At 39.2% G+C, this 72,071-nt stretch overlaps 3 protein-coding genes across 5 annotated transcripts; all 3 read left to right on the top strand.

The window, feature by feature from the left end:
• Positions 1 to 24,026: 24,026 nt before the first annotated feature.
• gapdhs (glyceraldehyde-3-phosphate dehydrogenase, spermatogenic) lies at positions 24,027 to 36,765 on the top strand. Its single transcript, XM_067602234.1, has 11 exons — positions 24,027 to 24,143; positions 32,796 to 32,855; positions 33,514 to 33,610; positions 33,785 to 33,891; positions 34,542 to 34,632; positions 34,739 to 34,857; positions 35,040 to 35,121; positions 35,329 to 35,480; positions 35,631 to 35,793; positions 36,067 to 36,164; positions 36,265 to 36,765. Exons 2-11 carry the CDS (start codon positions 32,827 to 32,829, stop codon positions 36,332 to 36,334), a joined length of 1,008 nt encoding a protein of 335 aa, XP_067458335.1. The 5' UTR covers positions 24,027 to 24,143; positions 32,796 to 32,826; the 3' UTR covers positions 36,335 to 36,765.
• Positions 36,766 to 42,082: 5,317 nt separating this feature from the next.
• On the top strand, positions 42,083 to 50,960 carry tmem147 (transmembrane protein 147). The gene is made up of 8 exons (XM_067602232.1): positions 42,083 to 42,232; positions 42,908 to 43,010; positions 43,540 to 43,609; positions 44,154 to 44,219; positions 45,903 to 46,039; positions 46,160 to 46,244; positions 49,152 to 49,273; positions 49,970 to 50,960. The coding sequence occupies exons 2-8, from the start codon at positions 42,934 to 42,936 to the stop codon at positions 50,088 to 50,090; spliced, it is 678 nt and encodes a 225-aa protein (XP_067458333.1). The 5' UTR covers positions 42,083 to 42,232; positions 42,908 to 42,933; the 3' UTR covers positions 50,091 to 50,960.
• Positions 50,961 to 58,041: 7,081 nt separating this feature from the next.
• Positions 58,042 to 65,130, top strand: sult2st3 (sulfotransferase family 2, cytosolic sulfotransferase 3). Of its 3 annotated transcripts, none has more exons than XM_067602230.1 (6): positions 58,042 to 58,380; positions 62,117 to 62,325; positions 62,446 to 62,572; positions 62,796 to 62,890; positions 62,999 to 63,179; positions 63,827 to 65,130. In XM_067602230.1, exons 1-6 carry the CDS (start codon positions 58,245 to 58,247, stop codon positions 63,940 to 63,942), a joined length of 864 nt encoding a protein of 287 aa, XP_067458331.1. In that variant the 5' UTR covers positions 58,042 to 58,244; the 3' UTR covers positions 63,943 to 65,130. The 3 variants fall into 3 exon arrangements, with proteins under 3 accessions (XP_067458331.1, XP_067458330.1, XP_067458332.1); XM_067602229.1 differs by lacking the exon at positions 58,042 to 58,380 and adding an exon at positions 58,402 to 59,623; XM_067602231.1 differs by lacking the exon at positions 58,042 to 58,380 and adding an exon at positions 59,655 to 61,073.
• The last annotated feature ends 6,941 nt before the right edge of the window (positions 65,131 to 72,071 follow it).

Here is a 72,071-nt window from a genome sequence, read left to right as displayed (position 1 = left end):
TTCTGGGGGTTTGTCCCCATGACAGACCCCATTCATATTACATATAGTCATCTGATATATCTTACTGTAAAAAAAAAATATTCTTTAGTGCAGCTTTAAGGCTTGCATGTGGTAAGCATGAAGTATGAAGTGTGAAAGTTGTATTTGTGGTTTCCTGATAGCAAAATGCTTGGAATATGCTATAATAGACAATGTGATGCACAATAAGGCAGTAGCATAAACACTTCAGCCAAAAAATATTCAGTCTGAATAACAAGAAAAAATTGGAAGGGCCCTTGGTAGCAATTACAGCTGTGAAACTATGCTGAATAATCTCAGCTCTGCACATCTGGACACTGCAATTTTTGCCCAATCTTACTTTGCTAAATTGTTCCATCTGCATCTCACTGAATGGGGAAAATGAGCAAAGAGAAATTGTCAAGGCCTTGTCTACATTCTCAGTTCAGCAGAAGGTTGGGCTCTTTGGCTGTGTGTTTGGGGTCAATGCTCTGTTGGAAGATCAATTCTCAGTGACAGGTTTTCCTCCAGAATTCTCCAATATAATTCTGCTTTCATTTTGCTTTTCAAGCCTTATTACAGTCTTGGTGCATAATCCACACAAGATAATGCTCCCACCACTGTTCTTTACAGTAAGGATGGTATGTTTGGAGGTAGCATTTGGGGTTAAACTTGCACCCTACATTGAGCTGAGCACTGACAGTATCTTCTCATTAGACCATACACTTTTTACTCCATATACATATGCATGCAGGCAAAGTCTAGGCAATATTTCATGAACATTTTGGAAACATTCGTCATGCATTTCAAAAGGCCAAGACAAATAAAACAGCTCTGTCACCTACATGACAGCAAAAACTCTTGTTTTCATTGCCTATACTGAACACAAGCTGGAAATTAGTATTTTACAATCCCTAATTGCAAAAGAACTGTATAAACAAACCAAATTTTGAGCAAAATCTCCTAAAGATCTGTACCATATTGTATAGCTTAAAATCACGAGGCATGTGTCCCAGTTTCTTTCAGAGTTTATTTGTGCAAAATGCTTGTGGCCTGGGTAGCAAATCAGAATCTCTCATTTTTAAATATAGAACTGAATTGCTATGGGCATCTCGGCCTTACGTTTTGCTTTTTTTTTTTTATAATATGAGCAGGATTGTGCACTGGCAGTGGCTGAAATGGAAAAAGGGGCATCAGTCACAGACGTGTGGTTGGAAATTCAACATACAGGACAGTCTGCACATTCTGACTGACTGAGGAATTTTGACTTTTCTTCGCTCTGCTATGGTATTGGTCATCGTCCTGGATGGAAAACACTTGAAGTTTAGGTGGGTTTTAGTTGTGTCTTTCTGTGTATTGGTTGTCGTACTGCTGAACTGAAGCGAATGGCTGAAGGAACCTGCGGAGAGGTTGTTACAGTGTGTTAACCTGGCGTCCAGCCTTTTGCTCTTTAGCCAGTCCAGATTTCTGTGTGCTTGAGAATAAGATTGGTATGTCAAGAACACAAAATGGAGGGATTTCTTTGGTCAAGACACTGTGCCAACGGGTAAGAAAGGTTAGTACAGTATCTGATTTCAGAGTTGGTTATTTAAAGGAAAATTGGAATATGGAATTGGAATATGCTATACAGCTGTGAGTGTTGTGTCTCTAAAGGCACTCCGGTTGTATCACTATATCACCAAATGTTGTGAGAAAGACATTTCTACATATGCAACACAATATGCATCTCCTCCATCACAAATGTAAAGAGCAGTAGTTTGAAAGTTGATCATTGAACTGTAGGAATTCCTACAGATAACCCATAATTCAAAGAGCATAGGGTTAAATTTATGTTACAGTAGCCCACCAAAGAAGACAGCAAAAGTCAAAGAAAACAAGATACCAGGCATTGTGAAATCCAAGACAAGCAATTTATAATCCTGCAGGGGAACGTCAGTGACTGCCAAAGACCTGACCTGGTGTTCATGTCCATTACTCAGCAGTATGTTTACTTTGCGAAGCTCACTTTGCTCTGGGAAGATGTACTAGATGATGCATAGTGTATGCGAGAATGAAGGTATACCAAACTAGCAGTAGTGCGCTGGAAGTGCAGGATACGCACTGTGAAATTTGGGTGGCACGGATTTGTTGCCTCTTCCACAAGCATTTTACCCAGGCAGTTATGGTGGCGTTTTGTGGTCAGGGCAGAGGTCAGGACACTCTGTGTTTACTTATAGAAGTAATTCTGACCTAAAAAAGAAGGGACAACCATCATAGACTCATATCACACTTGTTAAAATACGAGCTTATCATTTGATAGCAAAGAAAAAGTGGGTAAGTGACTCATCCTACTTTCAAACTGAGCTTTGAGTGTCTTTCTTAAGACACTTTGTCATAATTCTCATAAGGAACTCTTAATCTGCTGAGGTAATGATGCTAGGATCGTAGCATGAAATTGATTTCTTATATAAATGGTGACACCACCACCTTTCCTGGAGCGGTCACTATGGAAAACACTGTAATGCTTAATTTCAGTGTATTTGTCTCTGATTTGTTTAGCCAAGTTTCAGACAAAAAAAAGATGATGATTGTGCCCAGATTTTAACTAAATCAGGTTTAGGAAGTAGAGTAGACTTCTGACATTTAGGTGGATGATACCAAACCCAGATCTAGATTTGAATTCACAAGTGTACTCGTATAATTGAAATCCAGGCCAGGGTTATGTCTAACATTTCCTGACTGTAGAAGCACAGCGTCAATAAAAGAAAATGTTCTTTTCATGGAGTTTTGTGTTAGCACAGATTGATTATTCCAAGGCCCTGCTCTACTTGGAGGAGGAGAGGAAAATGAAAACAACCGGTCATATTATGAAATCTTCAGTTATTTGTGTGATTCAAAAGATAAAGTTTCCAAAATATTTAAAATCCCAATTAGTGCCCTTATGATGAAGAAATAAAGGGGGAGGCAGGTTATGGTTTCCACACATTTCATGCACCTCATACGAATACAGTCTATAACAACAAAACAGTAACACGCAGTAACATAAACAGGAAAACATCAAGCCCAGTGCACATGTAGTGGAAATGCTGTGTATAAATGCTTTAACATCAGGACACGTTGAGAGGCCAAGCAACAGGAATGCAATTTCAGGCAGTGGTATCAGAAAAAAGAGAGAAGCAATTTGTGTTATCATGTGAACATAAGGCCCAACAAACAGACGGCTTGTCAGCATTTCATCAAGAACTCAGAGAGGAGAACAGCCTCCGTGGTCAAGACTAGCTGCCTGATCCAGGTCTTCAGTAATGGGTGAAAGTGATGAAGCCAGACTTCACTCAGGATCCAAGTACACAGTGTGACTCAAAGGGATGTTTCACAGCCCAGAAACTCAAATGTTGCTCATATTAAACAATGTTTGGGATTCTAAATGATTTTTCCATCTTTAATAAAACCATTAGTTGATCTCAAGGGTAAAAAATGCTTTTAAAGTTTTCTTAGTCTGACAACAGATAAAAAGAAAAATGAATTAAATCACTCTTTTCACTCTTTTCACTGCCCACATGAGACAGCTCTGAAGAACTTCAGTAGAGGTCTTAGCAGCTTTTATAGCTTTTGTAAAATATTACAGTTCAAAATGGACATAAAAATTGTATCACTGATGGTTCCCCTTGCTGAGTTTACCCCTGAAGAGTTTCTAAAATTGTGCAGAATTGTCTGGTTCTGATAATAATCCTCCTCCTGTGTATTTCAGCATCATCAATGTCAAAATCAACCTCACACAGGACAAAGTAGAGAAGCTCGCCAGCACGCTGTGTGTATTCACTTGACATATGATTTCATTTATTTTACAAGTTCTTATTATTTTTCTATTTTCATCATAGTCGGCTATGAAACATTGAAATGTAGTCATTGCACAAACACACACACAGGCATGTCCAAAATGAAGCTGAGGTTTAAGTGGAAGGATTAGAACTCTATTTCCCAGAAGGCCTACTGACTCCAGAATCCTGCACAGGCTCAAATGACAAAACAAGTCAAGACAGGAGCAGATACTGAGGAGACATAAGACATGATGATTGAAAGAAGCTTCCAGTAAAGATTTGAACACTACAACTCGGCGCAAGAACCGCAAATTGTGTCTTGTTAGTATATCAGTGTGATTATGTTTAGAAATATGAGAATACAGTAAAAACACATAGAACAGAAACAGCAGCTTCTGTTTACACTTTGCATAGACTGGATTTTAAGTGAACTGACCCCAGATGTCAAATAGTGGCAGAAGTGGAGTGATGGGATTACAGGTCCCAATAAGTTATGGAATGTGCTTCTGCCACTTGTCTCTGTATGGACCATAAACCAACCTTCTCCTCTACGGACAATGAGCCTCCTTGTGAGAGACGAAAGATGTTCAGGGAGAACGAGACGAGCCTGCCAACAGAAATAAAGACGGAGAAGATGGAGCGTTCTGTAAAAAAGTGGAAGCCCTCAAATGAAAGAAAGAATAAGATCTCCACTCCGCTGTGAGCCATCAATCAGTTCTTAAGCCTCTTTCTTTTTGCTAGAAGAACAAATGATAATATTTTCATCAGCATAAATTAGATACTGAATGTTACAGAATGTTCTATTTCTTCCTTGTGACAAACATGCTAAATGGCTGTTCTTAAATGGAGACATTTGATATATCTTATAAAAATATAAATAAATAAAATATTTTAGGTTTATACTTAATCTGGGCTCAGAAAATGTATAAACAACACAAGGGAATAAAGCTTGGCTTTCGAAGATTTCTTTTTTCTCAACTTGGAATAAACAGAGATTATTTCATTTTTTAACTTATTAAACAGTAAAATAAAAATATCCCAATAGATTTGATAGAGCTGTTTTATTCCAAATGATTTGTCTGGATAAACTTGGAATCTCTGTGTCAGTTTATCTGTCTGATGTGTAGAGTATAAAATGTCATTTATCCTTATGTGACTGATCCTATTGCCATGACAAGATAATACTACTTTTTTAGATAGGAGATAATACTTTTAACTAATGAATAAAGTTACTGCTGCTGTGCCACATGCATGAAAAATGCTCACAGCCCCGTTCTTACTTTGAAGAGGCCTGTATTATTCCTGCTGCTGTGTGATGGCTACATGTATTTCATATGCTCTAAAGAAATAATCCTTCATACAAACAGTTGAGGGCAACAAACAGGCTAAACTCAACTTACATGACAGATGTTTTGTGATTTTGGAGAGGTCTGTGCATGTGTGTGTGTGCGTGTGTGTCATGCAAAATGCGGCTTTTGCTCTCTATAAGCGCCATTTTTAGTAACAAGTTTATGTGAAATTATATAACTTGCTAGAGTTTAATGAGGAAATACGTTTTTGAGTAATACTGAAGAATAATTGAATTGAATATTTAATTTATCACTTGTAAAAGACAGAGAGGAAGAAGAATGTTGTAAAAGTTTGTTGTTAAGGCTGGAGTGCGTGACTTTTGTCTCCCCTCTATGGCAGTTGGAGTAATTACAAAAAACTCTCAACACATGCTTACGTCATAGGCTCACTACTGTTGTTGCTGTAAAACGGTGGATAAATTGTTTCGAGAGTCACACAACCCCCGCAAAACGGCTCAATTCACTATCAGAATTTGATCTATTCAGTCTGATAACATTTAGAAAGTCTAGAAGAACCGCAGGATTAAATTATTTTATCACCATTCAAGTTAGCAGATAGCTAACCAGAAGTTAGCTGCTGGGCCAGTGGAAGTCTCTGGTGCGCATGCTCTATGTGCTTAGCATGCGCAGTATGCATTCATCTGGCTAGCACAGAAATGTCAAGCTTGACACCAGATTAAAAACTTTGGTATACTGTATAATACAGAGAGATTTATCTTGAGGTGATAGGCTTAATCAGCATTGCGTGAACTTGTTTGACAAGAGCTTGAATGTGACGGATGTTCATTTATATATAAAAGTTCCGCACTGCAGATTTAATAAATGAGCGGACAGCAGAGCAATACAGTTGTTTTACCATTGATGTTACCACTGTTACAACCTATTTGGAGTGAGATTTCTTTGGGCTGTGAGAGAGCGAGAGGCAGATCCTTAGAGCAGGTGTCTCAAGCCAAAAACAATATCAAATCAATTCATGCGTCAAATTTAATATTATTTGTCTATTATTATTTATTTTAAAGTAAGTAATTTGTTCACATACAGTATTAATTCAAGAGCATTAATTATTAAATTGAGTACACAAATACTTTTTTTTTCTCCATGACACCTCCCAGGCTCAGTAAATTGGTGAGCTTCTAGTCTTTATGCAAGCTAAACTGAGCTAAGCTAATTCCTGGTTACAGCTCCACATCCATCACACAGTGAGACTGGTATCAATGTGCAATGCAAAAATGTCAAACCATGTCACAACAGCAAGCACAGAATAGCAGGATGGATGGGCATATAAGCATTTGTGCCCCTTCCTCAGCACTGACATTTTTGAAAACATAAATCAAATGAGGTATTTTCCCAACCATGACAATGGAATATCTTTTTTTTAAAAAACTTAAAAGGCTTATCTGTAGTTTCACCTTTTTTTTTTTTTTTTTTTTGAGAACTTAGCAGGGGTATTTTTTAGGATTATCACTGAAGTTTCACAACCCAGGCTGCTAACAGTTCAAGACAACAACAAGCTGTACGAAAATGGAAAAATAAGTGGTAGGAAAGTTTGTAGTGGGACCCTTATGGGAACAAATTGGCTGTGTTACGGGAGTTTCTGCTAAGTGTGTGCGAGTTAAATATACTGTTTAGTGGCAACTGCTGCAGCTGACTGGTCGTTATGGAAACAAAGTGAGCAATGCATGACAAGCTTTTTTATCAGCACAAAATGTGGTTTAGGCAGCACTTTTTTCTATAACAAAAGCAACACACGTGAGCATGCTCAAACTGTTGGGTCAGCCATCATTTCAGGGAAACTGCTGATACTTTGTGAAGTCAGGATTTGCCATGGCTCTTGCCAATGCTGTAAAATCACGTGCAACAGACTACCTGTATGGCATATATCAGTAGGGTCCTGATTTCAAAGATGCCAGGCAGTCTGACTAGTGCTGACCAAACTCTCTCAACATAGGCTTGTCTGGATTATTATTGTTATTCTTTTTATCACTGTCATGTCTTTGTTGTTATACCGTTCTCCACACCACCGCCATCTTTGGAGCTCTCCTGGTTTGTTTTGGTGCTGCTCCTTTATGCCTGTGCATGGGTCCAAGCAAGGGGACCTGTACAACACCTACATCAGGCTATTCAAATTAATTTACTAGTTCTTGTCATGTCTGATTAAAAGTGTCTCTGCTCATTGTATTTAACATCAAGTAATTGGTTGCCACCTTTACAGTATATTGTCATGATATGATTCAACCTGGTCTCACAATCTGTGTAAATATTCACAAACTTTACACTTTCAAATTGCATGCAGTTTAGAGCCACTTTTTTTTTTTTTTTACTTTTTCACATCTCTTTTAATGCCATTGGTTAGGATTAGGCACAAAAACCACTTGGTTAGTGTTAGGGAACGGTCATGGCTTGGGTTAAAACAGTAAAATGTGGTAAAAATGTTGCAACAAGACACTAAACATTTCCAGTTAAAATGTCCGACATGACATTAAAAATCTCTGACTGGCGGTCTTGAACAGTGCTCTCCCGCTGCTTTTGCAACTTTTTGCCAGCAAATTGTCTAGCCATCCACCCAACCTGCCTCTGCTTTACAAGCCAAAAATCACTGTATAAAATAAAAGAAGGTGGCATTATATTACTGTCACTTCACTGGGAAGGACTTGCGTATCACCTGCATGCAAAATTGAACTGCACACAATTTGAAAGTGTAAAGTTGTGTTATTTGTATGCAGATTGAAGAGACTGAGCTGTATGATTTCAAGCACTATAATGAGAGGTACAATGCTTTTGCCAGGTTCAACTGAATTACCATTGCTGTTGCAATGCATTGTATCTGCATTTGTAAAATTAAAACAGTTGCCACACATGCACGGTTTTAAAGGGGTGGCCAGAGTGGCCAGTGCCACCCCTACAATCTGACTGGCCGCCCCAGATGCCACTGCAAAATTTCTGCCACTCTGTCACTGGCTTCCACCTCGCTGTGGGGCGGGTATTTGGCCGGCATGTTTGTTTCTACCAAGACACTGTGCCTGTATGGTTGATGCTAGATCCCACGAGAATGTTTTACATTTATTTTTAATTTGTAGATCATGGGAGTGTAAAGGTCAGGGTTAGAGATAGGCTTATAAACAACTTTTAAGGTAAAAAAAATTGCAACTTGTAGTTTTGCAGCTTGGCCAAAAACTGACAACCCCCAATAACTTGCAGAAGACCCTGTGTGATCTAACATCTACCGTGCCTATATCCTGTACGTCTGGCCTGTCCCACTTTGCCTTTAAGGGGAGAGTTGTCTTGCTATCAGCAGAACATAAATCAAATGAAACTCTAATCTGTGCAACAACACAAACACATTCAAGCACTGGGACCCCAGCAGGACACAACTTTTCAGTGGAACATTACAGTGCAGTTAGAAATGGTAAGTGCAATTTAAACAGTTTTACTCTCATCAGCTCTGCTGCTCAAATGAAATTGGTTTGCATGCTAATGTTGCTGTAGCCTATGTTATTTAGCTCAGGCTAAATGGTTAGTTAGCTATTAGACCAGTGGTTCTAAACTAGTGTGCCGTGAAGCAAGATCAAGTGTGCCATGGAATTTTAGGCTGACCAATTCATTTTTTATATACCTAATGTGTCCACCATCCACATTCTCCCGACAATTTTGGTAACAGGAGGAGGAATAATTATTTAGCTGCACATCAAATGTCAGGACGTGCATAACAAGCTGCTAGCAAAATCTTATGAATGACTCCATCTATTTTGTGATACAAGAAAGGCAGTCCACATCAAGCAGCCTGGTCGCCAGAATAAAACGTTGGCATGTACATTTCCGCAAACCATGGATATGTTGAATATCTATGTTTCAACACATGTAATACTTAGCATATCAACATTTCAACAATACGTATCGTATAAACATTTCTAAAATACATATCCTATCAACATTGCTAAAGTGATGTAGTTCACATGACATCCATATGAGCTCGCTATTTTATTGGGAGGAGGAGGGGTCAGTGGATGGCTAGCAAGTTTGTTGGCAGAAAGTTGGAAATCAGCAGAGAGCACAGTTTGAGACAACCTTGAAACCAATGCCTACTTCTTGTTTCAACCGACAAAACTGGGTGTTTTTAGCAAGACTTTGGGACATTTGCAGCCATTTTTATTCTATTTTATTCTTTTATTTTGATCCAAACCATGATCTTTCCCTAGCCCTAACCAAGTTTTTTTTGTGTCTAAACCTAACCACAGCGTTGTCATATCATAAAACATCATTGTTCAACTGATAATGGCCAACATTATTGTAGAAATTCAACGTATCCGTGGTTTGCAGAAATGTACAATGCCAACATTTTATTCTGGTGACTGGGTTGTATCAAGAAAAAAAGAGTAAAAACTGGCAACAGACAGTATGAAAATTATCTTGAGTTATTTGGACTGTCTGGAGATGTCAATAGCCCTAAACCCAAGAGCGTGATCTACAGTGAAAAATTACATTAGCTAACTTCACTAATGCCAACTCATGCAAACAGTGCTGCCAAGTAAGCTGAAGAGGCCCTTGAATACAAAGTATACCTTTACAGATAACATTAGCTGTGCAGCAGATTCAGGTAATTCCCTCTCACTGCCGCCCTGAACATGCCACTTGTTTAATCCAGATAAGTGATAAATACAAATACTGTACAATATCTGCACTTGTTAATCAAATGCCTATTGCTTCCACATAGAAGTGCTGCTTGTGCTATTGTTGACATTGCACTGTTCTCTCATCTATGTCTCTGCAATCCCTGATTGCACATCAACAACAAGTGGCAGAAGCATGATATCATCCCCAAATCATAACATACATTGGTTTATCATAATAATCATGATTATTTTTGCTGTTCTTATTTAATCTGAACAATAATGTGCAGCACACTTGTCTTGCAAGCTCTTGATTCATATAAATAGGCCTACATATTTTTGATGAGTGATGCCATTGCTGCCTGTCATATTGAATCATTTGTCAGTGTGCCATAAAGGGGAAATATCTCTAATGACAATGTAATCATGACATTTGAGACAATCTGCATAACTGATTACTGTGAGTTGGTGTGCTTTGTGATTCTGGTTTGACTTTTGGGCCCAGAAAGGTTGAGAGCCACTGTATCTACAGTGTGTAACATGTACAACAAAGACTACAACCTGAGACAGTCTGCCACAGCCTCATATCTGACAAATAGCCTGGAAGGATATCTAACATCAGTGTGAATATGTTGATTTCTAATGTTATCTCATCTGAGTCTGACACATCGACAAACTATGAACATTGTTGCACAATTTCAATCAGTTTGAGCATCAACAAGTTGAAATTTAGTTGACATTTAAAATTATGTAAGTATTAAACTTCAAATAAATTATGTTCATGTATGGCATACTATATAATTCAGATTAGTCATTTTGAGTTAATTTAGAGGAAGATAGAACCCAGGGTTTTCATAATGCATTCTTGTTTGGTGGTTTTCTTAGAGCATTTGACTACTTAATAGCCTTAACTTTTGTAATTGAGCTCAGAAAAAGGTCCTATTTATTTGTCATTGTTAATGTTAGCCTAACTGACTATAAAGGTTCTACAAAATAGACCATCAACAGTTATGTGTATGCATGTAGCCTATTAATTTATGTTTTAGCCTATTATTAGTAGAATATTAATGCACAGAAAAAGAATATTAACACATTGTGGCCACCTCCAGCCATCCCTTTGCCATCCGTGGGCCACCACAGTTAAAAATTCCTAGAACTGCCTCTGTTGCCACATTAAAGAAAACTCTTTGCTTTGACTGATTGCATTTTATGATGTTTCCACTCATTATTTTTCCTTATGATACACAACTGTAACACCGAGGTAATGTAACCTTTTCTGCTACTTCCAACTTCTACACCTAGATTCTTTTCACCTCTTCAAGGCCATATTGTCATTTTTTAAATTATCACCAATTACCTTTCAACCCATCAATCCATGAATCTCCCCTGCTATATTTAAAAGCAACGTCTAATAGCTTAAACTAACTGCGACAAACGATCCATTTCTCCCTTTGAGGTTGCCTTCAATCTTGAAATATGAAGTTGGAGCATATTTAGTGATGGAAACCACCAGAAGTGCTAAAAATACCTCTGCCAGTCTGGTAGCCACGAGGCTCCATCACACACTCATTACCACACGACCTGAGGTTGGGAGGAGAGGAGAGAGGAGGGGATGTGGTCAGGAGAGAGAGGCATATAGCGTGTGTGTGTGCATGTGTGTGTGTGTGTGTGTGTTGAAAGGGTTAGACAGCGACAGAAAGCAAGGGAGAGAGAAAGTAAGGGATGTGGTAAAAAGAGGAAAAGAGAAGTGGAGAGTGAAAGAAAGGAAGAGGGAGAGAGGGATATGAGGTGTGTGTGTGTGTGTGTGTGTGTGTGTGTGTATGTGTGTGTGTGTGTGCGCACGTGTGTGCGTGTGTGTGTCTGTCTGTCTGTGTCTGTGCAGAGTCAAGAATGGTTGTGGTCAGATACATTAGTATTATATGATATTTCCTATGGTCTCCTGGCATTTCTGAATGACGGCACACATTGCAGCCTACTGGGCTATTATTGAAATCTTACATCACATCATTTCTGAAGAATTTGCAGTTTGTTTGGCTGGACAAATCTTTTTTTTTTATGATCCCCCTCCTCCTCATCTCTCTTTTCCTCTTCTTGATCCCTCGCCTCCCCTCCCCTCTCCACTCTTCTCTTCTCCTCTCCTGTCTCTCCCCTTCTCCCTGTTCTCCACACTTCCAGCCACCTTCCTTTTCTCCTCTCGTCTCTGATTTATTCCCCTGTTTCTCTCCATCCGTCCGTCCGTCTGTCTGGTGTTCTCTGTTCCAGCTGCCGAGTCCCTCCAGGACCATCAATCCTTCTCCTCAACCCATACCTGGCCCTCGTTCAGCAAACACACACACCAACACACACGTACAGTAGATATCCACACACGTGTACAAACACAAAGCCATGTGCACGCATGCAGACATATGTAGTATGTATGCACGAACAAGCACCAAAAAGTACACATGCATACACACACGCACACACACACACACACACACACACACACACACACACACACACACACACATACACACACACACACACACACACACACACACACACACACACACACATGCACATCAGGAAGCCAGAGGGGCAACCTGATCCCTCAGTCAACCTTGGAGTGAATCACACAGATGGAACTTCCAGGTTTGGGTCAGAATGTGAAATCAAGACTAACAAGGTAAACTGCGGCTCAGCAGGATGAGGCCGTGTGCTGGCAACAACGCAGGTTCGAGCTCGGCTCATGAACAGTTATTGCACTGTCCTGTCTTTCAATCTGACACTTTTAGTAATAGACTGTAGATATGCAGATAACAACATTTGGATTTGAAACAAAAAGAGAGATAGAAATGTGTTAGTCCAAGTTTAGAAATTCTAACATAAGGAATGAGCTACTTAATTCATTTGTGAATGTTTTACATTGAATTCAGGGGTTTTTACTGTTATCTGAACATAAATGCTAGTTTGCTAGCTGTTACATTAAAGGTTTACTATGCAAGAATTCCCTAAAAACAATGTATAGATTAATACAAAAATAATCCCTCTCAATGGTCACTTATGACTGAGAAGTATGTGGTAGCGTATGTATCTACAGAGACTCTGCCCTCTGCCTGTATTTTATTATTTTCTTATTATGCTGTGTTCTGGATGATTTTGCGCATCAGTGGGTGTGTAGGCCCCAGCCAATAACAGTGCGCAGGGTGTGAGGTCGGGATTTGTAGTGTATCAACCAGGTTACATCGTTGTCTCCGTCTCTCTCCTCGTCTCTGCTCTGCTCTCTGTTTCCGTGTTATCTATGTTTAAAGAGCTGAAGGTCTGTTTGTCTGCTCGACTGACGGCGGGGCTGAGCTACACACACACGCAGAACGGAGAGGCCACAACAGACAGGATGAAGCTCTGCATTCACACAAAGTACGGCAATTTAGCAACTTCTCACCTGTTTTTGCGGAGGTGTGGGCGTGTTTATTTGTGCTTTAGAATGTAACTGCGGTGAAACAATCAGAAAATAATGTTTGATTTATCTGATTCTTGGCTTTGTTCTCGCCAGCGCTACTCCGTCTCTTCATTCACTCTATGGCTCGCTCGACCACCACTGCTCTCTCTCTCGCTCTGGTGTCAAACCAGGGAGGAGGGGCCAACTTTGAATGCTGTGTGTTTACAAACACCAACCGACAAATCCTGCATAGTATACCTTTAACTGTCGGAGGTTTAGAGTGTACATTTGGGCTGCATTAATTGCAACAAAATAGCTCAGGGACCAAATCATATTTTGTGGTCTCTAGCCAATTATACTTGCAATTTTAGTTTTAAGTTTTAGATTTGTTTGTGTTGGTGGTTCAACAGTAGAGCTCTACACACACTGTACATTGGGTCAAGGTCTGATTTCTGTCTGACACGCTAACCTTTTCAACCTCAAAGAAGATTGAGTGGTGCGTTTGATGGAGGAGGAAGCTGTCTGTCTAAATATGATGGAAAGGAGGCCCCAGGACCCATGACAAATATGATATGCCACTGTATTTGCCCATAAAATATCAGTTTCTTGGCTGAACGTTAAGTACATCAGCCCCAGCAGATGCAGTGAGAAAGCATCCCTCACTATGCGGATTCAAAAGGTTTTGCTGCTCCTATGCAGAATTATGGGACACATTGAAAAAGGCATGCAGGAAGAGGAGGGAGGGAGGCAAATGTTTTCTCCATCTTTAGTGATTAACACCATGCTGGTTGCAGCTTATCATGAATTTGCATTTGTTGGATGCTGGAAGAGACCGACCTGACTGCAGCATTTCATACTCTTGTTACAGTCTCTTGGATATAAACTCTTTTGAATATACTGTCACTGAATCTCAAGGTTTTGCTTCAAAGGCTGAACGCTACGTAAGACACAGATCTTCAGTTCTCATTCTGTCTCTCCTTTGCACCGTCATCTGTCCCCCTCCTTAGAAATTGAAAAGTGTGAATTATTATATTTGGACATTCAAACAACCAATTAAGGGAGTTGTCTGGGTAAACATTATCACGTTTTGCTCCATATACATGTCAAAGAGCTTAAAGCAGCCCAATCCAAACACATGACTTCAGCATGCAGAGAAGGAGACAGATGCGCACAAAGAGACATACAGTGTTGAGAGAGACTGAGAGATGAAGTGTGAGACAGGCGGGCAGCGACAAAATTAAGTGAAAGAGAAGAAGAAGAGGCGGAAAAGGGGAAAGCGACACTAAGAAATAATGAGAAGGAGACAGAAGAAAATGGAAGACAGAAGAAAAGTATATGTTTCATGGGTGGCCAACTGTCGGACGATGTCTTTAATACACTTAACAGTCCCAGATTTACTAACTGGCGGATGTGCTAGCGACGAGAGAGAGGGACAGATGAGAAGTGAAGCAAAGGAGAGAGGTCACATGCAGGACTGGGTGTTGATGCAAAGAGGCAGGAGGAGAGAGGAGGAAGAGGTCGGGGAAAGAAGTCAAGGTGTTAACATGTGTCATGGTGAATCCCAATATTGAAAGAAGAGAGGAGACAGAAAGGCGAAAATACAGAGCAGAGAAATGGGAAGGAGACAGAGATGAAAAAAAGTATAGAGGAGAGGAAAGAGGAGAAGACAGTTGTATATATAGCTGGGTATTCTGGGGAACAACTTGACTGAGCACCTGTTTAAACATCATAGTAGCTCATGGTTTATTGATTGTGTGTGTGTGATTCATTATGGTTAACAGCATACTGAGTACATTAAGAAATATAAAGCAATGAGATGCATAGATATTTCTTCCTGGGTTAAAGTCAGAAAAAATATACTTTACAGATCAACTCTAAGATGACGATTAAAATAGCTTCATTTTGTCCTCCACAGTTAACATTAAATGTGTCATTCAATGTGCAATTCATTGATTCAAACCAGGGAGGGCAGATCATTTGAAGATTTTTCCAAATCCAAAAACAGTACACTCTCACATTTGTAATGCTGTCAACACTCATTTGAGCAGTGCATCTTTTTCTCAACAGTTCTGCTGCTGTTAAAGTCAGCACACGACAGTAAAAAAAAAAAAAAAAAAACAAACTTTAAAGAAGTGATTTTTAATAGTTATCATTATCATGATATGCAGCTCTTGCTTCCAGAGAAGTAGCCTCTAGATTTGGTGTGTAACATGTAATGTTTTTACAATATTTTATACTAAGAATCTTTTTATCTTTTACTATAAGCTATAAAAAAATCAAGAAAAGAAAATCAATTCTTCTAGAAGAAGAAGCGGTTTTGTACAAAGGCCTCGCTTTAAAGCGTTCCTTCCTGTGCTGGTTTCTTTTATGGAAAAACTACAGGAATAAATTTTATTTTATTCCCAACTCTGACAGGGTTGCTGTTCCATATGCAACATGTTATTGCATGTAATATTTTAAGGGTAAAGGGGAAAACATAAGGATAACAACTTTAACTTTGCCTTAACATACATAAGTTCTAGGTGTATGAACGCCTGAAGGAGCCTATCCTAATAGACAAATGAGTTTTTCACTACCATAAAGGCCCACTCTGTAATTTTTTTACCATATAACTTCGAGGCTCACATATATCATTTATGTCTTGTTAGTAATGTGTTAGTTTTGGTCAGTACTATAATGACAAAAACATTTCTGCTGAATTGGTTCCATTCACATTTGTAAACGACTTGTTACTTTAAGTCTAGAATTAGCTGCTACACAGAAACAGAGTCATTATCTATTCTGGTAAGAGTTTGCTCATCTTTCTCTCTCCGTCTCATTCCCTCTCTGCCCCTCTCTCTACCTCGCTCTCTGTTCCTCCAAGAAAGTTTGCTCATCCCTCCAGAGACCCACCTGATGCTTTTGACAGAAGGTGAGCAAAGGAGAAGAGACACGTTGTACTCTCAAGAATGTCGTCTTACCCTTGCCATACCACGTCTTACACACACGCGCACACACTCGTACACACATGCATTTGTGAGGACATTCCACTGACTTACTTCATTTTTTAAACCTTAACACTGACATTCAACCAAACCACTGACTGAACTTTTGCTCTTGTGCTGATATTTCAACCACATCAAGAGATTAAACATACTCGCATACACACAAAGAGAAGAAAAACATAAACTATGTATGCACCTCACCTCCTTCCCAACTGGAAAACTAGTTGACTCTTGTGCACGTACACACATACACAACACATCTTTCCGATGCAAACACACAGACTGTCTTATGTCACAGGCTAACCTTGTCGTTTACAAAGAGGTAAACTCCCGCTGACCTTATTGACAGGAAGTGAAATACATATGGATGGAGAGACAGAAAGAAATTGAAAAAGAGGTATTACCCCTTACATACTGTTCATATCCTGACCCCTCACAGTATGGAGCGGGTCATTTTTGACCCAGCTCAAATATCCCTATTTATAAGTTCCTAAATCAGTGTTGAACCACAAATATATATTGCATCCATAGATATTTTGTCATTTATAAATGGGTTATTTATCCACCATTAATGTTTCATAGAGCAGAGAGAGTGTTTTCTTTGGGTATGACACTATTCATTTAAGGAGAAAAAACATTCACAATAACACTATATTATGATCTCATGTTATCTAAAACAGGAGAACAAAACAACCATAATTATTTCTATGAATGTTATTGAAAGTGAAGGATGCAACAACATTTTTTGAATGGTAGGTTTCATTATAACCATTAAAACCATCATTCAGCACTGCCCGCAAACCACATGCCCTCCTTTTCTGTCAGTCAACTCCGCATTGAGTGTACTAGTCATAAAACAAAACAACAAACTGGTTTGCAAATTTCAAACAAACAAAACTGTAAAAAACATTACTTTTGAAGTCCTTTTTTTGTGCAGAAGTTGCATCTCCTTCTCTTTTGTCCCCTTGTGGCAACCGACTGTGGGACTGCAGACTGATCAGGGCAACATTCAGACTACTGTGCTGCTGCAGCTGCTATGGTTGGCGTGTGGGGAAGGTGGCATCGCCTTTGTGTGAGAGAGGTCACAAGGACCTTTCCTCCATTTTGTCTGTGTTGTCCTCCTCTTCTAATACTTTCTCTTCAGCTTCAACTCACTGCCTCCTTTCATCTTGGAATAACAGATCCACCACATCACTCCTTCCTCTTCACCACATCAGTGAAGAAGCAGCTCAGGTACTTTTTATAGTCCTATGAAAGCTGCTACTCACTATAGAGAGGACTATGTTGGGCAACCACTTAGGTTGCCTGGTAATTGATGGGTTTGATTTGTTAATTTGTATAGGCTTGTTTGCAGGTGCACATGCCCATCTGGGCCAGCCAGGTTTGCCTTGGACCAGCCCCTAGTTATACTGCTATAGGCCTAGACTGCTGGGGGACTTCCCATGATGCACTGAGCTCCTCTCTCCTCCTCCCCCTCTACATCTGTATGCATTCATGTACCATTAATGCATGTTACTAACTTGGCTTCTTCCCCAGAGTTTTAGTGCTTTCTTGTCTCACAGGTTCCTTGTGGATCATGGTCATGGACCCCCTAGTTATGGATTGCGAGCTTCCATGGGTCGTGGCTGCGGACCCCCTGCTGCTGTGGTCCTGCTTGATGCCCACGCCTGCTATTATCATTATTGGTCATATTTGTATTATTATTATTGTTATTATTGTGCTTCTCTGTGTCTATCTCTCCCCCTCCCTCTTTCTTTCTCAACCGAACCAGTCAAGGCAGATGGCCGCCCACCTAGAGCTCAGTTCTGCTCAGGGTTTCTTCTCGTTAAAGGGGAGTTTTTCCTTGTGGCTGTCGCCAAGTGCTTGCTTGAATGGGGAATAATGGGTCTCTGTACAGCCTAGACCTGCTCTATGTGAAAAGTGCCCTGAGATAACTTTTGTTGTGATTTGGCACTATATACATAAAGTTGAAGTGAATTGAATTGAACCCTGGCAAGTGTAGCAAGGGACACACTAACAAAGGAACACAGGCAGTTCTCTTGACAGTGTCCAGGTCCCTCTTGAACTCTGTCCCCACTGTCCCAATGACAGAAATACACAGACATGCCAGTAGTTTCACTGTTTCAAGATTCCACATAACCACTCTTGACCTTGATTTGACCTCCCCTGGGGACTTTAAAATCCCTTTGAATGAATACAGGTCAAATTTGACCAAAATTTTTAATATTCTGGACCACTTTAGGAAGAGTCATAAAATTGCAGGCTTAAAGAATGTGATTCAGGGTGTCTTTACTGCTTTCAAATGTCAAAATGGGTCAAATTTGACCCAAACAGTATGTAAAGGTTAAACTGTTGAAACAAGAAGCAACAGGAAAATTACACACACATGAAGTACAGTTGGTATTTAGTAATTCTGTAACACAACTTTATTTCAGCTACCTGGTCATTTCATATAAATCAATTTATATAATCACTCTCAGCTCTTAATACAATGTTCTTACATAACAATTGAAAAAAATGATAATACCAATCATTTCAGCATTATTTTGTAATGAAATTTGATGGCTCAAAGTGATTGCTGTTGTCATGCTGTCAATATTTGGAAGGTGGTGTTTTTCATGGATCTTTTTTTTTTTTTGCTGAAATTTCCCAAGTGTTTTGATCCAAATGCCAGAATATCAAATACAGGGGAATTTGAGAACAATTTTATTGCACAATGCCTTGTTTGCTTCCACAGTAAAAACTCAGCCAAACTCAGTCAAAAAGGTTCGAAACTGGCACTATCCCACACACCACTGAGGCTGATTGTAGAGTTATTACAGGCAGTCTATCTCACAGATAGACAACGCTTTAAGATAGACTTCATAGTCGTTTGAGAGCCAACAGTGTTTGTAGGAAACTGCCAAATCCAGGTTGAGATTTCAGATCGGATTAACAGACATCCTTCTGCAGCCTCCAAGGGCAACAAAACTCTGCTGTGATGAGGTGACACTTCCAGTCCCTCAATGCTTGGCCAAAGAAAACACAGCGGAAAGGGAGAGGCTGGAAAGGAAGAGGAGGAGATCTATAGAGTTGATAGATAGGCAGGTATTGGAAGGTAGGTGGAAGCACAGGTTAGTTGATCAGTCAAACACTGAGCTCGCTGTGTAACCATGATGGCACATTTACGCATCTAAGAAACACGAGACACAAGAATCATACAGTATGCAAATATTTTTGTGATTTATGATTAACAGCTTGATTGCTTTACTTAATTATTGCCAGCATTTGCTTTCATTCATCATTCACTCATTAAGAAAAATGCAAATGCATTTGACAAGTCAGTTTTATGCACATTAAACATACTGAATCATTGTTCTGAAATCCGTTGACTTACTGTAAATTTATTTCAAATTTCTCAAGTTTTGAATGTTGTTTTTTTTAAGGAACTGCACTTTTCAACCACAAACTTCTCTTGTTGGCCACTGTGCAGCTCCACTGGAGGTAAAACACTGTCCTGAGGAGAAGCTCGATGTTAGCTGTGCAGACAGGAGAATAATTCACTGGGATGTATTTATCCAGCCGGCCCAGGGATTCAGTCCAGGACCCTGCTACCTTCAAGGAGTCTCTCTCACTTTTTGGCTACCATTGCCTTCCACCATTTTTGGGCTTTGCCAGAAAGTTTGGAAAATTCTGGGTATTCAGCAGCCCCAGGCACACGCTATGTATAAGTGGTGTCAAGGGTTTGAATACGACTACAGATGGCCTTGCAATATTTCATCCCCAAGTCTTCCTTTGTATTTTCCACTGTATACTCTCCTAAAAGGCAGATATGCTATAAAAAATAATTGTTATAATGAATGTTTTAACTTTGGTTAAGTCCTGGCCCTCTAACCCTAGACTTTGTGGCTTACTGATGCTAAGCAGCTCTTGGCATGAGTGTAACTCTGCGATTAGTGCCCCTTTAAACACTTATAATTCACAGCCTATGAAAATATTATCAGAGAGGGCCGGCGCGCTGCCTGAGGGGGTCAGGAGGTTGTTTTAATGGTACCATGGGCTCAGTGTGTTGAACTGTTCAAGCTTACAGCATTAGGGATGCCTTAAATCACTTCCAGGGGGTTGAGAATTTGAAGAAAAACTATATGAGATATAATCATATATGTACGGAGTAATGTAAACGTGAAAATTAGGCATAATGCTCTGCCTGGAACATGTGGAAATTATTTTAAAAGTTTGAATTATAATGACAAATGGTTTGTTTTTCCAGTGTTGTGTATAAAGGAAAGGCCTGAATTCTCATATGTTCACATCTGCACATGCATATATACACACACCCACACACCTCTGCTCAGACCTAAATTTCCTGTTAAGTAGTAGTAGGAGGTGAATGTGAAAGATTTGTCATTAGGCTAGTGGCTCATATCAGCTGACAGTTTATACAAGGAAGCTTAAATATCAATAAATACTTTGTTCTGCTACACAGGTGCTTTCTGTTTCCAAGACATGTGTCGAAGAAAGAAATAATGAAAAATATCCAAGAAACGTTGACTCAGTGAATGGCAATCAAGGTTGCACTACAGCATGGTTTCGTTTCTCCAAATGTAAGCATCATATTAGATCAAAAAATAGACTTTTATACCGTGTGCCAAATTAGGAAAGTGGTAAAACTGTTTTCACAAAATAACTAAATCACTAGGGTTTAATTTTGCGGACAGTGATTTATTTTTCTTTTCTTATTTCCTGGTAACTCCCCATTGCATATTGTAGTGTGATGTGTGTGTAGAGTCTGTATTTTTCAAGGGAGAAAGTCTTTCAAACTAAATTATGATGCAGAGCTCACAGAGAGGAAATCCAGAGCAGAATTTGTCTCTTACTGTAGAGATCTAGGTTGCTGCTGTAACATGTGTTATGTGTGTATGTATGTTATGTTATCCATGTGTTACAAGGATCTCCTGCTGCAGTTTGCAATATGTGGGGTGAATTAAAAATGTCTTCTAATGTTTAAAAAGCGTATAGTTGAAAAGTGCAATATTATTGTTAGTTTTTTAGATTCCATGACAAAGATATTAAATAATTCAAAATAATTTATTCATTTTATGGCAGTAGTTCACAAGTTTTCTAAGATTTGGTCTAGTTATGTAACAAGCCAAATCCACATCAGCATAGCCCCAATAATGCACACATGACATGGTCTCTATTTATTTCTGAACTTCTGCTTCATAATAAACCTGATAAATAATTTACAGTTACAGAGAAAGATGTGTCAGGACTTGCTATCTTCATAGTTTTGTGCTTTATTATCTATTCATACTGAGACTTGTTTTCAGGTGGCACACATTCATTAAAATGTTAGATTCAACTGAGAGTGAATACTGGTACCAGCTCATGCTATATTAAAGACAAGGCCGCCCCCTGTTGAACAAAGAAGAAATTGCATGTGGAGTGTGATTACTGTAATTTTGGTTGTCAAATGTTATTTTTGACTTAAAGGGGCTCTACGCTGAATTTACACAAAAAGGTCAGTTTACTCATCTCAACCTGTTAAAATAGAGAAAATAACCCCAATGATGTCATCAGACAGCCATAGGTACTTACCAGGGTGGGAGGGGGAGTTTTAATAAAAGACTCTTAATGAGTCACATTATAGGAAACTCAACAGGTTTTTATTTGTCACATATGCAAAAGCTAAGCTAATATTTACAAATTCTATACCTATATCTATGAATGGAAGAGGCAACAAAATATGTGGCGTACTATTGTATTGTATTTATTGGGACAATGTACAGTTTTAAACATAAATGTTAAAATTTGATGCACTGCACCAGAGTTAGCTTTAAAGCTAATTTTCATCTGCAGTCCCTTACAATTAAAACATATAAAAGCACAATAACAAACAGTAAAAAGCAAAAAAACACACAGGACGCATAATATAAAATACAAAGCTACACACAATAGCACATCGCATACACCCACATTGTCAACTAGAAAGACTAAGGACTACAGTTAGGATATATGAGCCTCTGCTGCTTAGATTTTGACCGAGTCTGTCTGTTGTGAGTTCCCCAACTTTGTGGCAGTGCAATACTAAATCATGTGCTCCTTAAAAATCCACACACACCCTCCTATCATTCTTCTGCATGCATGCTCTCTAGCTCTCTATCTAAAGTTGCCCTGATTTGTTTTACTTACTGTGAAGATGCTTCATTTTAATTAAGTAGATTCTTATTAAACCTACATTAAAATACTTTTAAAACAATCATGTACCCTACAACATTTCATAGCTTATTTATCTTGATTTGACATCCAACACAAATCCCCTTTAGAATAGGAGATTATACACCAATTTTACAGCAATCTGTGCAGGATGAGAATTTGTCCAGGAGATGGCGATATAGTTTAACTTCTGAGTTCAGGACGTTTTCTTACATTTTAGGTGCATGAATGTCCCAAGGTAGCTTTGATGCATTAGTAAACATCAGAAACATTTGTTGGAACAGCACAGCGCATGCAGACAGACAGATGGCCTAGTGTAGATAGATAGATAGATAGATAGATAGATAGATAGATAGATAGATAGATAGATAGATAGATGTCCCCACAGTTCGACGCAACAGGGCGCTATTACCCTCGTACAAGATGCTTTACCGTGCTTTACATATAACCTACACACATTTCCTATGTGGGGTAAAAGATAAATGCATCATATCGTCAGTGAGATGAAGGCATTACAGACAACTGCTTCAAAAAGAAGGACTTTATTCAATAATCGCAATAATCCATCCTTACTTAAAATACGGAAATCAAACCATGATGACGAAATGCCATGTTGGCCAACGAGCGTCCCCTCCCTTCTTGCGCTGCACTGCACTGCAGGGATTTCCCATGTTACACTACAGTACGCATCCTGCCTCACGTAGCCTTGTTCTGTCTCCAACACGTGCTGTGACATGAGGAGAGGAGAGCAAAAAAAATGAAAAAACAGAGGAGGAGAAGATGTACATAAAATATAAATGATGAATAGAATAGAATAGAATAGAATAGAGTATAAAAGAATAGAATAGAATAGAATAGAATAGAATAGAATAGAATAGAATAGTAAATAATAGAATATAATAGAATATGATAGAGTGTGATAGAATATAAAATTATAGAATAGAATAGAATAGAATAGAATAGAATAGAATAGGAAAAGGAAAAGAAATATGATGTATTCAAGCATCCAGGCATCATCAGGCCCATTAAGCAAGGACAGCCTGTCTCCATGGGAACGTGACATGTTAGTTTCATGGCATCTTACATAAGAGTGCTGCATCCATCCATATAGAAACACACACAAACACACATACACATACGTACTGCATCCATAAGCGATCCAATCTGCAGTCCTTTACAGATCAATGCACAGTGGAGGCCTGGTTATAAAACATTTGCCTTATAAAGGCCATGCAGTCCTTTATTAGCCTGCCACATGCAGAGAGTGACCAGCTTACTAATTACATCAACACAGTGTAATTTTGATTATTAAAGCTGCTACTGCAGTTTTATGTCTCTGCCTATATATCTCATGCAGACACGTGAGTGTCTAGCTGTCTACATGTGGGAATGGGACAAAATGCTTCATCATTCCCCACCACTACCACTTCTTCTTCTGTCACTTTGGTGCCCTGCCATACTCTGTGTGTGTGTGTTTATGTCTCTCATCTGCCCCCCGTCTGTCTGTCTTGTTAGTATTATGTTTTTAGCATCAACACAACCCTATTAAGTCTATTATCTGAGTTAAGATTTGTTCTAACATGTTAACTAGTCCAGTGTGCCATCTCTCTGGTTACTATGGCAGCCGCTGTGAGCCCGTGACCAGTCCCTCGTTCCGAATGGACTCTTCAGCAGTAAAGGATGACATGACGTCACATCACCAGGGCGACCAGGCTCCCCGAGGCACGTGTCTTGTATAAAAGCGGCAGGCGGTACTGAGGATTGCGCACACAGACAGAAGAAGCATCAGCCGAGAGGTAAGCTGTAAACCCGATTTAGCCTTCAGTGTGTATCGGCCTTTATAACGGCCGTGGCACACATATTTGCCGAAAATGATCGAAATTCGGCACAATTAACGTATACAAACGGTTCAGCGTTGTAAAGAGTCTACACTACGGTTTCAAATGTTAGCTTATCTGTCGGCGCTTCAATGTTGGCCTATCATACGTTAACTTCTTTAAATTACACATCTTCAGCTTTGACGTTAAATCCCACGCATTTCTTTTTAATTTAGACTGATATTAACAAAGGCTGTAACTGAAGCCTGTGCACGTTTTGTACATCCAGCTTAATTTTAATCGGCCAAAAGTAAAAGTTAAAGTGGCGCAGGAACACTGGAGACTGATAAGAGGATGAAAGGGTAAAGTAATGTCCATTGGGCATAATTAAGACATCCTCTTTCGCTGGATGCATGCCTTAATGATGCGGGAAATGAAGAGAGAAGAGAGGATGGGAGGGGATGCGGCCATGACCATGGAGTCTGGAGAGAGAGGCTGCTGGTTGTATAATGCTCCCTGCATGCGTAGTTGATTTACCTTACACCAAAAGCTATAAAAATGATGCCCTTTTTGCAATGCAATCATGTAATGCGGTTCATTCATAATGTATATGTTTTTCACCCGAAGCTAAATTGTCATACTAAGCGGGTAACGTGACATTGGCAGTTCCCAATGCTGCATCTTTGCGGAAGTGGATTAGTCTCCATGTTACGTAACCAAATACAAGAATATGCGTTTATCACAACAGAATACTTAGCAATAATCTATCCAGGTAGAAGCTTGAATGAAAACGAGTTAATAGTGAAATCTGTAGTTTACTGCTGTTTATAGTAGTGTATTGGGCAGAATGGGTGTGCGTGAGCCGGAGGTGAAGCTACGTGCCTCCCTGGCTCCTCATGATGAAGTCTGCCGTCGTTGCGCCATTAGACTTCAGAGATGAATGTACTCTCGCAATGACGGTTACTGTGAGGTTACTGTGATGTAAGAACCGAAGAACCGAAACGAGATACATGAATAACCTTGAGTCTCGAAAGATGAACAAGGGAGAGCTGAAAGTGCTCCTGTGATGCTTTTTTGAAGGGCAGAGAGGGAAGAGTACATGTCGCATGATTCTGCCGCAATTTGACTCGACAGACCTGTTGATGCGGTTTTCAAAGAGGCCTGCGTTTTTAAAAGCAACCATACCACACAGCTAAAGTTCATCTCAGTTTATTATGAAGCTTTTAACTAGGCGCCTGAAGAGCGGAACTAGTGAGCCGTGTGTTGTGTGGAAAATTAATAAGAGGAAGCTACAGTAACAGGAGAATTGATGTTTTAAAAATGGCAAAATCAATATATATCAAAGCCTAAAAGCCACTCAATGCTATTATACAAAAATTGGGAATGCTAATCAATCTCATCCTGTTTCTAAGAGCAGTATTATTGATAGTAATACTGGTTTTAATTCAGTGAATAAGACTGTAACTACACGTGGTTATCACTGTTAGCTCACAGTTACTTTCATTCAGTTCAGGTAGGTGTGGTACATGCAGATGCAGACATGTCTGGCCTTGCCTCACTGTTGAAGGTCATCACTCCAGCTGAGGAAGGTCATAGCAGGCCTTGAGCTGCAGCAGTGATGCTGACCGGCTGCTAATTATTATTCTCAAGCTCCTTCATCAGCTTGAAATGGGCTATCCACACTGGACCCATAGTTTAGGTTGTGAATGATTTAAGGTAATTAATAACAAGCCCAGAGCTGCCATGGGGCTGCTAAGTATTATAGTATTATATCATCAAAGCTATATATATGTAACCAGGCTTTTCAGGCTTTGTGTTGATCATTTTGGGAGAACATTAGCAGCCATGTGCTATGCATCAGCAGATAATGATTTTGCAATATTTCTAATTAACATGATTTATGACTGATTGTTACTTCCCTCTGGACCAATGTCTTTAATTGGTCCTAACATTAAAGCACAAATTTATCCAGTTTAATTACTGTTTAATATACAGTTTAATATATTAAAAATGACAGTGATTACAATATAATTTTAAAATTAAAATTAGTCTACTAGTCTTATCAATGCATTTGAGGTGGTTAAATGCTATACATCATGACAAACTAGTGCCATGCCAATAATATAAACCAAAGATAAACCTGTTCTGAGGTTTATTATTATAATCATATTATTATGGACACATATAAGGCCCAGTTGTTGCTTGTCATGTCACACATAATCACTGTGACATTCACTTTGCTCTTGTGCTTACTCTAAAGTGCTGCAGGTCAGGGTGTCAGATAAATGTCTGACATGTAAATGTCAGCGGCTGTGTGACCGACATGTTGGCTGCTTTGCTGAGCAAGGAGTATATCAGTAGCCAATGAAATTAGCTAGAGCACTACCAGGAACACACAAGACATGTTCTCCTAGCCTAACAAACACCACAGCCATGTTATTAAGAACATACTGACAACACATGAGCTACTCGTGATGTAAGTGAGGCCATACTGTAGGTCTCTATGACATTATTCATAGATGGGGATTGGATTCTCAGGTACTTGCTGTGAGAAGTACATAGACTATTTTTTCTTCTATCAAATCAGGTTCAAAATCTGCACAGATTCAAATCATTTCTCCTTCTTGAAGAGGTTATGACTCATTTTTTCTAGATCAATTCAAGTTTTCCACCTAGAGGTAGCATGGTTGTTTCTAGGCTGAGGTTAGTATGAGTCTCTTTGTATTACACTCTGCAGCTGACTAATCGACCAGCCATCTTGTCCAGGATGTGGTTGAGAGAGAAGTAACTCTAGAGTGACTCAGCACTTTGAGCTGTTGTAAATTTAAGGAAATAACCCTTATACTGAGGAAGGAAGTCCAACTGACAAATATAAGCCCACACATGTGTAACAAAGCAGTTACCCTTGTTTTAAAAATAATTTACAGTTATTAATACAGTTATAATTTATAGTTAGTACACGTGTTACCATGATGAGTGAAAAGCAGTGCACACAGCATAAAGGTGTACTGTAGCTTGATAGCTTGAGAGCTTGAGAGGAGGGGATGAAAAGGACCAGGGCTTTAGGAAGGATATCTGTCATCTGCCTGGTGACAGTCTCAGAAGGGCATGAGCAGTCTGTGTGTGTCTGCAGAGTAGTCACATGTCTCTCCTATTGAATCCTCTGCAGTTTGATACAGCACACCTTTTAATAATTCACGATGGTTGATGTCTACCTGTGTATGTGTGTGTGCATGCATGAATGTGTGCTTGAACAACACTTTGCAATAAGTTACTAAATCCACCAGCTTTATTTTATTAATTTCATCAACCCAGATCTCTGTATGTGTATTTGGTAATAGGAATACTTAAATCTATCAATTCTTTATAAATTCTGGCTGCTTATGCCACTGATGAAACAGCAGACTTGTTGTCTGTCTGTTACTGTCAGCAGGAGGCCCTACCTGCTGAGTAGGACACGCAGCCTGTGGTGGGCGCCTGCATGTGTCTGACCATTGATGTGATGGCATTGGACATTTAACTGACTAGTTCATAGCAGCAAAGTGACATTGCTTCTATGATGAAACTATAAAAAGAGAGGAAGGAGGTACACTGCAGAGGAAGGGAGGAACAAAAAGATGAGCAGAAAGACAAATAAAGAGTTTGACCACAGAAAGTTTGACCTTACTAGTGTTGCACATGTAAGAGTGTATAACCGTTTCAAAGCTATTTGATTTATTTAAATTTACTGAGAGGCAGGCAAGACGAGAAAACATTACCTAATTGGATAGCCTGTCTGGCCTATAGCCAATCAACCCACTGCAGTGGAAAAATACTGTGTAGAAAGAGGGTGTGACAGACGGAGAGAAAGCTAGAGGGAGGTTTGAATAGGCAGGAGACGCTGAAAGAAGGGCAGACGAAGGAGGAAGGCTGGGGGGAGTGGCATAGTGGGCAGGAAGAGTCAGTCGGTTCATTCACTCAAAAACAAATTTGCAGTAGATACACAAGCTGAAATAGGCCAGTCATTATTTGTGAAGAGTTTTCCAATACTGTTGGAAAGATGAACAGTAGCTCATCTGTGCTGCATAAAACTCAAGTCCATATAAGGGATAGGAGCAAGTGACTGAACTACACACACAGTCCAAACACTCCTCTGAGACTGTTGACATATTACAGAGAAAAGAAGAGTCAGTGTTTGTTTGGCAAAGTGTTGGTGCTTGACACCAGAGAAGGTGCTGGCAGAAGGCAAATGCTGTTTCACACTCCCTCCTCTCCTCTCCCTTTTTCCTCTCAGCATCAGACATTTTTTTTGCCTAAATTTTGAGACTTTGCCACTATGATGCAGCCTGTTGTTTTTGTCCTTTTCTGGTCGGCTGGGTATGAGTCATCTTTCCCCCCAACGGTCCCTCCGGTGTAGATGCACTACACACAGACACAGTGCCCTTGTCCCTATACCCCCACCGGTGAAACTCTGTGTTTGTGTGAGGAAAATGGGTCGCAGCTCAGAGGGAGGGTAGAGTGTGCTAAATGAGGTGGACCAGACAGACAAAGAGTGGCGAGGACAGACAAATAGGCAGATGGAGGGAGGGTGCCGAATTTGAACGATTAGTTTGGGTGCATTGGAAAAGGGGAGGGGAAGTGTGATATCAAAAAAAAAAAAGCAAGTGAGGGACTGATGAGAATAATACAACAGAAATGGGATTAAAAGGGGCAATGAGAGAGAGACAGCAGGTGGAGGAAGAGAGGAGGGACTGCCCCACACATTGAATAAAGACAACAGGTATTTGATTGTGTGGACTAGTGGGTAAAAAGTGGGGTTGAACACTAAAGCATGTCTGACTGGCTGGTTCTTCTCTTTCTCTAACCAATCAGAAGAAGGTATGGTCGTACCACCCTTGTCAAGTGTTTGACTTACTGGTGTGGTTTAATATCTGACTGGTGAAAGGGGAGATTTATTGAGCAAAACTGAGGTGACACAGAAGTGCGGATGAGAGATGAAGGTTAGATGGAGAGATGGAGAGACTAGATGGATGCATTTCCCTTCCTACTCTTTAGAGGCGTGGTTAAGTGTCTCTCTGATTGGTCCCTGGCCAGCCAATCAGAAGAAGTGCTGGCTGCACTTCAGGAATCTAAATCATGTATTTTGTTCATGCCAGCATTGATATGACAGATTAATCCATTTAGAATGGACGCTGCCACTGAAGTGAACTCATAATAATACTCACTTTAATCTTTTCAGTCCCTGTTGTCTTCAACTTGATCGTGAACAAAAGTGAGCAGGGTAATACATCTGTAGTAGGTAGTAAATGGCCAGAAAAATGTTGAAGAAACCTTGCTGCACTTCATTTATCTGGCCGTCTGTCTGCCTCCTCTTCCTGCGTTTGAGTGAGTGTCAGCAGATTGTAAGCTGCAGTTAACAACATCTAACTTCTGTGGTCTTCTTTGCACAATACTGCCTCTGTGAGCTGGGACGTGTCTATGTGAGTATGTGTCGGCCTGTTAGAAAAGTGTGAGCTGAATACTAGATCTGGGCTGATTGGTCTCCAGTCAAAAGAGGCAGGACTGTGTGGTGGAGAAGTGGAAAGAGTTGCTGGCTGCTTTGGAGGATTTTTGTCCTATTATAAAATGCCAGTAGAAATGTTGGATAATTTAACTGCAGGGTTCGAATTCCTGGGCATGAATTTTGCTCGCTGTTCAACCAACTTTAACCAAACTAATTTGTGCATAGTGCTTTTACCTATAACCAGTTTTTTGTTAACAGAAGTGCTCATTATTTGTAATGCAGTCATGAAGGCTCCTATCTCTCCAAATGTTAGACATGGCCTTTTCTTTGAGAGAAGTGCCTTAACTCTCCCTCTTCTCCCGTTGACTGGCCAACCCCCACACTGTAGCTAGGCAACAGTAACGGATATGAAGGGGGCGTGTCATCAAGCTCATACAGGCAGGCTTGTGCGCACATAGTAAAAAGTCTCCAGTACTCTCCTACATCAGTTCATTCAAACATACTCTCATTTTCATAGTTTAAACTTCAGCAACTAATTAAAAACTTTATTTTCCATGAGATCAGGTTGTCAAGTTGTCAAGTTCTCCACATCTGGAGCCAGATCCCAACAGATCTCTCTGTTATTTGGCTCTGTCAAACTTTGTCCAGTCCCATTTTCCATCTACTTGAGTCAGTAAGAATAGTCCACTCTGCTTTAAAAAGTAGTATCATTCATCAATAGAGCAGCCATTTTGTGTTGGAAAACCCAGGGCAACTGCTCTGTTTAGAGAAAATGGAGAAGTTAGTATGGAGAAAGAGAAAGCCAAGGACTGGGACGCTCTACTGTGAAAAAGTGCACTGGCGACAGGGAAGGAAACTTCAAAAGAGGGGAAAGAGAGGGCTTTGTGAGTACACAATAGGTGATGGTGGGAACCAAGTATAAAGGGGAGGAAAGACAGAAATGTGAGAACAGCACGATGATACTGTGTGCTCTCTCTCTCCCTCTCTCTCTGACTCTCCTTTGGTGACCTTGTATTATGGATGCTAACAGCAGAACACAAAATGGCTGCTCTGTCCTGAAATAAAGGTGCTACAAACAGGCAGACAAGAAAAATACTAGAAACAAATATACGCTAAAAATAACTGTTTGAAATCTGACAGTTGAAGACCATAATAGCTCTATAAATTAATCTTGACGGGTATCAAATTGTTACAAAGCGTGACAGAGCATCACCTTATTGTACTTAATAACAACAGTGAATAAATCTCAGGTTCAAATACATTTGAGACGGTGTGGGAGAACGAGAGAGAGATGATTTACTCTAATCTGGTTGCCCCTTCAGTCTATTAAAGTGCTCCCACAATGCATTTCACCAGATCGACAGCCTGTCCTACATGTTCCCCACAGAGACACTCACTCAGAGACAGAAGCACATATACAACAGATTAGGAGATTACAGTGGTCTAAAATGGCAACCAACCAGTTTCAAGGACAATCCGTGGCGCCCTTAGTCTACCTGGGACGGTCACACACACACACACACACATTAGCTGCTGACAAGGTTAGTACCTGGTTAATGTTCCTGACTTAACATATCTGCTCGGCAGTCTGAGCTAAGTGTTTGGATACATGTTACAGACAGAAATCTTTCAAGAGACGATACCTCAGTGAAACACCACATTTAACAGGCCTGCAGCTGTTGGTAAAAAATAGTTCACCACAACTTCTCTTGAACCACAGGAGTTCATGTGTTGGGTTTATATTTGACTCGTACACCCTATTTTAATGAACCCTAAATGAGTCCCTAAATTAATTCAGGCTTTCAGATAAACATCTCTTAAACCAGCTGGTAATGAACCTAGTATTGACCTAATTTACACACAAAATCTTTGATGCAGTTTCAGGTGCTTTGATATAATTTTTCTCTGCCAAAAGGCAAATCACATGATATAAAAGAAGAAGCTAAATATGATATCAAAGAGTGCTTTTCTCTTCTATTATAGACATACCAAAGACAGCAGAGAAGAGGAAGAGGAGGGATAAGATGGTGGAGGAGGGGGCAGGAAGAGAGAGGCGAAGCAATTGGTAGAAAATACAGGGGGAGGAACAGTGGGAGGAGAAGAGAGAGGAGGCGTGGAGAGATAAGTGTATGAAAAGGAGAGGAAAGCAGAGGGAAAAGAAGTCACATAGTTGAGTCAAGGCCAGGCTTCCTCTCTGTTCAGTCAGCAGACAAGTCTCTGTTTGTTGCGTTACATACCTACTGCTTACTCTGCGTTCCTCCCTGCCCCCTTATCCCTCTCTATTGTTTTCTAAACATGTCCATGCATGATGTAACACCTCCCTCCTCCTGCAGCAGATATATGTAAAACATGTTATTTGACAGCCTGTATTTTTCAGTCAGAAAAACAACAAACAGAATCAAACCCATTGCACACTTTCAGTCCACTATTGCACCTTCAACCAAAGTTCACAGCTCATACTGTTATACCAGCTTCATCTGTGGACACCAATGTACCACCTTGGTGTTTTTTTAACCTGTATGTGCTAATGCGTCACACTGCCTGTCGATGTAATGTTAGGTTACTGCTGCTAACATAGTTTCTAGTCTGTTTCTTTCAGCATTGTACAGATTTGACAGCTGACAAAGGCAAATTAATTAACATCATACAAAGTAGATGTTTAGATTTCCTCAACAGAACATTTTCAAATGCATAGTTATTATTGAAAAGCTTCATAAAGGCATAAAAGAGTCTCCTGTTTTTTGATTTGTAGAGTCCAAAGAATAGAAGGACCAGAGTTATCAGACATGGCCACATTACACCAGTGCAACACACACGCAGTCTCTGTATGTTGCTAACAAATTAACTAACCTGATTAAAGCCACTTCTTGCTGCCAAGGCGACCGTTTACATCTGTCTAAGCATTTGCATATTTGTGTTTTTGTTGTCAAGCCTACCAACTGATGTTTAATCTCAGCGACAAAGAAGAGAGTGTATTACATTGTTAGGTTGTACTAATTTCTGGCATTGTTAAGAGCACATGGTTATTTTGTCTGTTTGCCAGTTAGAGGACATTGCTACATGAGATTGAATTGTTATTTTCGTCATTCAGTAGCTGTAGTTATCTCTCTAATGTCATTGGTTTCTCTCTTTTTTTCTTTTTTCTCCAGGTAACTCAATCCCCCCAAAGCAGCAGCAGCCATGTCAGATCTCTGTGTTGGAATCAATGGGTGAGTTTGAAACACACTTAATTTCAGAAACAGGATAGTTCAGAATGATTATAGTTTGATAAGGACAGGATGTCAGTGCAGCATATTTTGGGGATGAACATTCACTGTGCACCCAGTAATTTCTGGTATTAGTAGAGGGTTATTGAGGGTGCTGCGAATGCATTTGTTTGCCCACATTGATCCTGTGGAACTGTAATTAGAGCTTGTGGTACAGAACAGTGCGAATGGATTTCCTTTTAAACAGTAATGGCACAGTAAAATCTGTAGTTTACTTTGATTACATGTTGGAGGTCGCCTGAAGCTCTTCAGTTAACCAGTTAACTATGACTGTATGTTCTTCTACCATTCCTTCTTTCCAAAATATGAAACTGATCTGAAAAAAACGTTCTCTATGACTAATGCTGCACTTCATGTAGCTGCTTTAGTTGTCCTTGATCATCAAGATTTTAATGTGAACCAGCAACCAAACATGTTTGGCTTGGATTAATAATGAGCTTAACAGTAGTGGAGCAGCAAGAATATAGAGGTGAAAGAAGGGCATGACTTTCCTGCTGGTGGGGTTCATGTGAGGTCCCAGGAGTGATTTGACATCCTGAGGAAGTTTCCCACCATTTTCCCAAAGCAACTATTATTAACCCCTCTTTATCTCTTTCTGCAGCTTCGGTCGTATTGGCCGCCTCGTGTTGAGGGCTTGCCTTCAGAAAGGCATCAAGGTTGTGGCCATCAACGACCCCTTCATTGACTTGCAGTACATGGTGAGCAAACTTACAAATACGTAAATTATCCTCAACAATATGTTTAAATCCATGTAGATCCTCATTATTCCTCAATTGAAAAGTTTGCAGTGTCTATTGTTGAAAGAGGCTGTTGAAGAAAATAACAGACGAGCACAGAAATTTTACTAACAACTAATCTGAATCTTCTCCTAGGTCTACATGTTTAAGTATGACTCCACCCACGGCCGTTACCATGGAGAGGTCTCCCAGGAGGATGGCAAGCTCATCGTCGATGGCAACACTATCTCTGTCTTCCAGTGGTGAGTGATGGTGACGTTTGGTGGCTAGTGGCTGTTTCTGCACAAATATCAGTAATGTTGCTAACTGGTGGCAGCCAAGAACAGGTCTACTGATTTATATGAAGGAATTATGGGTCCAACATGAGTATAACTGTATAGAAGCAGCCATCTAATAGTTCAGTTGGAATGGTTACATAATCTATTTTTCATTTTAAGGTGAGGTATTTCATGCCAGTTTGTCCTGCTGGTCTTTAATATCCTGGGTGAATTCCTGTCACTCGGAATGAGGCTGTCTGCTGCCTCAGGCCTTGTCATAGCTGCCTCTCTACCCATTGTACCCACTGTTTTTTTAGTCCATTGAGCGGTGGGGCCTCCACTTTGCAAAAGCCAATACCAACAAAGTGGAGGGATATGGAAGAGACATTCCTGTTTTACACTACCTCCAGTATGAGCACTAAGTATGACACTACTGGCATGAAATTATCCAAAGAGGATATTCACAGTTAGTGAGACAGCACTGGATGTACCGTTCTAACAAGATTACCCTCCTACGACCATCTTTCACTTCTTTTGCTAAACATAACTATCTCTGTTTCTACTTTCGTGAAAGTCCTAGACAGCAGTGATACTCACTTAACCTTACACTGACTCTGTTTCCTTTCTGACTCTAGTATGAAGCCAGCAGAGATCCCTTGGGGCAATGCTGGAGCCAAGTACGTTGTTGAGTCCACTGGAGTCTTCCTCAGTGTGGAGAAGGCCTCCGTATGTACACACAAACACATACACACATGCACATAGAAGCAAATACTGTACACAGATTGTCCAGTTTCTAACTTGTGCTCTCTTTCTCTCTGCTGGTCAATCACAGTCTCACCTCCAGGGTGGAGCTCAGCGTGTGGTTGTGTCCGCCCCCTCACCTGATGCTCCAATGTTTGTCATGGGAGTCAACGAGGACAAGTATGACCCCTCCTCCATGACCATCGTCAGGTAACTTGCTTTTGGTTTTGCACACTTTGCGTACTGTACATTTTTAATTTACACAAACATGTTACTGCAGCCTCTCTAGTACTCTTTTAGTAAAATCATTTTTTTAAAATGAAAAGATTTCTGTATTTCAAGTGATTCTTGAGTCTGCTAGTTAGTGACCATGTCTATCTTTCTGTTGATAGTAATGCCTCCTGCACCACCAACTGCCTGGCCCCCCTGGCCAAAGTCATCCATGATAACTTTGGAATTGAGGAGGCTCTCATGGTAAGTTACAGTAAATCTGTTACTGCTCTGAAAACATGCATGATTTCAATTTACATGTATCTGTGTCCAAATGAGTTTTAATAGTTCAAGACTTTTTGATAGATTGTTCTGTAATATATATAATATATATGTCAGGGTTGAAGGTTCAAATTAAGACACTAAGGAAATATATGTGTCATGTATGTAATATTACACTCTCCTCTGCAGACTACAGTCCATGCATACACAGCCACCCAGAAGACAGTGGATGGTCCCAGCGCCAAGGCCTGGCGTGATGGCCGCGGTGCCCACCAGAACATCATTCCAGCCTCCACTGGTGCCGCCAAGGCAGTGGGCAAAGTCATCCCCGAACTCAACGGGTAAATACATACACACAACCTTATTTATCATCAGCTTAATCACTGGATGAACCTTTAATTGTATCAAGGTGGTTAACAGATGTTGTGAAAGAAAAAAATAGGTGGTGACACAAGTCTAATATCTATCTTTTGTCCTGTCTTTGTCTCTAGTAAGCTGACAGGCATGGCCTTCAGGGTGCCAGTGGCTGATGTGTCAGTGGTGGACCTGACATGCCGTCTGTCCAAGCCTGCATCTTACGCTGAGATTAAGGAAGCCGTCAAGAAGGCCTCACATGGGCCCATGAAGGGAGTGCTGGGTTACACCGAGGACCAGGTAATGCAAATACATGACTAGTAATAATGTCACAGCTAAAATCATAACTCAGTGGGATGAAGGGGGTGGGGTTTTAATTTCATTCGGATGCATGGATTAGGATTGATTTTTAGAAAACATTCTTGTTCAAATGAATTGTGTTTTATGTGAAAAAAAAATATAACCTGTGTCCTCCATGATAGTTCTGACTGATTGTGTATTTAGAGATTAGTAAGTAATATTGCATAAACTGTCCCTGGCTACACAACATCTGACTTGTTTTGTGTTTTGCAGGTGGTGTCCTCTGACTTCATCGGTGACACCCACTCCTCCATCTTTGATGCTGGCGCTGGCATCTCCCTGAACGACAACTTCGTGAAGCTCATTTCCTGGTTAGTTTGATCTGTCCCACATGTAAAAGGAAACAGTTTTATCTTTTTCAAAACTGATCATTAAATCTCTCTTTCTTCTTTTCCCTGCGTCTCTCTCCAGGTATGATAACGAGTTCGGCTACAGCCACCGTGTCGCTGATCTGCTGATGTACATGCACACCAAGGAGTAGACACTTCCTGTCCAGAACGGAAGTCAGGAAAGGGACCACCCCAACCATCCTCTCACCCCCTCCCTTCTCTTTTACACACAGTCCCCATCCATAGCCAAGTCATAGCATCACGGTCCTTAGCTCGACTACAGTATACGTAGGCAGCAGCAGCAGTGTGTTTGAGTGTTCTCAGTTTATCTGTTTTTTCCTTTAATAATGAGACGATCGGTCGGTGACAGTATTTGTGTCTGTGTGCCCCTCCCTCTCCACCTCTCACTGCCACTTTAGATGTGTCGTTATGGCTCAGTACTATGGTAACTACTGTATCCATCTCCATGTTGGTGTGTTTTAAAGGCTTAATCACCAGTGGAAGGAGGAAAATGAGAGGCAGAGCTACTGTAACTCAGCTTAAGAGTAATGAGACAAAGAAATAAAACTTGAAAAACCTCAAACTGTCCAGTTGTCCTGTTTCATTTTTTATATGAACAAAAAGACAATAAATCACTCATGAGACACTCTGACATTAATACGGTGACTGCAATGCAACACAGTTACTTAACATATCACTTCCTATATTTGAGTGAACCATTATTAAGTTGAACATTACACAACATCAATGGTTGCAACCTGAGGGCTGCATGGTGGCTCAGTGGTTCGTGCTGTTGCCTCACAGCAAGACGGTCTTGAATTTGAACCCTTTCCATCCAAGGTCCTTTCCATGTGTGTGGGTTTCCACCAGGTGCAAAAGAACTGGAGTTGGTCCCCGGGTGCTGCATTGTGGTGCCCACTGCTCCTAGTGTGTATAGGATGGGTCAAATGCAGGGGATCAGTTAACCCACAAGGATCAATAAAGTATTTCTTCCTCTGAACTCCAGTTTTGGTTTCAATAAAAAGGTTTCTACTTCATTTAATCCTCTCGTCCCTTAATTGCAGCCAGGTGTACCTCACCTAACCTGTCAGTGTCAGGGTGGGGAAGCAGGAGTGGACCCAAATGCAGAGGCCAGAATGCAGATTTGATGAAAATCTCCCTTAATCGTGGATGGTCAAGAACAGGCAAACAGAGCTGAACAGAACTAGCAGACGAAACAAAACGAATGATCCAACAAAGACTCAACTCAAAACCAGACCTTAAATACAGACTAAACTACTCAGGGAATGGGGAACAGGTGACGAGACACAAGGGCAGGCTGGGAGTGATTGGCTGAGGGAAACACAAGAAGCAGGGCAGGGCTAACGAGACTGATACAGGGCAGGTGAGGAGGAGTACATGAACACACAAGGGAAACACTAACAAAACCAAAACCCAGAAAACACAATACTCTAAATGCAACCCACACCAACTTGTCCAAGAATCATCATGAACCCAAACTAACGTACACAACACACCAGGCTAAACAACAAAAGGCAGTCCACACCCACCACCCAAATATAACAAGACCCGTATGACCAGAAGGACTAAACAGAACTGCAAACCAGGAGACCAAGAACATAAAAAGACCAAAAAACACACAAAGTCCAGGCAGGGTGTGACAGTCAGGGCAGAAGAACTACTGTGAAGAAATTGGGAGAAATGAGATGCTGCTGCACTAATTTTATAATGATACTGTTAATATAAATGTTATACCATCCATTTAAAGACTGGAGGCCACAGCAATTTATTCACCATAAATGTTTAAACAGCAAACATGGTAGAATCTTTGTGGCTTACCTATTTAACATCAGTATCCCTGGTTTGATTTTTTTTTTTTGTTTGTTTTGTTTTGTTTTGTAGCAAGTCATACCCCCATACTCAAATAATAGTTTAAATCATTTTTTAAGGGAAAAATGCCTAAAATTCCCATTGACATAATCGTCACACTAATCAATGACGAAAATAATCGTTAGTTGGCTAGTCTCCCTTCAGAAGGAGAGGCAGTGACTCCACTGCTCCCCTTCTCCTGGATCCTCCAAGTCATTTCATAATAAGAGACATTGGTAGGTGAAGGAATGATCTTAGTAACGAGTTGAAAATGTGTAACTCTCTGTTGAGTTTCAAAAAAACTTTAAAATGTAAAATAATTAAGGATTACGAGGTAAAATGATTAAGATGTAAAACAATTAGGATCACAATTTAGAGTAAAAAAATATTTTTTTCTTTCCGTCATACTGCTGATATTCTGGGTTATTTTATGGATCGTATAGGGTAGACAAAAATAAGCCTTGGGCTTCAGCATATTCCTTTTTCGGTCATTGATTGTGTGAATTTATTGTGTGAAATGGATTGGTGCAAACATGTATGATTATGTTTTTGTCAGTTGCATACCCACACTGTTGTTTTGTTTCTCATAATGTATGACCGAAATAAAGTATTCATTCATAAAGGATGGAGCAGCTGCAGAAGCCTGTAGAGCCATCTGCTGTCTTTTTTATGTTACTGCAAGGCCTTGGAAAAGTTACTTCCTCTTAGAAGAAACTGAAACTGAAAATTATTAGGCTTTTTACTTCAGTGCCACCTGCTGTTTTATTTAACATACTGACATACTGCCATTAAAACAACATGTTACAGGTCTGTGGGATTTAAGGGAGGACATTTGTTACTATTTGTTACTATTAATAATATATATATATATGTATATATAAATATATATATATAAAATATATAAATATATTTATATATATGTATACATATACATATACATACACACACACACACACACACACACACACATATATATATATATATATATATATATATATATATATATATATATATATATATATATATATATATATATATATATATATATATATATTTCAGCTCCAGTTACACCATTGGAGGTACTTTCTCAGGTTGCTGCTTCACACAGTGGGAGGGTTTCTGTCTCCGTCAAGTCCCATTGAATAATGCAAGTTGTGGTTTTAGGGTCCAACATTTCTTTCTCAATTTCTGTGCTTGCTTGTAAGAATTACCATGTCTTGTGATGATAATGTTGACTAAAACGTAAGACACGAGATCAGTAGGTGGAATTAAAATTAAAGGTATATGTTACACTAGCTACATTTATTTTACACATTTTACTCATTTTTTATTTTACACATTCTGTCTGTCTCTTTCCTTTGATATACAGCACAATATATAAACTACTGTTAATCAATACTTTTTCGTCTGCTCTCTAATACATATTTCAATTGAACTTAACATTTTGTCACCAAGAAATTTTAGGGCCTTTTTAAGTTCTTAAAATGTAGACATTTAATTTCAGTAGATCTTACATATAGTTTAAGTGTTAATTGTTGTCATGTTCATGTGAAGTTGAATCTGAACCTGAAGAGACTTTTTTTTCCAAGACTTTGCTTCAGTGACTCTCAGCTGTTCTGCTTTTGGACTTAAGCATAGTGCTGCATGTTGTTTTACAGGATGACATCTTTCTGAAACTAAGGTAATACTAGTACGGTAGACAGAGGTCAGCACAAGGACATAATAATCAACATCTGTTAACTGAAAAGATTCTGATCCAGTCATTTGCCTGCAGGCTGATTTCCACATCCAAGCATGGAGACTGGACAGTTATGAATGTTCAGGATGTTACTGGAGCTTTCTGATGTGGAGGGACAGCATGTACTGCACCACACACGACTGGATTTGGGTCCACTTTGTTTATGTATTATCTGTTTGTTTGTTTTTTCAGGTTTTCTATTGATTATTTGGTTTTTGAGTATGCACTCATTTGCAAATTGAAGCCATGGCAACACAATTGTTCATTGTGTTTATTTTATCACCTTTTTCTTTGTGTCTTGAGTTTAAAAAAATACATTTAAAGTGATGCAATGTGAAGAGACGGTGAGGTGTGAAGGAAGAAAATGAGAATCAGATCAAATGTTTTCTGGAGAAAAAGGTTGGACAAGCTGAACCTTTTGAAAATGGTGGGCATGTTCATCCATAGCAATTATATAAATGAATGATTGAAATTGCATTTAACATGCCACACAGGTTTACAAGACTAAACAAATGAATACAAACTACATCCACAATGCTTTGTATGACCTGCCCAAAGAAGATAAAGAAAACTAGTTTGAATAATTTTCCCAAATTGTAGACCCTCATGTCTACAGCAAAATTCCTATGAAATCAGAAAACATAAACACAATTGTTGATTATCTATACACCAGAACATTTCACACACTTTTAAATCATTATATGTACAATAGAAAAGAAAATGTGAGTCACTTTTCCCTCCTCTGAAATCACACAGCTCACACAATCTGCTATTCCTCTGAGCATTTTTAAATCTGCCAACTTCAGTGGCCAAAGGAAGAATACAAATGTAGGATTATTTAGCAAACAAGAACCTCAGCCAGGCTTATCAGGTTAAGAGTTTGGAAAAAGCTTGAATTTGACTGGTAGGTTAAATGGAACAAAAAATTCCTGTTCAATGAAAAAAGTTTTCATATGTTACTTAAAAAGTCCCAGTTTCATCTGGACCATAATAGGGGGTTTGGAGAGATGCTGCTTCTCAGCTGTATCTTTGCTTTTGTGTAATGTGTAAATGTGATGTAATTTAGTGTTTAATGTAAACACTGAAAAGGTGTGGCATGCTCTGTTTTTGAGGGAAAATGTACAGTTTGAATGACTGATTATAAATGTTTTGCTCTTTTATCCTGATCAGCCTGCTGGATGTGGACATGCTTGTTTTGTTCTTGTCCAGTCTGTGGTCTTTGTACCTTTTTTTTTTTTTTTTTTTTTTTTACAAAAATACATGTCTGCACCAAAAATTTACATAGCACTCTTGTGAGATAGAAAATGACTCCTTGTCCTTCCACTAATTGATTTGTTGTCATAGGAATTTAAGATGGCAACCTTATTGTTTACAAGCCTGTCTCTCTACACTTTATTAAACTACAGCCTCCTCAAGTAAGCAAGCATAAGATGAAATGCTTCCAAAGCTTTAAGTATTACAGACATTACAGCAACCACACTAAGTTAATAAATGAATTTTCTTCAAAATGTTTCATGTGTTAAGATGGTTTCCTGTTAATAAGCTGTACAACAGTGTACAACAGTATTTTTCATGCAGTTTTTTTTTCTTTTATAGTTGTCTGAACCATGAAGGCTCAACAACCATCTAGAAGTAACTTTACTTTAGAAATGTAAGTGTATGTATGTGAAAATACAGGCTTTTACATTTTAAGTCATCTGTAAATACTAATGACGTTGTCCTGATATCTGAAAAAAATAAACTTTTTTAATTATTTGTGTAAAATCAAATAATATTTGGCATATAGCACTGGTTTTGGTCTGAAAGTATGGGTTTTATGAATGTCCACACAGGGAACTTTTGTCATAACCCATAGCCCATAACTATAGGGCTGCAACTAACAATGATTTTCATTATTTTCTCGATTCATTCAGCCAGTTATTAATTTTGATCTATATCGTGGGTGTCACGCACTGAACATCAGACTGTGGGCTAGAAATGTGAAGCTCCTCCAGTACAATGAACACTTCACCCTCTTTTTATTCATTTTTCAGCTCCTATATGTTTTGGGTTTTTTGTCCATATGTTACATTGTCATGACATGATTCTGCTGTGATCGGGTATTTATTGAATATTCAAAATTCACAGTAGCCTATTCTTTTAAAAATGTCCATGTTTGCCTGTTTGTCTTGTGTGTGTTTTCTGATAAGATAATTATCGGTTTTCTAATGTCGATTCATCCTGAGTGCAGATGTTTTGAAAATGGTAGCTGTGAAGTATTATATAACCGTAAATTAAGTCTATTAATATGTATAATTCGACCTTAGGCTACACACAGGTGAGCATCTTGCGGAACCTTTTTTCAGTGGCGTCGTCGGAGGCATTTCGACGTGGAACCAAGATAACTTCCGGTTGTCATTCAACGGCACACGACATTTGGCCTCTTTTAAGTTCTTCTTTCATAGTAAGTACAAACACTGAAAAAGCTCAGTTTTACAGATTATGCTGTACGATTTAAGTGATAAATGAAATAAAAAAACAGCTTTGTGGTTAACATCGACAGGGAGAAACTGCCGTCGAGACGTGCTAGCTAGACGTAGCGTCGTGTAACGTTTGAAATAGTTTAGTTAATGTACAGATTATTCCTTTACTTAAGGACACTACATATATTTATATCTCTGGATTTAAAAAAGACAAATGCTAAACATTTACTTGACAGGTGACAGAGTTGTTAATGTTTGGCATATATGATAAATCAGCTTGTGTGGAGCCACAGCATGAAATGGACGACCGATATTAAACATAATCAGAAACTGCGAATTATTGTCTGATACAGTTGTTACTGATGAGACATGTAAAATCAAGAGTTTGTTAAAAAAATAAGTAACTGTTATCTGCTTTTATCTGTTTTATGTCATTGTTAATCTTAAGAAAGAAATTGTGATGGTCATTTTTCACTATTTTGTGACATTTTTAGAATTGTTGTTCTAGTTATTTGTAGATTAGTCGGCCCCAGTAATAATATAAGTAAATGTATACCTAAGTAAGTTTGGGCCAAAATCTGTCAGTACAGAAACAAGTCAGGTCTATGGTATCAACCCTTTTATCTTGTCGTCTTCTTCTCTCTCCTTCTCTGCAGGGAGCTGAATTTCGTGACCAGACATCATGACGCTGTTTCACTTTGGAAACTGCTTTGCTCTGGCGTATTTCCCTTACTTTATAACATACAAGTGCAGTGGGCTGTAAGTGTCTGTTTTAAATCAGGGATCTGCAACATGGGTGGTGATCAATGCATGTCTGTGTAAACTGAGTGATGTCTGTCAGTCCAGTCATCGACAGCATCGTGTGAGGAGAGGATTGAAAGTAAAATACTGTGCACCACATTAGAAAATTACTGTCATGGGCAAATGTTTAAAATTATTATTACATGATTTTTATGTACTACTATACTGTAGCAACACATGCTCAAGACTGAAAAGTCTCTGTTAATAATCTGCTTAGTAATGTCAGAGGTTTGGGAGGGGGGTTCGTCTAATCCTCTTACAACTGTGTAGTGTGCTCGTGGATTTGGAAGTACTTTTTCATAGCAACATAATGCAGACTGATTTTTCTTTGTCTGTAATTGCACTCATATCTTAAAACATTGCATCCCAAAGTGTCAGTTTCTACCTGGACTGCCCTCTCTCATGATAACCTTTCATATCCTGCATTCTGTGCCTGCGTTTACAGTATTACAGTCCTAAAATGTATCTCTTTGTGTTCAATCTTTAGTTCAGAGTACAATGCTTTCTGGAGATGTGTCCAGGCTGGAGCAACCTACCTTTTTGTCCAGCTCTGTAAGGTGAGTGAGCTTTCAGGCAATTGAATGATCTTTCTTCATTTTTGAGGCTAAAGATTCAAGATTTAGCTTATTGTCATTTTCTTGTGTATTTGCATACACAAAAAACGAAGTGCTGTTCCTCCCAGCCCACCACAGTGCAACAACAACAGAAAGGAAACAGATATATTGTATATCTAAAAAATCCCTTCAAAAACATGATAAAAATAAATTCCAAGAGGAAAAACAAAAATAAAAAAAGAACCAGCAGTTAGCAGCACAGTGCATTAAAGTGCATGTACATGTCTCAGTTGGATGCAGACAGCTCTTGTATGTCAACGGGTGACCAGCACTGATGGTGGACTTATATAATCCATTTTGCTGTCCAGAGAACATTAGGCAACATGATTGTTGGAACTGCCAGTTTGTATTAAAACCCAGAATGAAATATGAAATGAAAAATAAATGAGTGGAGGACATTATATAGGAATTCACAAACTATTATGTCATTATCTTCCTTGTGTTTAGGAGTGTGTAAGTCGGGTTTTCTTATCTTCTTGTGTTTCAGATGCTGTTCCTTGCTACATTTTTTCCCACATGGGAAGGAGGAGCTGGAGTTTATGACTTTGTAGGGGTGAGTGTTGGATCCAAAAAAAACATTTTTTCTCACTTTGTCATATTTTACTTACTATTGGAATTGCCAAAAAAGAAAGAAAGCTTGCGTAACACCAGGGGTCCGTTTCACAAAGCAGGTTTAGTGAAAACTCAGAGTCTGTTAACCCTGAAATGAGGGAAACTCTGAGTTTTCCGTTTCAAAAAGGGAGGTAACTCAAACCAGAGAAAGAGGGATAACTCTAGCCTGTTTCAGAGAGAGAGAGGTAACTTAAGCTCTTGGTCAGTTACTGTACTGTAGTTACTGGTCGGGACCAGGTTTCTCTCAGTCTCCGCCCTCTTTCAGAGCCACACTCTCCATTTGATTTCCTCATTCATTCAGTCAGCAGGTGAGTTTTGGCGTAGCCTAGTTCTGCCGTCTGTCATTTAAAAAAATCATTAAAAAAAAATCAGAGTCAGTATATTAGAAGTCCATTAGGCACAGTAAGTGGCGACTTTTTCACTAACATGGCATGTCCTTTTGATAACGATCCCGTGGATGAAGGTGCAGCATTACTGCGCAGAGAATTAAATATTCGTTGAGAGATGGTTATCAGTCCACGCATAGATGTTCTAGCATTTCCAGACAATTATCTTTTTGAGCGGTACCGTTTCACGTCACAGTCCATCATCTACATACAAAACCTAATCCGTCCTTACATTTGCAACATTACCAATCATAGTCATGCTCTCACATCCCAGCAGATATTGTGTGTTGCGCTGCGTTTCTTTGCAAACGGAAGTTTTTTGTACAATGTCGGAGCCAGCCACTGGCCTTCCTAAATTCTGGCTTAGGGCCAGCTCCTCTGCCTCCGTTAGAGGTGGCGGTGCTGGGCCATCACCCGATTTACGGGCATCTGCCTTCTTTCTGTTGGCTGAGTAGTTGTGTTAGTCTGTGTTAGTTTAAATAGGCTTAATTATTTAACAGAACGTGATGTAGATGAGAAGACATTTATGTATGTGAAACCATTATGTTGGGGATAAAACAACTGCACAGTCAAACAGCCACTTAATATTTACTTTACAATGTAAAACATGATCAAAATGAAGTACCCCCATGAGATTATGTCGAGGTTTTACTTTTTTGAACAATGTTTTTATATTTCATCCTAAACTGCTGCCAAGTGCGCTTCTCCCCTGCGGCATTGCACCTAAATGAAATAAATTAATAGGCGACCATTCAAGCAGTTTTCCTCTGTAATATCATTGTGATTGCAAAGGACTACATTTAAACTTAGGCATTGACCCAAGCAGCAATGTTCTCCCACGCCGTCTCCCTCTCTTTTGCAGCTGCGGTGTTGCACTTCTTTCTGAAAACATGCTCAAACTCGCCGTATGAGCAAATTAAGATTTCTAGCTCTAGTGGGGCGAAAAAACGCAGCCCTCCTCTTCCCCGTTGCTATGGTGACTCGTTGAATCGGGGCTCCATTGATGCTGGCTTTTTATAGTTGTGGTGCACGCGCTTAACTCCAGGTGAAACTACTCCGAGTTGATTAAACTGACTCAAATCAGCTGTTCTGGAACCAGAAACTCAGAGTTTCCTATCTCAGAGTAGATCAACTCAGAGTTCAGGATTAGACTCAGAGTTTGTTGAACCTGCTTTGTGAAATGGACCCCAGCTTGTTTAAGAGGCTGATGTGTGTATGTGTGTATGTGTGTCTCCCAGGAATTTATGAAGGCAACAGTGGACCTGGCAGACCTGCTGGGCCTCCATCTTGTAATGTCTCGTAATGCTGGGAAAGGAGAGTACAAGATCATGGTGGCCGCCATGGGCTGGGCAACAGCAGAACTTGTGATGTCCAGGTAAGCAGTCATTCATCTCTTTTGTAGATTTAACTTAACATTGTTCCTGCAGAAGAAACACTAGCTTCACTTATTATAGTTCATATTTAAACACTGAATCTCACTGTTGTGGCTCTTCAGGTGCCTTCCTTTGTGGGTCGGAGCCAGAGGGATCGAGTTTGACTGGAAATACATCCAGATGAGCTTTGACTCTAACATCAGTTTGGTGAGTAGCTGTTTTCTCCTCCTGTATTTCCTATCTTCTGTTATTGATTTTAATCTGTTTTCTGTGACAGTCTCCTTTCCCTCTCCTCCTCCCTGCTCACCTCCTTCCACTGTATTTACAGAAGTGCTTTTTCCACATTGTTCACTCACCTCATTAACAGCAGTGGTCTACAAAAAAGATTACATTAAAATATTTCATTCTTGTCTGCATGTTCAGGTGTTATGATATTGTCATTGTATCTGTAATCAAGTCAAGTCAATTTTATTTGTTTAGCCCAATATTACAAATCACAAATTTGCCTCAGGGGGCTTTACAGTCTGTACAGCAATACAACATCCTCTATCCTTAGATCCTTGATTCAAATGAGGAAAAACTCCCTAAAGACCCCTTTAACAGGGAAAAAAATGGAAGAAACCTCAGGAAGATCAACAAAGGATGGATCCCTCTCCCAGGACAAACAGACATGGAATAAATGTTGTGTGTACAGAATATAACACAAATTACAGCATTGAACAGGATAACAACATTACAATAGATGTATAATATATATGAAGAGTGTGATGAAAAGGACATCAAGCAGATTCCAGGAGCCACTGAAACAAAATAGGACCTGAGTCGCGCAATTCCATCACCATGGAGACCTGGCAGGAGGACATACTACACATGTTTCTGTGTTCTTTCAGATAAGTAGGACTTAAGCCAAGAGAGGCTAGGCTAGAGACACCAAAATTACAATTTAATCTGTCTAATAGTATACATTAATCAATGGTGTCAAAGGCTGCACTGAGGTCCAGTAATAGAAGCACAGTGGTGGAATCTGAATCCATAGCAAGTAGAAGATCATTTACCACTCTGGTTAGAGCAGTTTCAGTGGGGGCACAGACCCTGAATGCCGATTGAAAAGGTTCATGTAGATCATTGTATATTAGTCAAAAGTTGTTGTGACACAGCTCTCTTAGTACTCGATAAGAATGGAAGAGACTGGTCGATACCCTGGGTCGAGGTGTGATTTCTTAAGTAGAGGTTTCACCACAGCTGTCTGGAAACGTCTGGGGACAATGCCAGTAGTAAGTGATAAATTAACAATATGTAGCATTGTGGGTTCCAGAAAAGGCCAGATGTATTTAAAAAGTTTTGCTGCTAAAGGGTCAAGTAGGCAAGTAGCTGGTTTAGAAGCTGATACAAGCTTGGTCAAAGTTTCAAGACCTGTTGGGCCTCAAAAACTGCAGTAACAGGGACCATATGTGAATCTCTTTATAAATATGAATTTGGTAAGACAGGATCTGCAGTAGCTGGAGTTGAAGAAGTAGTTTTGTTTCTAATCTCATCAATCTTATTGCAGAAAAAAGTCTAGAAACTCATGAGCTGTGATAGGTGAGCAGCGAATGGACAGCTGCTTTTTAGTAAGTTTAGCTACAGTGTTTAAGAGAAATCTAGGCTTGATTAGGTGAGAGAAATACACTGCTTTTGCAGAAGATGAAGCATGATTGTATTTCAGTAAACACTCATGCCAAGATAGGTAAAAAACTTCCAATTTTCATTTTCACCATTGTCTAGTCTCCTGCGGGCCGACATGTGTCTCTTCATTAAACCAGGGTGTAGACCTCTTTAGTCACCTAGTTCTGGGAGTAAGAGGTGCAACTGAATCCAGGAGACATTGAAGTCACTGGTGAAATTTTCAACAGAGCCTGTCTCTGCAGTGAACAGAGCCAAGACTTCAGGCAACTGCTCACCAAATGCAGCTATAATAGACGGACCAATGTGGCAAGTGGTAAATGCATCTGTGCCGACATTAACAGCACAGACCAATTATGCTTCAAATTTAATGAGAAAATGATCTGACACAGCAGATGTAGCTGGAGAGACAGATCAGAAACAGTTATCCCTTTAAATAAACCAAATCAAGGGTGTTACCATGGCAATTAGTCAACTCAAGAAAAAAACCCAAAAGTATCAACAAGCGGCAGAAAGGCTGTACTTAGTGGATTACATCAGAATCAGAATCTCATCAGAATGAGTAACAAGATCAGAGATAAATTCTCTAAATTCCTCTAAAAATTGTGAATAAAGGCCAGGTGGCCAATAGAGTATCACAATGTAGAATGAACAGAATGTGTTTCTGTTATAAATAAGAGCCTCAGATGAGTTGAATTTAATGTCAAGTTCGGAGGTTTAATTGAAAATAGACTTACATATTAAGGTAACACCCCCACCTTGTTTATTTGCTTGAGCTATAAGGGCATAAGTAAAGTCATGTGGGGAAGCTTCATTTAAGGGGAGGAAAACATTTGGTTTAAGCCATGTTTCACATAACCCAATCATATCAAAACTATTTATTAGTAAGGCTTTAGACAGTGATCTGATATTTATAAAACCAAATTTAAGCGTCTTGTTGCAGTGATCAGTAGTAGGCAGAACTGTGGAGCCACCACTTGATAAAATATTAATTGGAATTAGACACCTTGTGTTATTAGTTGACAGTTTTGAAGGCCTGCTGGAGAGTGTGTGATCAAACTTATGATTACATTAGATGTTTGGTTCTGTATTATCAAGTGCTTTGTTGTAAACTTTACCACCACCAGTGGTAGGGATGATTATTAGACTATTGTGATTCACAAATTTAGAGAAGGAGAGCTTGTGAGCAATGCAGCGGGGAAGGAGATTTTATAAACCAAGCAGTCAGTCTGATAGTCTGTGCTGTGAGAAATTCCCTGGCTCGACACATTACCTAGACTAATTGACTTCACATCCGCACTAGCTTTAAACTTAGCACGCTCTCTAATCACCTTTGACCTGCCGAATGATAAGTCTCTAGTGTCAAACTAGACGTAGGCGTCTGTAATGTGAATGTTTGTAAAAAAAAATAAATTAAAACCAGTAATTATTCATCTCTCTCTGTGTGTACAGGTCCATTATATCGCCATGGCAGCAGTGGTGTGGATGTTTACACGATATGACCTTCCCAAGAGCTTCAGGCTACCTGTTACTGTGCTACTGGCTCTCTGCGTCTACAAGGGCTTCTTAATGGAGTAAGCGCACACTCAGCACAAGCACATACCTGCAGACATACTACATACACACTGTACAGTACACAAAACAGAATAAAATCCTCTCGTCTGACTTTCAACAAGAAAGAAAAAGAGTGTATTTCCAAAAAAGGCAAATAATTCAAGGGAAAATTCAGTTTAGTCCAGGTTTGACCACCTATGTGGTGGCTGCACTTTACTTTATAAACCACAAGGTGGCACTATGTTGCAGAAACATATGCAATAATGACACACACATTTTACTTACACAGAATTTAATTGACAAGCAATTAAAGAGATGGCATAACATACATAAGATGTCCAAGTAAGAGAAATGCATAAAAAATAACCACGTAAGACTTGCATAACTTGATGTACTTATAATGTCTTTAGCAAGCTCCTTCTTTATCTACATTTATTTTGCTTGATTGAAATTTATTAATAGCACAGATTTGTTCATTAAGCCACTAGAAACTCTTGGTGATAAAGATTAAGTGGACCAGCAGATCCTTTTATCAAGTTTCCATTCTGTGGAAGAGTTCATTGTGTTGTTGTTGTTGGCTCTGAAATGTTTAAATATTCGGGCAGTATTGTCAACTACACATCTGAAAACTCTTGCATAAACTCAAATTTATCTGATTTGCATTTGCCTGTGGATGAACAGTGTAACTCACGCCATGTTTCTCTGTGTGTCTTTAGGTTGTTCGTCCATGTCTTCCTGTTGGGCAGTTGGACAGTGTTGCTGGTGAAAGCTGTGCTGACTGGTGCCATCTCTCTCTGCTCACTGTTTCTCTTTGTCACTCTGGTCCACAGCAACTAAGTAAAACCCTACACTGTGGGCTAAGCCTTCGACAGTCTGTTAAGTCCAGATTGGACTGAGGTTATCATACATCAGAAGTTGACCTCGGAAACTACTGTATATCAGTCCTTGTACCACCATGCAACACCAAAGGCCACTGAAAATACTTGTTGATATTGGATATTTGGACTGGTCTGGTGTGTAAAACAGGCTAACGTACAAGCCACCAACTGGTATGCTAACCAGTTCTTCCAGTTTTTTTATGTTCTGTATGGACTCATGATGGAAAAAACATGCTCTCAGGGTAAAGCTTTGCCTCAGTCCATTGGTGAAAACTGCAGAGTGAGTGGTGACATCATGAGGCTTCTGTAATACGATTGGCTTACCTTAACTGTGTTGTGTTTGTGAAAAGGTTAATTTTGTATTAAAACAACCACAAATGAATTTAAGTCTTTATAACTAATGTATTCCTTTTCTATATGTTGTCTAATGAGCCAGCATACGTGCTACATGCTTAGATTAAATAGTGAAATGTACTGAGTGGATTAATGAGAAGTGGATGGTTTTTGATAGTTCATTGTGTGGCCACAAATTTATCAATTTATTTATATGCAAGCAAGTACTTAAAAAGTTAGGTTTTTTTTCTAGTTTTGGGTGAAATTGTATTAAAGATTTAAAGTTGAACTCAGAAGACTGAATGAGGCTTGCAGTATGAATAAACTTGAGGGCTAGTCTGACCACGTTATGTTGACTTGTAAGCATCTATGATTTTGACGTTAATAAATGTGTCTTTCTTTTGTCTTATCTGACAGTCTTGATTGATAAGATTGTGTAGTGCTTTGTGGGTGTTGTGAATAATCTGTCCCATTTAATAAAAGAACTAAATTATCATTTTCATCTTCAGGGGCAGATTGTCTGAGCATGCACGATGTTTTTCAGCAATCGTGCACTTAATATTTCTCATTTCAGAGACTCCTCACTCACCTGCGTCACTGTCATCTCACCACAAGTTTTATCTTGGCTACTGAATAGCTCAAATAAACCAGTAAGATAAACAACTCAAAGTTTTTCATGTTTGCTCTTGTTTTTGGAGGGCTACAGACACCTTGTGTGTAATTATGTTTAATATTTTTTGATCATTCAAGATTTTGTCATCTCAACATCTATGCTTTCTTAGAATAATTTCTGTAGTCACAAGTTAACACAATTGTCATGTCCATTTCAACAAGACTGAGTCTGCAGCCGTGCTAGCAGTTCCCAAAGCACAGCAGTGCTTTGAGCTAAATTGTTTCACTTTCTTGAGATTTTAACTTAGCTAATTAGCACTAATTGCAAAGTACAGCTGAGGCTGATGGGATGTGATTCATTATGCTGGTATTCTGTCTTTAATCAAAGTATTGGACAAATTAAAATTTTGACCTGATGATGACACCAGATGAAAAGTAAAGGGGTCACAAAAGTTATTTCAATTAATCCTGAAGGGGACATGAATGTCTGTACCAATTTTCATGGCAATCCATCTAATATAGTTGTTGAAACATTTCACTTAAAACCACAAATGTTGACCTCATGGTGATGAAAAGTCAGTGGATCACAAAAGCCTTTAGGATACATAGCACTGATGAAGCATGTCTGTACAACATTTTGTGCCAGTCAGAGTAGATGTTAAGGTATTTCATGTATGTATGTATGTGAAAAATTCGAGCTGCTGACAATGCTAGACAAAAAGTCATATCTTTACCAAATTTCATGGTAATACATTAAATAGTGGTCGAGACATTTCACTAAAAAACAAAACAAATATGTACTGAATGAACTCTCAGGGGGTTACCAAAGTCATCAGGATTCTTCCTCTGGGAAACGTGGTCCGAATCCATCTAATAGTTCCTGAAATATTTCAGTTTGGACCAAAGTGGTGGACCGACAGGCCAATATTGTAATGTCAGTGATTCTAATTCTAATTTGCTTTATTTGTGACACGAGCCTCATGTATTTCGTTCACTTTCACAGAATGATAGGGTGTATGTGTCAAGACACCTAACATAACAGACACAAAACAACATTCAGTTAAAAAGGTTAAAAAGTGCATTAAAACAGGGCAGTATACAGCATCTATGACCTCTAAAATAGTGGATATTGTAATGAAAAAATGTTCTGCAGTTTCTTGTAATGAATCTATTAATTAAATACTATTTTTATCCGTATCTTGTCCCTTATATCCAACCACAGTATATACCATGTGACTCACCATATATATTTATTATGTACAACTTCATATTTGTGTATTACATTCATATTAATGCCCACAAGTTATGGCTCGCTGCGGCAGCTTACTGCAATTCTTGCATTCATAGATGGGCAGCTGAAACTTCTCACTCTGCTCCCACACTTCTACTGTTACACTAGAGAAACTAAACTCTTGAGCAGAGAGAATGAGGAAAGAACCATGTAAACATGCTTAAATTGATTTGGTCTCCTGAGAGAGGGAGGAAACAAAAACAAGAATTTTGAAGAAAATTGGAACAAAGAGGAGAACTGAAACAAAAGAATGTGGTATTGAAAAGACCTTAAGTCTCTAACAAAAGTGCTAATCCAGTCAAAAGGACAAAGAATAGGATCTAGACAGATTGAAGAGAGTTGAAACTACAGACAAGCCATTTGTTGTCTTTTACTTATCTACTATTACTTATTTACTTACAATATAACATAATATTTGTTGACAACTTTACCTCTTTTCTCAACCAGTCAGAGCTGTTAACATGATGGTCAGCACTGTAATAGCACAGGATCCCACCTTTTGTCCACAAACATTGAACTGACTCTACACTCCTGCAAAAGTTATACAAGCTGATGCCCTGTTAAGATTTAAGATTAAGATTTCTTTATTGTCATTTCTGTCAGCACTCACATACATGGAAACAAAATTTGTCCTCTGCATTTGGCCCAACCTGCGCGCTCGGGGCGGTGGCAGCTGCAGTTCCCCCTGATAACTGTTTAAATGCCCCAAGGTCCATAGACCGTGGTGGTTGGGACATTGTGGTGGTTTATAAGAACCACCTCAACTGTGTCCCATTTGCTGCTGGATCTTTTCATAGTTTTGGAATAAAAATTTTTAAAATTGAGTGTGACATCCCAGTGAGTTGTATGGTTATCTACCGCCCCCCCTGATCTTGTTCAAATTTTATGAATGATTTCTCCAATCTGCTTTCATCTGTTGGACTGAAATTTGACAAGATCATTATTGTAGGTAACTTTAACATTTAGATGATCCCTCTATTTCCCTAGCCACAGAATTTCTAAACACTGCAAAATCATTTAACCTAGTGCAACATGTTTCTGGCCCCACACATAACTGTGGGCACACCCTTGATCCTGTTTTTATGCTTGGCCTGACTCTGAACTCCCTGCATACATCTGACTTAGTTTCTGATCACAAATGTCAATGTTGACAACTATACAGTCTCGCATCTTTGAAGATCACCCTGCAGCTAGGTTTTCAGCTCTCTTTTCTGATATGTCCAAGACAATTCCTAAGTTTTCCAATATTAATGACTCTGTTAACTGCTAACTGTGCTCGTTAGCTCTTACCTAGATACCATTGCTCCAAATAAGATCAGACTAGCCCCAGTTGTCAATCCATTATAGAAAGGCTAAGTGTAGATGGAAAAAATCAAACCTCCATGTTCACTACCTTCATAATGACAAGCAAAAGGTTTTTGTTTAATACTATACTATAATACTATTAACCAACTTCTGAATCCTGCTCATTGTGGATTTCCTGCCACCTCCTCTGATGATTGTGTTTGAATTCCTTTTTTTGATAAGATCAGTGGTCTCAGATCAAATTTCAACCTTGGAGTTTATCACTCTGATTTAGTTATCTGCCCTGTTCTGCTGTCTGAGTTCAACCGTGTTTCCATGCATGATCTTTTGGATATGGTTTCTCATATCGTCCTGCCCTGCGGATATAATTCCAACTAGATTTCTTAAAAAGGTCCTGCCAGTCATTGCCCCTGCCTTTAACAATTACATGTCTTCCTCCGCTCTTCTCTTATGTGGGGTCCCACAACGGTCAGTCTTTGGAATTATTTTGTTTTTATTATATATGCTACCTCTGGGCCATCTGCTTAACTCATCCAGTGGTTTCTCCTTCCATTGCTATGCCGATGACTCACAGCTTTACATCTCAGTTTAACCTAAGAACCTCAATAACCTTACGACCCTTCATGACTGCCTAGCTTCTGTTACAAATGGGATGTTTCAAAATTACCTCCATCTCAATACTGACAAAACTGAGGTCCTTCTGATTACCCCAATTGTTTTACTAAGGAGGTCAGTCACTATATTGGCACCCACACTAACAACATCAAGACCACCTCTAAGAATCTTGGTATCCTTTTTGACCAACATTTGAACTTTGAACCTCATGTTACTATGCTCATTCAGTCTTGTTTCTTTAAGTTGAGAAAGCCAAAAACATGGACCTTGTAGTGTATACCTTAATCTTTTCTTGCTCAGACTACTGTAACCCCCTCTTTACTTGCATTAATCAGTCCTCTCTAGCTCGTTTTCAATTGGTGCAAAATGCAGCGGCTGGGCTGTTCACCAAAACTATGTTGTGGAAATTGTCTGAAAGCACTAAACACACATATGAAATAATACACAAAGATTAAAAAATATTATTGTACAATAAGGAGACAGAACACACAAAGATTTGCATCAGTTCGTCTCACCAAACAAAGAGAAAACCTATTCGACTATAGTTGCAGAAGGAGCAGAGAAATGATCTGTGATTGGTCAATTTATGGATTACAACCAATTGCAGACAGCCACAAGGTATACATTTACATGCTCATGTATGCTAGTTAAGAGCCACACCCTATATGTGGCCTTTGACCCCTTAACCTGTCCTGTTTACGCCAAGACCCTGGATGTTACCTTACTAAGCCAGAGTGGAAAGAAAGGAGTTGGCCTCCTAAAATACATTCCCTCTCTAAAGGACATGCACACATTAACAGAGCAAATGATCATCCTTGCACAACTCTGTATACTAAAATAATAAGCCAATCATTTGGTGATTCATTACCTTTACAACTAGTCATTGGTCTCACCCCAATTCTTGCCTCTGTTCATTGGCTTCCAGTAAAGCACAGAACTGACTTCTAAATTTTCCTAATTATGCTTGCGTGGCCTGGCCCCTGCATATATGGCAGAGTTGTTGAGCCCTTATTCTAGCTGTCGGCCAAATCTGATCATCTTCTCAAGGCCTTTTATCTGTTCCTGTTCCTATTTTAAATCCAGAGGTGACTGTGCTTTTGTGGTTGTAGCTCTTTGGACTTTGAACAGCCTTCCCCATTACATCAGATCTGCTGAGTCTGTGTTCGCTCCCTGTTTGCTTTTAGTTTTGTTTATTTTGGTCGTGTGCTTTAATTATTGTCTATATATCATTTATATGTATGTGTATGTGTGTATGTATGTAGGTATGTATACTTGTTTCTGTATGTGTGTATTTTATCCTATATGTGAAGCACTTTTACGTACTATAGCACGTTTTAAAAAGTGCTATATAAATAAAATTATTATTATAATTAATGTACAACAGGATTTTGCAATACTATAATTTATTACTTGTGAAAAAGAGGTAGTGGTGTGCTCGAGGACTGTCTTGATCATATAAAACTCAAGAAAAATGCAGGTGCTCTTGAAGATAACGGTCATCACATAGAAGGAAAAAAAACAAACTCTGTGATTAAGTTAAAAAGCTTTTATTCAACATGGCTAAAACGACCAGAGTTGCATCAAATTTGAAAATCCAAAAAGTTTCCCTTTGGAGAAGTCTGCGAATAATAAATATAAAAATAAATAAATGATAAATGAATCATAAATATAAAAATAAATAAATAATAAATGATTGTTACTTCTGATGGACATCTTTACTAATTCTAAACCCTCTATCCATGTGAGACAGTATGTGAGACAGTATACAACAAAAGTAGTGTTACAGTTAATAAAGTTTATAAAATGTCTTTGTTTGAATCACATTTGAACAGTGCTTGCATGTGTTAATAAAACACTTGAAAGTACCCTAGGGCTTCTTTAACCACATGTTCCTCTTTACGTTCTGGTAGATAACTGTGTACCAATTTTTCTTTTATAGTAGGAGCACGTTTGAAGGATATAACTGGTCTTCTCAAAGTCAAGGTTAGAGTCACAAATCCGCCTGACTCTTTGAAAATGTTCTTAAGGGATATTCTTTTTTTGATGTGGAGGGTGGAGGGTCTTTATAAATAGTGAGATCCAAGAAATTTATTTTTTCTTTAGAGTATTCCATGTTTAGTCTTATATTTGCATTGGTGGAATTTAAATAATCATGGAAGGATCATAGTTCAGTCTCACTACCTGAAAAATGTAGATAAATATCATCAATAAATCAACAATAGAATTTGATCTTGTCAAAAAAATATTCTTTTGAGGGTTGTAAATTAATTCTTCCTCCCAAAGACCCAAGAATAAACATGCATACTCTGGAGCAAAGCTCTCTCCCATACAAGTACCTTTACATTGTTTAAATATTTTGTCCCATTAGCTGACCCATTGTGTCAGCTAATGGGACATTGACTGAGCCAGCATCCCAGTATATAGACTATATTTTAAAACCATTTGTACATGAACTTCCATCTTGATGTAGAATCTTTGTACACCAGTATTTTGCATTCAGAGGGCATATGTCCAAGTAAATACTTACTTATCTATCTTGCAAGCAGGAAACTGTGACCCCCACTGCTTTTCTCTGAAATAAAAAAACAGGACACAGTCATCTCCTGGCATTGGCTTCTCATTCCACAAAGAAGGAGGGACTGGAATGCTGAAAAATATCTATTTCTGAAACAGAGAATCAAAACTACTGAATTCCAAAATTTTGCTCTAAACATATAAGACTACAGTCCTGATTTGTTGAGTGTGTGCTGATTTGAACTGTTCAACTACTATTCATTTATATCTCTTCACACAACACACCTCTGCTGTTATTGCACCTCATTTTATTCACTCCTTTTCTACTAGTTTAAACACTGTCTGCATTTTCCCACTCTCAGCTGGGGCCCCTTTCTCCCAACAAAGCTCTCATTATTGAAATGTCACAATGGTTCTTGCTGTTACCTAATGCACACCCACATACACACACAAATACACACACTGCTCTCTCTGTTTGTACACTGTTGTTGCTTGTGTGTGTAAGAATGAAGGATGCAGTGGCACATCATTGTTAGCCTGACCTTGTGAATTCCAGTGAGAATTAGACGAGTGTGACTCTAGGATCAGCGTGGTACCAACTTTGGCCCTCGCAGGTCAATTCATATTTTACAAGATTAATAGTGTAGACAGAGTGAGCTGGGCTCGCTGGACATTAGGGCCACCATCATATCTAGCCCACAGATGCGTAACATGGAATCACTGCAACTTCTTCTGTCAAAATAATACGTTTATTTATATAGCACCTTACAAGAGCAGATGTCACAAAGTGCTTCACAATAAAAACAACCACAGCAACAGACATTAAATACAGACATCCAGCTAAAAACACGAGGCAAAAACAGAAATAAAGACAGATTGAAATGAAGTCAGTCAGTCAATATGAATGTTAAAATCATCAAGAAGCACACATCTAGACAGCTGAAAAATCACTACATTCCTTGCCCAAATACTGGGCAGAAGAGAGAACAAGAACGTCATCATCAATATCTACAGGCTGCAAATATTTACCAACTCCACTATGTAGAGTTCTTCAATCACATCTCGGATATCCAAGGCCACACAAATGAAATTCTTATGGGTGCAGCTCCCTGACGCGCCAGATGGTTTGTTACACAGAACCGTCTGAGAAATCATTCATGGAAACTGTTTGGAAAAGGGCAGGCACTTTCATAAAAAGAGGTTCCAGTCCGGAATTAGTCACCAGCTGATGATTTGCAGTACAGAGTTGCTATTCAGAAACTGTATCGTAAGGGGCTCAGCCCTTCCTGCTAGAGTAGCAAATAAAGAGGACCTCAGGGACTGTAACAGGAGGAAGTCCCTGACTACCTCACACTGAGAGGTAGGAGCAACGTGTAGGCTACCAGACCAGCAGGCTACCAATCCCCCTGCTGAGCTTTAGTCCCTGAGCCGGGCACTGTCATCATGTCCTCCCCCGAGTACATTCGTTACCACGGCCTTCTCCTGCCACCTGAAGCCCACTCCAAGGAGAGCTTGGAATATGCCCAGAACTTCTCTGTGGAGGACACCGATGTGTTTTCTGTGACTTACCCCAAGTCAGGTACAGTGGACTAATTTTCATATCTTGTCCCTTTTCAACTGGCCAACCAGTATCAAGTGGATGTAGCATGTTTTACAAACTACCTTGGGGAAATATTGTAGCAACAGTTTCCACCTGTTTAGGCATGATGGATGAAGAAAGCATGTGGCTCTTTGTAAACGATAGATTATATGCTTAGAAGTAAGGCTATGATTTTGTTTTTATTTTATTTCATTTTTTATTTCCCCCTTTCTTTGTTAATAAAATAATAATAATAATAATAATAATAATAATAATAATAATAATAATAATAAAAGCTTGTTGTCAGCTCTCTGACATGTGTAGTGTGTCCCGAACAGCAAGAAACAGAAAGCGGTGTAATAGCTCAGTTTACCCTTTGTGTTCATATCAGATTGTTGGTTTCAGATGTTGTGTGGAGGTGTGTGGGGGTGTTAATTTGAGCTCTACGACATAACCGCTGTGAAACAATCAAAAAATAACGTTTTATTGATCTGATTCACCTGCTTCTCACTACCACCGCTCCGTCTCTTCATTCACTCTCTAACTCGCTCGACCACAGCTGCTCTCTCTCTCTTTCTCTAGACTTTTTAAAAATGAGTCGGGAAGCAGAAAGCAAAGTCTAACTTTACGTTAGCAAACGAAGGCAGATGTCCTCCCCAACTCCTAGTAATGTGTCTGTCTGTTCTCCCCCATGGCATGTTCGTACAGCTCTGATCAGTCTGAGCGCCGGCTGTGATTCGCCACCGCAGCGTGACGTCGTGTTGCGTTTCTCCAAAAGTTCACTCAGTTGACTTGATCTGCACATGTTGAAGGGACTGAATAGCATTGCCGTATAAAGATATAAGGCTCTGCTGCTGTAGGTTAGTTGTCTAAAGAACATTTTTGGAACACCAGAACAACAGAAAAACAATGCCAATTAAAACTTGAGATGATTTTAGCAGGTCAAAGATTTGGGGCTCACTAAATGATGGTATCTAAAGGCCAACGCCTTTTGGCCTGTGTATTACATTTTTCCCACACGACCTGAAAGCAGCAGCAGCACCACCACCTCTGTCCGTGTTTGAACATTATGTTATGGACTGATCCAAACCTCGCATCACAATGTCTTCCGAAGAAGAGTTGTATTTTCTGTGTGATGGACTCATGTTTCCGAAAGAGACTCATTCCTTGGAGAGCTTGAAGTTTGCGCAGGACTTCACGTTTAAAGACGATGATGTCTTGGCTGTCACGTACCCGAAGGCAGGTCAGTGTTTTTTATGAAACTGAATACGAGTTAACGTGTGATAAAGTTAACTTAGTTTGAGCCCCTCCATTGTCCTGCCTGCCTGATCCTGATGTCTCTGCAGGGTCAACAAGTGCCCTGCACCTTCCCTCCAAAGTGTCATTTATTAAATAAGCCTATAATAAAATGCTATGAGATTTTACATTTGATATTATGTTTTATATTGCTATATATATATATACAATGTTTTATATTGCTACACACACACACACACACACACACACACACATATATATATACATATATATTGCTTTCACACTGCCCACAAGGAGATCCGTTACAGGGCATTAGCTTTAAAAGAGGGAAGAGGAGACTACAGGAAGATTTCTCAACCTCAGACACAGCAGAGCAACAGTATGTAACAGAAACCACCAAATAGAATTAAAACAGTGCTTATAGACTTGACTTCTAATTACCACTAAAACATTCTTAGAAAATCATCTTGGGCTCATGAACACTGGCTTGGCTGGATTATTTGTTTTTGTAAAAGGCACCATCCTGTCTCTGTTCAAAGGGCATTTCAAGCCCAATTCACTTTGGTAGTGTTATATTTAAGGGTACACCAACATTTTTTTTTATCATTTATTAATCTGCTGGTTATTTTGTCCATGAATTGTTGGTCTACAAAATGTCAGTAAATAGTGAGGAATGCCCCTGACCATTGCCCAGTGCTGAAGGTGACATCTTCAAATTGCTTGTTTTGTCCAACCAGCTATCTGAAACCAATATTTAATTTATATAAGACAGACATGAAAGCAGCAATTCTTCATATTTGAAAGCTGGGACAAGATAATTGTTTGAAATTTTACATGAATAATGACTTAAATGATCAATAATCAAAATTGTTGACAATTCATTTTGTCACTTGACTGCTTGTTTCAGCTGGCCACACCCTTCACCCACATGACCCAAAGGAGGCTGAATCCATACTGTCAAGTAGATGTACTGCTATTGTTTGCTGGATTTAAGAAAAATTAGATAGATTAAGATGTAGTATGGCCCAAAGCAATCTTCTCCCGTGGGAAAGATGCCAAGTTTGTATAGCAAAGGTGGGCAGGTCGTCACAAGTCTGCCACTTCTAGCAGACAGAAGGTTCCACTCTGTGGTTATGGACTTATCTAATGATCTGCAATACTAATCTGCCATTCAAAAATAGCAATATTTAGCCCTGCCAACAAGTACCTTCTAGGAATGAGGAGCTAAGGGGAAAGGAATATACAGTGCACAGGAGAGGAAACTGCTGAATCACCTTGAAGACCCTGATCTGAGTACAGTCATGTCCACTGACAAGTATATTTGATATCATGGTGTTCTTGTGTCCTCTGAGGCCCACAGCATGGAGAGCTTGAAGTATGCCCAAAATTTTCTGTGAAAGACACAGATGTGTTTGTTGTGACTTACCCCAAGTCAGGTACAGTGGATTTATTTTCACATCTTGTCTCTTTTCAGCCGGCCAACCAGTATCCAGTGGAAGTAGCATGTTTTACAAACTACCTTGGGGAAATATTGTATCAACAGTTTCCACCTGTTTAGGCATGATGGGAACATACTGTATCCTTGACTTTAACAATGTAAATTCACCATGATACACTAAGAAAGCATGTGGCTTTTTCCTCATGTACTGTATATTAATTTCTTTTTAGTCTCTGGAGCATAGCAGGCTTTGCTAAATTCTGTATTTGTGGATATATGTTTTACTTTTTTACACATACATGCAGCATATGGTGTCCTGGGCTTTGATCATGTAAATCACCTTGGTGCAGTGTGAAAGCATTGTTGGTATTGAGTATGGTGCAGAAATTTTGTGCTTAGAGCATCAAAAACATGCAGACACAGGAAGTGTTTGAGCCACATCAGTGCTGCCTGAGGAAAAATACAAACTGTTGCAAAACATGCAGACTCTGAGCTGTTTCTAAGGGGGATTACCTCATAAAGGTAACACCAGCACATAATGTGTGTGCCCTTTTGTTCATTCATTCATTTATTTCCCATTCTCATTCTGTTGCTGAAGACTTTTTCAGAGTCTGTTTTTCATTTCCCAGTAAAATGACTGCTGGTGCTGTCACAGTGTCCTAAAAGCTCTGTTATTCCTATGGAAGCACACCTGACATCACATTATCATGTGATGTCAGGTGTAATAATGCCATAAGTCTTATAATGTGGCTTGAAAACCATATATACACACACACACACACACACACACACACACACACACACATATATATATATATATATATTTGGGGGTATTTTATGCCTTTATTAGATGGCCAATAATAGAGACATGGCAGGACGTGAGGGGAGAGAGAGATGGGGGGTGACATGCAATAAAGGGCCCTGGACGCATGCTAACAGGCGTCAATGTGTTTACGCCTCATAATTCAATAATATAATAATAATTTATTTAAGTTAGTGCTTCCAATAGCCCTGTATTTGCTCCTCTGTTCTTTTCTGCAGGTACAATCTGGATGCAAGAGATCCTCCCGCTGGTGCTGAATGGAGGGGATCTGACGCCAATTCAAAGCATTCCTAACTGGGACAGGGTGCCCTGGCTGGAGGAGAAAAGACTATCTGTAGTTGCAGATCAGTTGGCATCTCCACGGGCGCTGGTCACACATTTTCCCTACAGCCTCATGCCCCCCTCCTTCCATACTTCCAAAGCCAAGGTAGAGGCTCTGTGTGATATTAGGCTCAACATAAAGTAGCCTTCAAATATTGAATTACCGGCAACTAAAATGAGATTACACCCACTGTTGCATTTTGTCTGTGTCCTCTCTGCCTTTTAGGTGATCTATGTGATGAGGAACCCCATGGACATCATGGTGTCTTCATACTACTTTCACCAAATGGCAGTTTTCCTTGAAGATCCTGGAACCTTTGATGAGTTCATGGAAAAATTCCTGGATGGCAGAGGTCACATACACAGTTCACTTTGATAAGTATATGTATTTCTGCTGTAGAGGGAACAAATGGAAAATGGGCATTTTGATATATTACTTCGAATTTTGAATGTTGAAGATCAGGACCCTCTGAAAGTATAGCCTATGATCTTTGTTTGCCTACTTCTAACTTCATAAAATTATTTTTGCCAAAGTGAAGTGATGGTTGACTGAATTTATAATGTTGTCCAATGCAGTGCTGTTTGGAAAATGGACAGACCATGTGAAGAGCTGGAGACATACAGAGCTGGGAGACAGAATAATGTACATCACATATGAAGAGATGGTTCAGGTAATAGACATTTTTCAGGTTAATGCTCCATTTCAGAATGTGTACCATAAGAGAAAAACAAAGATCTGTTGCTTCACATACACTAAAGTCCACGTCTCCCTCTTTCAGGACCTTCCTGCAGCTCTAAGACATATTTCAAATTTCCTGGGCAGAAATCTGAGTGAAGAAACCATTCAGAAGATAGCAGAGCACTGTTCTTTCAAGACCATGAAGTCCAACAACATGTCCAACTTCAGCCTGGTCCCTAAAGTATACATGGACGCTGACAAGTCTCCGTTCCTCAGGAAAGGTGAGGGTCCATGTGTCCATCATGCATTCTCATGATAGCAGCAGTCTATTGCTTAAAGAAGCACTTTGGCCACTTTTATCCAATTAAACTAATGTGGTGAATAATATATATATATATATATATATATATATATATATATATATATATATATATATATATATATATATATATATATATACATATAAGATATTGATTAATTGAGCTCTAATTACAATAATTATTTTGCCACAATTTAGCTTGTACTTGTGTGCTGTTGCTGATTTGTTTTATTGACTGATCCTATAGTTTAGAAATGTCTTTGTGTTTCTTGAATAAATTTGAACATAAATTATGATCTGCATCTGCAAAAGTTCCTGTGCACTTTGCTTTGAGTTGCCTTTAATTTTCTGACTAGATTTTGATGTCAACCTTGTTGTGGCTGATCAGGTCAGTTCAGTAAAACCCGAGTGTGTAAAATGAGTTGTTAAGAGTGACATTTAAATAGACTTGTTGGTGGATTTTCTATCTCAATACAAATGTCTGACTGGATTTTTTTTTAGATTTCTCCTGCACAGTTGATTCATTGATTTGATCATTTGTGAATGTGTGTGTGTGTGCGTGTATCTGTGTGTATGTTTGTGTTTGATACTGTCTCATGTATGTGTCAGGTGTTGCTGGAGACTGGAAGAACCATTTCAACTCAGAGCAACTAGCCCGATTCACATCAGTCATTCGTAAAGAGCTGGAGGGCGAAAGCTTCTCTCTGCCATGGAGCCTGGATTGACCAACAGAGAGAGAGAGAGTTATAGTAGGAGTAGCTAAAATAGGAAAAATAACAACATCAATCATTTGGATCCCTCACAACTACTTTTTGCATCATAATGCTCTAGTATCACACATATTTAGTCATTTTTCTGCCACTAAATATAATTATAATTACAATGACATATTGCTTGCATAATATTATAGTCTGACTCTTACAGTCATCCAATAATCTTTTTTGTATTAATTACTTTATTTTTATTTTTATACCCAATAATGTCATATAAACCTAGAGCTATTAGTCAGTAATATAATAGCCATACTATCACTGTTTTTTGTTCATGAAATACACGTAATTACCTATCTAATTTATTATTGACTTGTAATGATTTGTTTACTTGTATTAAACTATTAATCTTTTACACATCTATTCAGTTATAAGTGGGTTCCATCATGTACATTTTATACATTTTAGCCTTCACTGAGGGTCTTATTTACTCAATTTGTATTACTTATTACTTGCATGCTTGATGTGGCCTTGATTAAATTATGTACTAAGCATTAGTTGCATTGTGCATGTAGGCTGTCTTGATGTCAAGATGATCCAAAGTTACAGGGACATTGTTCCTGCCGAGACACATTGCTTTTTGGAGTGGATGTAGAAATCTGAAAAAAGTTTAACTTAAAACCTGGATGAATAAAACCAAAACTATCTACATGTCTACATACCACCAGAAGAAAGGAAGAAAAATAGTCGTAGAAGTGAATGCATACCTCTAAATGGTGGAGGGGGAGCCAACATTTACTAATGTGTCACAATGTTATTTAAGATAAGCAAAGCCTGAACTAGACTTTATGGACAATTTTTTTTACACCAACATTGACAGTACTTACAAATATTGTCAAATTTAAGCACTATGTTCAGTCATTATTAGTGCTGATTACTACAAAAAAACCCAACTCTGCAGCTCTTTCAGCTGGGTTTTCCAGCTCCCGCATACTATATGCTTGAGTGTCACTGCAGTCATCACCTTCCACGTGTAAAACCACAAGTGGGTTGCAGTTTCCAGCAGACAAGCTCAGACAAGCTGAGTACATGCTTTCAATCTGGCATGAAGCCCCAGACAGCTGGTGTAAAGGAGTGATGAATTTACTCAAAAGTTCATGGACCAGAGCTGAGAGCCCAGGCAATAAACAAATCTGTATTTCCTGCTCTTGTGTTCATTGAGATAATACTAAGTCAGGTTTTATGTACTGTGCATTATTTTATATAGTAGCTTAGAGAGTACACTTTACAAAGTCAAGGATGAAAGCAACAGACAGACTTTGTTTCATAGTATCTGTGTTTCTGTGAGTTTGTATTGAAATCTTTCTGCCCCTGTGGTCCAATATAACTGGGTGTAACCTTTAAGTCAGCCAGAGTGGAAAACAACTAAATGGACAGCATGCTCACTGGTCTATGTTACTCAGATTACACACTCTTAGAGACAGGGAAGACCATTTAGCATTTAGGATTGAAAATGAGTTTATGTCTCTATGGGCCTTTGTCTTGTGTGTTGCTATGGTAATTGTTATATTGATCAATATCTCTCACACTGCAGGTCAACCAGCTGAGTAACAGTCCTGAGTTTTTTCCACTGTGTTAATACAGCAGAACAGTTGCTTAGTATTTCAATGTGCTCGTCACCCCTTGGGAAAAAACAAAACAAAACCTGGAGAGTGAAAACAAACTTGTCCAAACATGCTTCCTTCTCCACCCTGCAGATAAAAACAAAGGCAGAGTCTGTGACATTCTCTGGCATTTCTCTCTCACACATACATACACACACACACACACACACACACACACACAGAGGACATAACATTGACTTACATTCATTTCCTGGAGACTTACCCTAACCTTAACATAACCCTAAACTAACCTTAATTTTAAACCCAAGTCTTCACCTTAAAATTAATGATTTTACGTTAACAGGACTTGCTTTTTGTTCCTATAAGGGAAGCGAGTCCCCACAACATGACTGTGTAAACAAATTTACGTCCCCACAACGTGAGGAATACCTGGACTACACACACACACATATACAGTGACAGTGTTGGTGGCAGGATCAATCTATGTAACTGTCAAATGTACAATATAGAGGGACAACTTAATTACTTGGTATTTATTGGATTCAACCACTAGATGGCAGCAAATCACCATCACTGTTTCTGCAGACTCTGTTGACCCATAATAGCCAACCAATACATAAATACAGTCATTCGCACAAAGAGATGAGGGCAAAGACAGCGCAATGTTGATCCAGGACCGCAATGTGGATGTTGATCCGGGATCACGTCCTACTTGGCTAAATCACTTCGTGTGTCTACAAGATGCAGTGACTGATTTTCAAATGCAAGTGCACACACACACACACGCTCACACACACACACACACACACTCACATATACACAATTTATAATTACAATAATGAAACTTTATTTATAGTGAGTATGTTTACATTCTCCAAAAACCTGTGAGCCTGTTGAGTGGTGCTGCTGGTGCCAAAACTCATTTTATTGGCACATTTAAATATACTCTACAAAAGAAAAATTGTCTTCTTGGAGATTTGGATCGAAACATACTCTTTATGTTTCATTTATTTTAAAGTAAACCTGTACTAAACGGTTTACCAAACTACAGACAGACAATGTTAAACTGCTAACTCCCAGTCATTGAGGTTTGGTTCTGAATTTTGCAAGAAAACTCAAACTTGTCATTAAGCATAGTTTGGCATTATCAGCAATAAATAAATAAATACATGTTTTAACAGTAATAAATATTAATTCAACTTAAGCACCTGATTAATTTCTGAATGTCTAATTACACACTGACTATATTTTGCATAGGAATTTGCTCTACAACCTTTAAAAGCTTTTGACACTGATAATCATGACATGAAATATGAATAATCCTACTGCAATTCTCATGAACTTTAAATGCTCTATAATTACTTTCTTGACCTTTAATAGCACACAGACAACAAAAGGAGAAATAATAGAAAGGAAACTCACAAGACTTCATGGATCATGGTTATATCTGTTTTTTTTTTTTTTAAATTGATCTTCAGCTTTTCAATTATTATCAGGTCTAGTAAAATATCCACACTACATTCCCCCAACTTAACTAATTATAGTTTTGTGCAGAATATATGAACATATTCATACTGAAATCTCATATTTGTCACCAGTTTAATGCATTACAGAAGTGCAAGAAGCAAAACTGCACATTCATACCACTCATATAGATCAGTACACTCTAGCTTGTACACATATGTGTATCTAATCAATAACATTATCTTCTATTTTCCAAATATCTATCGGAGTCTTTTACTCGATCACTTTAATTCATACAGAAGATATTCCAACAACCAGCCCTGTTCAGGTTGCAAGCTGTTCACTGTCATACACACACACCACCACCTCAGACTCTCTTGCCCAGACTGATTAACCAAAATAAAGAGGAGGAAATCTATTCATTTTTTAAACATACACTGTTTGATTATATACACTTTGAGTTTGAAGGTTCTCTTTGTATGTGCTCATAAGAAACATCTCAAACTGAGTTTAGTACTGTATGTGTTACACAAGATTCAACAGTGACACTATACCACCACAGTGATGTTCTGTATCATCAAAGCCATTACGACTTCAATTGATCAGCTCTAATAGCAATAACCTTTAATCAGGATAAAGATCACTGAGGAATTATTTTATATCAAATGAAAACTGGATAACAGATTTACATTTGATGCTGAAAAATCTGTGCTGAGAAACAAATTATAATGCATTTGAATCTTTTTTCAAAGTTTTCAAAGCTGAGGTAAAGCTGCTTTTCTTTCGGGGACAAAATTCAGACTTAAGACCAGTTAATTGGGGATGGCTTGTCCAACTGGGGACAAAAGCCATATACCCTATTGGGAAGAAGCTGATTTTTGGGTCAGTGGTTAAGGTTAGAGTTAGGTTACGGCTAGGTTAAGGGTTAGGCAAAAATTAGTTATGTGAGGGTTAGGGTAAGTCTCCAGGAAATGAATGTAAATCTATGTGATGTCCCAAAAAGTGACCTAGATCAACTTGTGTGTTCGTGTGTGTGTGTGTGTGTGTGTGTGTCCCCTGAGTTCTGACACTACCTCAATTACATGTTGGCCTTTTGTGCTCATGGGTGGTATATGCATTTGTGTGTGTGTGTGTGTGTGTGTATCTGTGAAGGAAGACGGTGCGGGGCCTGCCCTAGGACACCCACCTCGCTGCCGCCTTGTGCCCACTGGTCCTGCCCTGGGCTGCCCACAGGATGCTAGCCTGCTTTGATGCCGTCTTCTCATCAGCACAGACACACACACACACATACACGCACACACACACACACACACACACACACTGAAGACAAACACATACATAAGAGCCAATAATTCCTCAGAATTCCTGTAATCTTTTCAAAGTTTGTAACATTCAGTCATCCAAGTCTTCTTAAATCTGCTGACTTCCTCTGCCCAGAGCCATGCTCTCATTTATCAGATGCGGCTTCAGTGAAGGCCGACTCAATGTTTTTGATTAGTTGCAATGTTTGGAATAGGTTTCTTACATCCAGATGTTATAAAATTCACCCAGCGCATATCTGATGTCTGCTGCCATATCAATCTTGACCACAAGCTGTGAGTTAAAGTGTCCCTGCGACTTTTTTGCTCAATTAGCCTGTCTTTATGCAAAAATTGTTTGGAGGACATTGCTTTGACAGTTTGCATCCCCATAAAACTGAAAAGGAAATGTTGCAATCAAGTGAAGAGATGAGAAGAGGAGATACACACGTGTACACAGAAAGCTGTCAGTTCCAACATCAGCAGCTGGAAAAAGTGTGGAAGTCTGTTCACATGATCCAAACCCCATGGTAAGGATCCCAACTGGAGGAGCTAGAAGCCCTGGGTTGTTTTTCGGGGTCAGGGATTTGTGTGTGCTTTTTTCTGTATGTCCTCCCTCTAGTTAATTACTGTATGTGTGAGTGATGTGTTTTTTCAGTCAAGCACCATTAATGCTGTACAGTATACACACACAACACTGTGAAGCCTGAGAATGAGCCATAAATGTTTCAATGGGAAACTACTGAGAATTCTTTCATAAACTAACACTCGATGAAACCCACCAGTTTAACCCATATTGTCTCTCTATCATTCAACATAGCTAAATTGTCCGTGCTTGATGTCTTTGTTAGATACATTCAGCCCGCTGCCGACCCTCCCCAGGGTCATATAGCCTGCTGTAGACATCCACAAATGGCTCAGTGATAACATACAGCGCAACATCTAAACATCCTCTCCTCCCTTTTTGTGTGACACAGGAAAGTCATCATGAACGCTGACGCACCATCAACCTCGTATGCCCCTGTTATACAGTACATGGAATTATGGTGCATAACACAGACTCTAACATGTCTAACATTTACCTTTCAAATACACAAGTTTGTGTAGATACACAAACACACTGTTATGGCACTTTAAATACAAGCTGCTTATTTTCCTGATTGTTTAGCGCTTACTCTGTTAATGCCAGATACTATTCATTTTATTTTACATTTCACATATTGTTTATTCACTTGTTTACTTTTCTGTTGTTATGTAAATGTGTGCATATGCTTGAATTTCAAATTTATATTTAAATAAACTACACAGAGATCTTGGCATGTGATGTGTCTGTGTTCCTTAGAACGAACACACCCTGGTCTTTCCTAGTAGGCCACTTATTTTCACCAATTTAACCAGCTCAGAGCTGTTTAGCCAGCTCTGTTTATGGACTTTTCCTCTTCTACTTTGTGACGTAGACAACATATACATTCTGTCTGGCAGTCTACTATCTCCACCATCCATCCCTCCGCCGTCTACATACCCTTCATCCTCCCCTCCCTTTTCTATAAATGCAGCGATAACACTGACACAACGTCCACAGGACAAGCGATGTATACAGTGATTAATTCAGCCACATAAACGGGTAGGTAGCATTGACAGATATGTGAATAATTCACATTTCTCATACACACACACAGACGCACACACTCTTCAGTCACGCCCCACCCAGGGTGTCTGCAGAGTTCCGGGCCGTGGGGCAATTAGGAGTAATGGCAGGAAGCTAGTTAGCGTTATCTCCTGCCATGGCGGACTCCACTGGCACTGATAGACCCTGGACCGGTCACGTAGAGACACAGACGGTCAGACACAGAGCCTGGGAGGAAAGAGGAGGAAGAGGAGGAGGGAGAGAGAGCCCCAAGGCAAATGACCTGAGAGGACATTGATATTATTTAGCAGCTGGGCTCCATCTTCAATCAGACATCAGAGTCGAGAGCGAGGGCACCAGAAAATACTGATACAGACTGCCCAGATTGTCTGTTCAGAGTTCAATTAAATACACTTAAATGTTTCTTTCTTTCTGTTTTCATCTTTATGTTTCTTTATTCTCAGTCTGCGGTCATCTGGAGCATAGTTGCCCAATCAAAAACTTTCCCGTTTTTTTTTTTTTTTTTAATGTGTTCTGGGTAACAAATTACATAATGTCCCATCTATGTGCCATTGCTTCATCTGCAGCAAGGCTCCTGGCTGCTGCAGTTACGATGTCTCTATTGTTCCAGCAGCACATCTCTCTTCCTGTGTGCATAACACTGCACACATGTCTAGGGGCGGGTAGCTGAGCGGGTGTGTTTTGGGGGGCGACAGGGATGACGTTAGGAGTAGTGCTGGAAAGCGTAAGAGGATGTGGTCAGGGAGGCCCAAAAAAGTCCAAACAAAATAAACAGCAGAAATCCCTGAATGGGGCTCAGACACAACAGTCACGTAGGTTTTACCAGCTCCAGTCAGACTGGCAGGCACACAGAGCTGGCAGCATTCAGGGTCCACTTTGATTGTATCTACTGTACGCAGCATTTGTATCAACATCTGGAAAGTTTGTTATTCATCATCTTCAAAGGCTGAATTAAAAAAAACTAACCCTAACCCCTTCCATGCATGAGTTATTGGATCACAAATTCATATTTTTTGCGATAGTTAATAGCTTACAATATCCCTAACATCATATGCTAATATTTCAGTCCATTGTAGTGGACACCAAGCATTAACATTTCACAGAGTGTGTGTTCCAACAGACTTTAGTGTTGTAAATAGTGTTGTAAAACATATGTTTCTAAATAGGCACCAGCGATGGCTACGGAACTGGTGCAGTAATTTACTGACTATTGACAAGGAATTATATCAATAGTTTACAGGCTGTTGGTGCAACTTTATACTTCTACTCTGCTACATTTCAGAGGGAAATATTTAAACATTTATGGTAGCAGATATAGTTAATTGGAAAATTAAAGGCTCTGCTTATCAACACAGATGTTTTCAATAATCCTGGCTGATAGATCTCTAGTTAGGTGTAAATTGATGCCCCAGCAGGTACAGCACAACAAAATCAACAGCTGGGTGGCGGAGATGTCAATCAAGCACAGTTTGTACATGTCTAACACAGTCCTGATAAGATGTCTAATTAGGGAGCATAAGTAGCATAAGTGGAAACACCAGTGTGGGAGGACTATGTGTGTGCAGGGTCTTAACGATATGATCCTTTAAGGAAATATGATGCATTATTATTGATTAAACTATCAAATAATTGGAATTTGCTCCACCTCAACCAGCTACAACATTAAAATACTGCTTATACTAAATGCATCAGTAGTAACAAATCAGTAATATATAATAATATAACAGGGTCGGTAGTACAGAGTTATACTGTAGTATCACTACTTTTACTTAAGTATAGTAATACTTTTTCCATCACTGCTGCTGAGTAAGCAAGTAAGTGCAGGCAGTGGGCCAGTTTTTTTCCACATTATTTATTATGAGGGCCAATGTTTTACAGCTGCAGTAGAAACATACACCTATATATTTTCAATGTGTTTTGTTTGTGTATTTCTTTTAATTCATGTATTAATAAAATAGTTTTTTACTGTTTGACTGTTTGTTGTAGGATTGTATCTGAGGGCAGATTTCATTTTTTCAACTAGTATATGAGGGCTAACTTATGTTATAACTCATTTGGCAAAAAATGAGTCACAGGCAACTGTACGTTCTGTGTTGCACCAAAAGACTA

This window comes from Thunnus thynnus, chromosome 10 (genome assembly GCF_963924715.1).
Source record: "Thunnus thynnus chromosome 10, fThuThy2.1, whole genome shotgun sequence".
Taxonomy (NCBI): domain Eukaryota; kingdom Metazoa; phylum Chordata; class Actinopteri; order Scombriformes; family Scombridae; genus Thunnus; species Thunnus thynnus.
Note: the sequence above shows the minus strand (reverse complement) of the source record. Positions and strands in the feature narration are given on the sequence as shown.

Bases quoted from the DNA above. Each gene is read 5' to 3' on its own strand.
- tmem147 (XM_067602232.1), top strand. From the start codon at position 42,934: ATGACGCTGTTTCACTTTGGAAACTGCTTTGCTCTGGCGTATTTCCCT. The intron at 46,245-49,151 runs GTGAGTAGCTGT...CTGTGTGTACAG, and splicing joins TTGACTCTAACATCAGTTTG to GTCCATTATATCGCCATGGC. The intron at 49,274-49,969 runs GTAAGCGCACAC...GTGTGTCTTTAG, and splicing joins TACAAGGGCTTCTTAATGGA to GTTGTTCGTCCATGTCTTCC.
- gapdhs (XM_067602234.1), top strand. From the start codon at position 32,827: ATGTCAGATCTCTGTGTTGGAATCAATGG. The intron at 32,856-33,513 runs GTGAGTTTGAAA...CTCTTTCTGCAG, and splicing joins CTCTGTGTTGGAATCAATGG to CTTCGGTCGTATTGGCCGCC. The intron at 33,892-34,541 runs GTGAGTGATGGT...TTCTGACTCTAG, and splicing joins ACTATCTCTGTCTTCCAGTG to TATGAAGCCAGCAGAGATCC.
- sult2st3 (XM_067602229.1), top strand. From the start codon at position 59,482: ATGTCTTCCGAAGAAGAGTTGTATTTTCTGTGTGATGGACTCATGTTT. The intron at 62,326-62,445 runs GTAGAGGCTCTG...TCTGCCTTTTAG, and splicing joins TCCATACTTCCAAAGCCAAG to GTGATCTATGTGATGAGGAA. The intron at 62,891-62,998 runs GTAATAGACATT...TCCCTCTTTCAG, and splicing joins CATATGAAGAGATGGTTCAG to GACCTTCCTGCAGCTCTAAG.